This window comes from Pristiophorus japonicus, chromosome 15 (genome assembly GCF_044704955.1).
Source record: "Pristiophorus japonicus isolate sPriJap1 chromosome 15, sPriJap1.hap1, whole genome shotgun sequence".
Classification (NCBI taxonomy): Eukaryota; Metazoa; Chordata; class Chondrichthyes; family Pristiophoridae; genus Pristiophorus; species Pristiophorus japonicus.
The window spans coordinates 143,178,080-143,250,168 of record NC_091991.1 but is presented as its reverse complement, the minus strand read 5'-3'; the positions used below and the strand labels follow the sequence as shown (position 1 = coordinate 143,250,168).

At 46.6% G+C, this 72,089-nt stretch overlaps 1 protein-coding gene across 1 annotated transcript; it reads right to left on the bottom strand.

Moving 5' to 3' along the window:
* Positions 1-53,033: 53,033 nt before the first annotated feature.
* On the bottom strand, positions 53,034-60,928 carry LOC139281610 (putative nuclease HARBI1). Its single transcript, XM_070901759.1, has 2 exons — positions 60,804-60,928; positions 53,034-53,775 (listed from the first exon to the last, which is right to left on the bottom strand). The coding sequence occupies exons 1-2, from the start codon at positions 60,926-60,928 to the stop codon at positions 53,034-53,036; spliced, it is 867 nt and encodes a 288-aa protein (XP_070757860.1).
* Between the last annotated feature and the right edge of the window lie 11,161 nt (positions 60,929-72,089).

The following is a 72,089-nucleotide window of genomic DNA, read 5'->3' as shown; positions in this document are numbered from 1 at the left end:
GGGTCCCAGCACTGAGCCCTGCGGCACTCCACTAGTAACTGCCTGCCATTCTGAAAAGGACCCGTTTATCACGACTCTCTGCTTCCTGTCTGCCTACCAGTTCTCTATCCACGTCAGTACATTACCCCCAATATCATGTGCTTTGATTTTGCACACCAATCTCTTGTGTGGGACCTTGTCAAAAGCCTTTTGAAAGTCCAAATACACCACATCCACTGGTTCTCCCTTGTCCACTCTACTCGTTACATCCTCAAAAAATTCCAGAAGATTTGTCAAGCATGATTTCCATTTCATAAATCCATGCTGACATGGACTGATCCTGTCACTGCTTTCCAAATGCGCTGCTATTTCATCCTTAATAATTGATTCCAACATTTTCCCCACTACTGATGCCAGGCTAACCAGTCTATAATTACCCACTTTCTCTCTCCCTCCCTTTTTAAAAAGTGGTGTTACATTGGCTACCCTCCAGTCCATGGGAACTGATCCAGTTTCGATAGACTGTTGGAAAATGATCACCAATGCATCCATTATTTCTAGGGCCACTTCCTTAAGTACTCTGGGATGCAGACTATCAGGCCCCAGGGATTTATTGGCCTTCAATCCCATCAATTTCCCTAACACAATTTGCCGCCTAATAAGGATATCCTTCAGTTCCACCTTCTCACTAGACCCTCGGTCCCCTACCACTTCCGGAAGGTTATTAGTGTCTTCCTTCATGAAGACAGAACCAAAGTATTTGTTCAACTGGTCTGCCATTTCTTTGTTCCCCATTATAAATTCACCTGAATCCAACTGCAAGGGACCTACGTTTGTCTTCAATAATCTTTTTCTCTTCACATATCTATCGAAGCTTTTACAGTCAGTTTTTATGTTCCCGGAAGCTTCTTCTCGTACTCTATTTTCCCCCTCTTAATTAAACCCTATGTTCTCCTCTGCTGAATTCTAAATTTTGTTGGACCTGAGCCCTGAGCCGTCTGTAATGTTGTTTTGCAGGCCCTCAAATCTACCACCAAGCTCATGGTCTACAGGGCTGTAATAATATCCTCCCTCCTGTATGGATCTGAGGCATGGACGATATATAGAAGGCACCTCAAGTCACTGGAGATATATCACCAACGATGTCTCGGCAAGATCTTACAAATCCCCTGGGAGGACAGGCGCACCAACATCAGTGTCCTCGATCAAGCTAACAGCCCCAGTATTGAAGCACTGACCACACTTGATCAGCTTCGCTGGGCATGTCACATGGTTCGCATGCCAGATACGAGATTCCATAAGCAAATGCTTTATGCGGAGTTCCTTCATAGTAAACGAGCCAAAGGAGGGCAATGGAAGCGTTATAAGGACACCCTCAAAGCCTCCCTGGTAAAGTGCGACATCACCACTTACACCTGGGAGACCCTGGCCGAAGATTGCCCGAAGTGGAGAAAGTACATCCGGGAAGGCGTTGAGCTCTTCGTGTCTCGACGCAAAGAGCATGAAGAGGTCAAGCGCAGGCAGCGGAAGGAGCGCGCGGCAAACCAGCCCCATCCACCCCTTCCCTCGACAAATGTCTGTCCCACCTGTAACAGGGTCTGTGGCTCTCGTACCGGACTGTTCAGCCATCAAATAACTCACTTTGGGAGTGGAAGCAAGTCTTCCTCGATTCCGAGGGACTGCCTATGATGATGATGATTCCAATCACCACAAATATGAATGGGAATACCCCTACTTGGATTGGTTGGGCCGGCCCATATGATCTCAGGGACGCTTACGAAGTGCCTAAGTCCCTGGAATACGTGGGCCTCTACACAGGCCTTTGCTTAGCGGCCTAGGAGCGCAAGTCTCCGAACCTCTCGGACCACCAGGTAGATTCGTAGAAATTTTTCAGGTTGGAGGCATCCGCCACGGGAAGCCTCCGACCACAATTTCTGGGCCATTGAATATTGGTTGACACGAAGCATATCAAGAGGAAACCTGCAATGCCGCCTTATACTTTAAATGAGTTTTGAATTGTTGGGTTTAAGCAACAGGATATTAAAACCAGCAAAAACCCTGTAGGAACATAGGAACAGGAGTAGGCCATTCTGCCCCTCCAACCCAAGCTGGAACTGATTTGAGAAGTACTCGGCTGATGCTCGAGCCAGAAAAAGGAGAAAGGAACAGGTTCTCCAGCCTAACATCCTGACCATAGCAATTAAAAGAACAAAGAAACAAAAACAATTATTTAGGGACAAGTTTCAGTAATGCTTGTACTGTTAAAAGCTCAAATATATGCTATAAACAATGATCTGTACAAATTGAACAGTATCAGCCATCTCACATGAAGTTAGTTTGGTTTCCATTATAATCATTTGTAGGGATGGCAGATTTTCAAAGTGTTTCTGATGAGCTTTCCACTGCAATGAAGATAAATGTTTTTTCACTTACCCTCGAAACATATAGGCCTCTGTGTGAAGTTATCCTAATCTTAAAAGAGGTATTAAAATATAGATTATGTGTACAGATCCAGTTTCCTTTATACATAAAAGATAATGCCACCACATTAACTTTAAGTACCAGGTTCACTGTACATTTCAATAGGTTCACCAGCTTCAAAATGGAGGTGTCCTTAGGTCAAGTCCCAAATGAAGCCTTGTTAATTATGGCTGTACTGGATAATGTTTCAATTATATATTAGTAGTGTTAACCTCTTGGGCATTTCTGCTTTGGGAATAACCAATTAAAGTTTTGTCTTGGATTCCCTGTTACAGTCAGCAGATTTCAAATGTAAAGGCTTCAGTTCAAAACGCACAGTTCCAGAAAACAAATATATATTTTAATAAGGAACAAAAATTCTTCCTCACCCAGATTTTGAAAGAACATAAAAATTAGGAGCAGGACTAGACCATTCGGCCCCTCGAACCTGCTCTATCATTTAATAAGATCGTGGCTGATCTACCTCAACTCCACTTTCCTGCACTGTCCCCATATCCCTTGATTCCCTTAATATCCAAAAATCTATCGATCTCTGTCTTCAATATACTCAACAAATGTGCATCCACAGCCCTCTGGGCTAGACAATTCCAAAGATTCACCAACCTCTTTGTGAAGAAGTTTCTCCTTATCTAAGTCCAAAATGGCCGACCCCTTATTCTGAGACTGTGACCCCCGGTTCTAGACTTCCCAGCCAGAGGAAACATCCTCCCTACATCTACCCTGTCAAGCCCTATAAGAATTTTGTGTGTTTCAATGAGATCACCGCACAGAAAGCCCACCACAGAAGGCAAGCTGATGATTAAGGCAGTTGGCTGCATTGAGGGAAGAACTTTGTGAATTGTTCATGGACAAGCAGAAGGTAGGCAGATATGCCAAGGGAAGATGCCATTTGCGATACAGATGTTCCAGCTAGGAATATGAGGGATCATAGTCTATTTCTATCAGGGCAGTTATAATTGCCCAGACCAAATAATTAGCAAGATACAATTTTCTTTTCTTTCTAGAATCCCAAAGCGCTTTACAGCTAATTAAGTGCAGTTAATTAGGGTCATAGGAACATAGGAATAGGAGAAGGCCATTCAGCCCTTTGAGCCTGTTCTGCCATTCAGTTAGATCACAGCTGATCTGTATTGTAACTCCATCTACCCAACTTGGTTCCATATCCCTTAATACCCTTGCCTAACAATCTGAGTTTTGACATTTTCAATTGACCGAGCCTCAACAGCTTTTTGGGGAAGAGAGTTCCAGATTTCCACTACCCTTGGTGGTTCAACATTTGGGTTATATAAGAATACAAATTCAATTTAGAATGGCTATGTTTGTTTGACATAATTTCCGCTGAAGTGAAATTGGCCATCAATCCACACCAGCTGTTCTATCTATGATACAATGTAATTTCAAAATGCAAATTAGTCTGCTGATAAGCCATTTTTTCCCTTTGATATTTGAATACGTTTTACAATGTCGTACAGTCTTTGACTTTAAGTCAAAAATATGGTGAGCACCAGATAAAATATATGCGCAATGGCGAAACTAAACATTGTAACACATTCATGTGGCTCATGTTTTATTCAGTTAGGGTCCAGTCCAGATTCCTGATACTTGCCCTCAATTATTCTTCCAAGTTATCCACAGATAAGAGTCAGTTTCAATCAGAGCAGAACTGCCATTTTCTAATGAACCTGACTTGCATAATCAAGTGGATTAATTAGCATAATAATAAACTCTTAGAATATTGATAGCATTGGCCAATCTTTGTAAAGAATGACTGTAGTTTATATAAATGGTGTAAGTAAGTGCGGACTCTTTCCCTGCTCTTCTTGCGTACAAGTATAAAACCCAAAAATACTTGCGCAGGTGTTCTTCAGCCCACAGATTCCCACCCGCAACCTCCTGCCATGTATATACACCAGCCTCACGTCACTGACGCAGGGGTTCAGGCGGGAGTCGGAACTGGTGTATTTAACTGAGGCCCAGGAGTTAAAATGGGCCGGGCCTCGAGGTCAGCAAGCAGGGGAGAGCAGGATGCTCACCATACATGCCCCATGCTTGCCCCTAGTTAAAATCGGAGTCTTAATTTTGCCATTTTAATTGATGACAACACCTCCTATCTTTATGAAATTTGGACGATAAGCATGCTTTCTGAGAATAAATCATGGCATATTAGAATACTACTCCATGTTTTAATACATAATTCATAAACAGTAAAACACATTTATGGCTGCCTGTCACTATTGGCAGACAGACGACTTTGTTCAATATAAGCAAGAGCTATTAAGTTAAGTAAAATGAATCGGGATGTGGCTTGTTGGTATCTGGCCAAAGTAAAATGGTCGATCACATTCACAAAATGATGGTCCAATTGTAGTTTATTTTTCCTACAAGCCACTATTGGGACAACATATTGATTATAGCCCACTCCCTTTGATCTTATCTAGAGAGGTGACTCGTGGAGGGTGTTATTAAATCTAAACTACCTCACAACACTAGCACAGCATTCTTGTGAGTTCTACAGTTCATCGCTAAGTAGCTTTTTATTCAGTGACCCACTGCACAGTCATAAATCATCTATTCAATAAAAATCCATTTTAGTTGAGGCTAAAGACACACAATGCGTTTATCAAATGATGGAGTTGAATTCATTTATACAGGAAAAGGGAGAAACTCTTTATTGAGAAGTCACATTCTAGATTGAACAATGGTATTTCTAGCTACAAACTTGTCAAATTCGGAACTAAACAATTGTATCTCCGACCAGTTACTTTAGTGATTTTGAAGCACATGTCGTCAGCTAGGCAACTAGAATGTGTGGTTCAAATGGAGCACATACCTGAGGAAGATGGACAGAACAACAGACAAAACCGTTATTTTATTTATTTCTAGCTCACAAATCATGATATAAATGATACCTCAAAGATGTTTTTGTAACTCATCACATTGGGAATTCCTGGCAAGAATGTTTTTTTCAGCTAACTTTAAAAACTCAGAAAACCTTGTGGCTACTTGAATTAGGCTGACGTGGGTCCCATTTGTAAACAAATGCATAAAATTCTCTCATAATAATGTATACTGTCTGCAGATAGATCATTTCAACACACCAGCTTCTGAATTAATCCTTTCAAAGTCGATATCATAACCTATTGCTCCAAAGCAAAAAAAGCAGAACCCTGTTTCTTTGCAGAGTGCCTTAACTACCCAATAGGATCCCATAAAATGGCCCAGGGGGCAGCCATTTAGCCCATCGTGTCTGTGCCAGGTCTTTGCTAGAGCAATCCAAAACTAATCTCACTGCCCATGCTCCTTCCCCTCACCTTGCAGCTTCCTCTGTTTCAAATGTGTATCTGATCTTGCCTTAGAAGATTGCAATGGTCTCCACCTCAACCATTCACTGTGGCAAAGTATTCCATGTTCCAACAAATCTCTGCCTAAAGGAATTTCTCCTAACCTCTCTCTCAGTGATCATTTTAAATTCATGACCCATCATTACTGACTCCCCAATTGGAGGAAACAGTCTTTCCCCATTCACCTTATCAAAACTGACATTATTTTAAAAAAATTTCAATTGAATCTCCTCTTAGCATTTGCTCCAGTGGAAATAGTCCCAGCGGTAGAAATTGGTCGCTGTTGCACTCATTTCCTGGACTGGGAAATAGAGGCTTAAGTGACCAACTCTAAGGGCACCAGTTAGTTGGGGATGGAAATAGGCACTACCGTGGTCTCTGTTATGCCATGCAGTGCCTTTACCTAGTAGATCAGCAAACCAAAGCAAGTGAAGGCTTTGAACCATTAACTGTCAGCACACGCTCCCACTTCCCTTTCCTGAAAATTACCCTTTCACCCACTGTCACCCCATCATCATGTGACAGAAATGTTTCCTCTCCTCCCTCCTGTTAGATTCTATCTCTTTACTTTAGTAAGAAGTGTTGCTCTCCAACAGATTATTCTAATTCAAATCATGTTCAATTTAACTCCAGAAGTCCAACATTCACTGTTCAATACATGCTTGAAAATAAAATAAAATAAGCACCATTATGGATTGTATCAAACACCATCAGTGGAAGCAATTTCAAAAGCTTAGTTTATTATCTGAAATCCTCATTACTGCATTGTGACTTTCTATAAAATCCCATTCATTGGTACATAAAATATATATTTCATCAGTTACAATGGTTGCTGATATGTCCTTATTAGACAGTATAAATGCAAACGAGGCCCATACTTGCGAGAAGGTCACACTGTGACCAGTTACCTTTATTACCAAGACCTCAAGAGAGTGAAGGTGGGTGGAGCTTCCACTTTTATACCGGAAAGTCCAGGTTAGGAGTGTCTCCCACAAATTCGCCCCTTGTGGTCAATGTTCTCAAGGTGTATAACTTAGGTCAGCTTATACATGGGTTACAATGATAGTTGAATACATGACATCACCTCCTCCCCAAAGTTTTATTGGGATCACAGGTTAAGTCTCTCTGGTGGTTTACGCTCCCTTGTAGAGCGCCTGAGTTGGGGCTCCAGTTGTTGAGCGCTGGCCTGAGTGTCTGCTGTTTGCGATGCCTCAGGCCTGTTCGGACTGCCCACAGTGACTGGGCCCTCCTCCACTTGGTTCCGGTGTTCGGTCACCTGTGGTGGAGTAAACTCTACGTCGTGTTCTTCCTCTGCTTCTTCTATGGGGTTGTTGAACCTCCTTTTAGTTTGATCCACGTGTTTGCGGCAGATTTGTCCATTGGTAAGTTTAACTACCAAAACCCTATTCCCCTCTTTGGCAATCACAGTGCATGCAAGCCATTTGGGCCCTGCAGCATAATTAAGGACAAAAACAGGGTCATTGACATCAATACATCGCGTCCTCGCATTCCTGTCATGGTAGTCACATTGTGACTGACGCCTGCTCTCGACAATATCTTTCATGGTGGGGTGTATAAGGGATAACCTGGTTTTGAGTGTCCTTTTCATTAGCAGCTCTGCGGGTGGAACCCCTGTGAGCGAGTGTGGTCAGGATCTATTGGACAACAGGAGGCGTGATAAGCGGCTTTGTAGGGAATCCCCTTGGATTCTGAGCATCCCCTATTTGATAATCTGCACTGCTCGTTTGAGGCCGGCTTGAACGGTGCCATTCTGACATGGTTGATTCCATTGCCTGCCATGAAGTCCTGGAATTCAGTGCTTGTAAAGCACGGGCCATTGTCGCTGACCAAGACGTCCGGTAGACCATGGGCAGCGAACATTGCCCATAGACTTTCTAATGTGGCATAGGATGTGCTTGAATTTAAAATGGCACGCTCAATTCATTTGGAGTAGGAGTCTACTACAATCAAAAACATTTTTCCCATGAAAGGACCTGCGTAGTCCACATGGATGCGTGACCATGGCTTGGCGGGTCAGGGCCAGGGACTAAGGGGGGCTTCCCTGGGCGCGTTGCCCAGCTGAGCACACGTGTTGCACCTGCGAACACAAAGTTCCAGGTCTGCGTCTATCCCTGGCCACCAAACGTGCGACCTGGCAGTTGCCTTTATCATGATAATGCCCGGGTGCTCATTGTGAAGTTCTCTGATAAACACCTCTCTGCCCCTACTCGGGGCATGACTACTCGGTTTCCCCACAGTAGGCAATCAGCCTGAATCGAGAGTTCATCCTTGAGCCTATGAAACGGTTTAAACTGCTCAGGGCATGCCCCATATGTGGCTGCCCAGTCCCCATTCAGGACACATTTCTTAACTAAAGACAGTAGCGGGTCTTTATTTGTCCAGACTTTAATCTGATGGGCTGTCACAGATGAGCCTTCGCTTTCGAAAGCTTCAACAGCCATGACCATCTCAGCAACATGCTCAGTTGCACCCTCAGTGGTGGCTAGTGGGAGCCTGCTGAGTGCATCGGCACAGTTTTCAGTACACGGTCTGTGCCGAATTGTGTAGTCATCGGCGGCTAAGTAAGTGCCCACCTCTGTATGTGGGCCGATGCATTCGCATTTATGGCCTTGTTGTCGGCCAAAAGGGACGTTAGGGGTTTGTGATCTGTCTCCAGCTCAAATTTCCTGCCAAACAGGTACTTGTGCATTTTCTTTACTGCATATACACATGCGAGCGCCTCCTTTTCTACCATCCCGTAGCCCCTTTCTGCCTGGAACAGACTTCTGAAGGCATAAGCTATCGGCTGTAACTGACCCTTGGCATTGACATGCTGCAACATACACCCGACACCATAGGACGACGCATCGCACGTTAACACAAGTTTCTTACATGGGTCATATAGCGTTAACAGATTGTTGAAAGATAACAAATTGCGTGCTCTATTAAAAGCCCTTTCCTGGCTGTCCCCCCAGACCCATTCGTGACCTTTGCATAGGAGCATGCGTAGCGGCTCTAGCATCGTGCTCAATTTGGGAAGAAAGTTACCAAAATAGTTCAGAGCCCCAGGAACGAACACAGCTCCGTCATGTTACAGGGTCTGGGTGCTCTCTGGATCGCAGTAGGGCTGATCCTGTCTGCTGCTACCCTCATCCCCAGGAATTCTACCTCTGGAGCTAGGAAGACGCACTTCGCCTTTTTCAGTCGCAGCCCTACCCGGTCCAGGCTGCGTAGCACTTCCTCCAGGTTGTGGAGGTGTTCTTCAGTATCGTAACCCGTGATGAGGATGACGGCCTGAAAAACCACCGTCCCTGGAATCGACTTGAGGTGGCTTTCCATATTTCGTTGGAAGATCGCGGCGGCCGAGCGAATCACGAACAGACATCTGTTGTACTCAAACAACCACTTGTGTGTCGTGATGGTGGTCAGCTTCTTCGACTCACTCACCATCTCCTGGGTCATGTACGCTGAGGTCAGGTCCAATTTTGAAAAGGTTTGCCACCGGATAGCGTCGCAAAGAGGTCCTCCGCTCTTGGTAGCGGGTACTGGTCTTGGAGTGACACCCAATTGATGGTGGCCTTGTAATCACCACATATCCTGACCGACCCATCCACCTTGAGCTCCGGCACAATCGGGCTCGCCCAGTCACTGAATTCGACTGGCGAGATGATGCCTTCCCTCAGCAGGCGGTCCAATTCGCCTTCTATCTTTTCCCGCATTACATACGGCACCACCCTGGCCTTGTGGTGTACTGGCCTGGCGTCCGGGTTTATGTGAATCACTACCTTGGCCCCCATGAAAGTGCCAATGCCGGGTTGAAATAATGAGTCAAATTTGTCCAGGATCTGTGAGCATGATACTCGCTCCACAGAGGAAATTGTATTGACATCGCCCCATTTCCAGTTCATGACAGCAAGCCAACTCCTCCCCAGTAGTGCGGGACCATCCCCCGGGACAACCCAGAGTGGCAACCTGTTCTCCGGATATTTGTGGGTCACGACTACCATGGCGCTGCCTAGCAATGGAATGATCTCCTTTGTGTATGTCCGTAGCTGTACGTCAATCGGCGATAATTTTGGCCTCCTGGCCTTGGACGCCCACAACTTTTCGAACTGTTTGATACCCATCAGGGACTGGCTGGCCCCTGTATCTAGCTCCATTGATACTGGGATGCCATTGAGGAGCACTTTCATCATTATCGGTGGCGTCCTGGTGTATGAACTGTATACGTGCTTCCAGCGATTTCCCCCAGCGTTCATTTCTGCAATTTCTGCAGGTATTTTGCTCATCTCTGCAAACTCCGGCTGAGTGTGTGCCTCCACGCCTCCAACATGAGCTGCTGTTGGAAACAAAAGGTCCCTTGCCAGTCGATCGTCCCTGACTGCCCCTTATTGTCCTTGAGTGCACCATTAACAGGTTTTGATGGCCCCATTACTGGCCACATTGTCCCTTGCAATAACGTGAATCGCCATTCAGCTTGCCATTGTCTCTGTCGAACTCCCCCTCTGGGTTCGACTACATGTTGGGGCATGCCCAATTGCCCTTGTCTGCCTGGAGAACTGTGTGCTGCTTTAACAATGTTGAATCTCTGTCCCAACCATTCCTTAACACAGTACCTCTCGTCTGTTCTGCTAGTGGCCATGCTCGCGTGGTTTAAATCCCAGTTTCTCGTCGCCATTGATACGTCTTCGCTATACAGTTTTAATGCACACGAGGCCCATGCTTGAGAGAAGGTCAATCTGTGATCTGTCCTTTATTCCTTAGCACTCAAGTGCAGGAAGTGGGTGGAGCTTCCCCTTTTATGTCTGAAGGTCCAGGTTAGGAGTGGCTCCCACAAGTTCACCACCTTGTGGTCATTGTTCTCACAGTGTACAACTTAGGTCAGATTATACATGGGTTACATTGTTGGTTGAATACATGACACTAACGCTTTCTTTTCTACCATCCCATAGCCCCTTTCTGCCTGGAACAGACTTCTGGAGGTATAAGCTACTGGCTGTAACTGACCATTGGCATTCACATGCTGCAACACACACCCAACACCATAGGACGACGCATCGCACGTTAGAACAAGTTTCTTACACGGGTCATATAACGTTAACAGTTTGTTGGAGCATAACAAATTGCGTGCTCTATCAAAAGCCCTTCCCTGGCTGTACCCCCAGACCCAATCACGACCTTTGCATAGGAGCACGTGTAGCAGCTCTAACAGCGTGCTCAATTTGGGAAGAAAGTTGCCAAAATAGTTCAGGAGCCGCAGGAACATACGCAGCTCCGTCGCGTCACGGGGTCTGGGTGCTCTCTGGATCGCTTCCATTTTGGACGCAGTAGGTCTGATCCCGTCTGCTGCTGGCCTCCTCCCCAGGAATTCTACCTCTGGAGCTAAGAAGACGAACTTTGCCTTTTTCAGTCGCAGACCTACCCGGTCCAGGCTGCGTAGCACCTCCTCCAGGTTGTGGAGGTGTTCTTCAGTATCGCGACCCATGATGAGGATGTCGTCTTGAAAAACCATCGTCCTTGGAATCAACTTGAGGAGGCTTTCCATATTTCGCTGAAAGATTGCGGCGGCCGAACGAATCCCGAACGGACATCTGTTATACTCAAACAACCCCTTGTGTGTCGTGATGGTGGTCAGCTTCTTCGACTCACTCGCCAGCTCCTGGGTCATGTAAGCTGAGGTCAGGTCCAATTTTGAAAAAAGTTTGCCACCGGATAGCGACACAAAGAGGTCCTCTTCTCTTGGTAGCAGGTACTGGTCTTGGAGTGACACCCGATTGATGGTGGCCTTGTAATCGCCACATATCCTGACCAACCGGCACCGGCACAATCGGGCTCACCCAGTCACTGAATTCGACTGGCGAGATGATGCCTTCCCTCAGCAGGCGGTCCAATTTGCATTCTATCTTTTCCCGCATCATGTACGGCACCGCCCTGGCCTTGTGGTGTACTGGTCTGTCATCTGGATTTATGTGAATCATTACCTTGGTCCCCATGAAAGTGCCGATGCCGGGTTGAAATCATGAGTCCAATTTGTCCAGGACCTGTGAGCATGATACTCGCTCCACAGAAGAAATTGCATTAACATTGCCCATTTCCAGTTCATGACAGCAAACCAACTCCTCCCCAGCAGTGCGGGACCATCCCCCGGGACAATCCAGAGTGGCAACCTGTTCTCCAAATCATTGTGGGTCACGAGTACTGTGGCGCTGCCGAGCACCAGAATGATCTCCTTTGTATATGTCCGTAGCAGTGCGTCAATCGGCAATAATTTTGGCCTGCTGGTCTTGGACACCCACAACCTTTCGAATTGTTTGAACTGGCTGGCCCCCATGTCTAGCTCCATTAATTCTGGGATGCCATTGAAGAGCACTTTCATCATTATCGGTGGCGTCCTGGTATATGAACTGTATATGTGCTCCACATGAACTCGCTGAACTTCAGCTTCCAGCGATTTCATTTGGCATCGTAGGGCTTACATCGGGCCCGTCCTCCTCGTAAATCAACCTGGCTGCAGGCTTCCTGCACATACGCGCCAAGTGACTGCTGACGTTGCAGTTTCTGCAGGTATATTGCTGATACCTGCAAGCTCTGGCTGGGTGTTTGCCTCCACACCTCCAGCATGAGCTAGAGGCCCCATTGCTGGAAACAAAAGGTCCATTACCGGTCGATTGTCTCTGACTGTCTCTGTAACTGTCCTTAAGCGCACCATTAACAGGTGTTGATGGCCCCATTGTCCACTGCGATGGCATGAATCGCCGTTCAGCTAGCCATTTTCTCTGCTGAATTCCCCCTTTGGGTTCGACTGCATGCTGGGGCATGTCCGATTGCCCTTGTCTGCCTAGAGAACTGTGTGCCGTGTTAACAATGTTGACTCCCTGGTCGTTTGCCGCATTTGAGCCAAGATTTTTGCCATAAATCTTTCTGGTCTCTTCCTCCCCTGAGATAATTGTCTGGGCTATCAGAGCCGCTGCTTCCAAGGTCAAGTCTTTGGTCTCAATCAGTTTCCTGAAAACCCCAGCGTGCCCGATGCCCTCGATAAAAAATTCTCACAGCATCTCCACTCTGCATGCATCTGGGAACTTACATTGGCTAGCCAGTCGCCGGAGATCTGCCACGATGTCTGGAACGCTTTGCCCTTCTCGCAGCCAGTGAATGTAAAACTGGTGTCTCGCCATGTGCATGCTGCTCGCCGGTTTAAAGTGTTCCCTGATCAACTTACTGAGCTCTTCGAACGTCTAGTCCGCCAGCTTCTCTCGCGCTCGAAGGTCCTTCATCAGGGAGTACGTTCTGGATCCACAAACCATCAGGAGATAAGCCCTGCGTTTGTTGGCCGAATCCTGTCCCAACCATTCCTTAGTGACAAAACTTTGCTGTAGTCTCTCAATAAAGTCGTCCCAATCGTCACCAACACAGTACCTCTCTTCTATGCTGCTTGTGGCCATGCTCGCGTGGTTTAAATCACAGTTTCTTGTCGCCAATGATATGTCCTTATTGTACAGTATAAATGAACAATGAGACCCATACTTGAGAGAAGGTCACTCTGTGACCAGTTACCTTTATTACCAAGACCTCAAAAGAGTGAAGATGGGTGGAGTTTCCCCTTTTATACCGGAAAGTCCAGGTTAGGAGTGTCTCCCACAAGTTCGCCCCTTGTGGTCAATGTTCTCAAGATGTACAACTTAGGTCAGCTTATACATGGGTTATAATGATAGTTGAATACATGACAGTTGCTACTTTGAAGCAAAAGTTCAGAACAACTTAATCCCTTAAATAATAAAATATTAAATGATGTCTTAAGAGTGAATTCTTAAAAGATAGGATCTAAATTTGTAAGTAGAACTTCCATCATCTTTCCAAGTATTCGCTCTCCCTATTATCCACCTGAATGTTTATATCAGAAAGTCTTCATTATAAAGTTTGTTTTATTTCTGTTTTCCACTCCTTTTGTTATTTGTATTGCATTTATCATCATTGCTGTGCCCAGGGTATTGCTGCATGAAACGTCATATCCAATATTTGGGGAATTTCAGCAGGTGAGTTTAATCGCCCACTGCCTTACGCTGGAAACGGGGCAGTAGAAAAATGAACATAAAAAAAACACACTCGTCCTCGCCATTGGCCACTTCAGGCATGCCCGGCTCAATTTTCAAGCAGGTCTCAAAATGGCAGCAAACACTCATGCATAAAACAGGAGCCTTACTTCTATATCTAAAATGTTCATCGTAGGGCTCAGACATGATTTACATGGATCATGTACTGACATGTACTGACGTGGATAGAGAACTGGTTGGCAGACAGGAAGCAGAGAGTCAGGATAAACGGGTCCTTTTCAGAATGGCAGTCAGTGATTAGTGGAGTGCCGCAGGGCTCAGTGCTGGGACCCCAGCTCTTTACAATATACATTAACGATTTAGATGAAGGAATTGAGTGTAATATCTCCAAGCTTGCGGATGACACTAAACTGGGTGGCGGTGTGAGCTGTGAGGAGGACGCTAAGAGGCTGCAGGGTGACTTGGACAGGTTAGGTGAGTGGGCAAATGCATGGCAGGCGCAGTATAATGTGGATAAATGTGAGGTTATCCACTTTGGGGGCAAAAACATGAAGACAGAATATTGTGTGAATGGCGGCAGATTAGGAAAAGGGGAGGTGCAATGAGACTTGGGTGTCATGGTTCATCAGTCACTGAAAGTGGGCACGCAGGTACAGCAGGCGGTGAAGAAGGCAAATGGTATGTTGGCCTTCATAGCTAGGGGATTTGAATATAGGAGCAGAGAGGTCTTACTGCAGTTGTACAGGGCCTTAGTGAGGCCTCACCTGGAATATTGTGTTCAGTTTTGATCTCCTAATCTGAGGAAGGATGTTCTTGCTATTGAGGGAGTGCAGCAAAGGTTCACCAGACTGATTCCAGGGATGGCTGGGCTGTCATACGAGGAGAGACTGGATCAACTGGGCCTTTATTCACTGGAGTTTAGAAGGATGAGAGGGGATCTCATAGAAATGTATAAGATTCTGATGGGACTGGACAGGTTAGATGCGGGAAGAATGTTCCCGATGTTGGGGAAGTCCAGAACCAGGGGCCATAGTCTTAGGATAAGGGGTAGGCCATTTGGGACTGAGATGAGGAGAAACTTCTTCATTCAGAGAGTTGTTAACCTGCGGAATTCCCTGCCACAGAGAGTTGTTGATGCCAGTTCATTGGAGATATTCAAGAGGGAGTTAGATATGGCCCTTATGGCTAAGGGGATCAAGGGGTATGGAGAGAAAGCAGGAAAGGGGTACTGAGGGAATGATCAACCATGATCTTATTGAATGGCGGTGCAGGCTCGAAGGGCCGAATGGCCTACTCCTGCACCTATTTTCTATGTTTCTATGTTTCTATGTTGCTATCAATGGGCAAGGCATGCGCAATACACGCCCTGCCCATTGGTCCTGAGCGTTTAGTGGACTAATCAGTGATCCTTAAAGGGATGGTCACAGACCACTCCAAAAACGGGCCAATATTTTCTTTACTTTTCTTTTTGTAAGGCCAGGATGTGCAGTAGTGCTCGTCTTGCCCCCACAAGAATATTCCATGCCCGCTGCTGGTCCCCATGCATTTCTTACTTGCCCACTCCCGCCCATCAGCACCACATAATTTTTGCCAGGTTTGAGCGGGAGTCGGGTCTGTTATATTTAAATGCAGCCTGGGAGTTAGAATGGCCTGAGCCCCACACCTGTCCATCGGCCCCAGTTAAAATCGGTGCTTTAAAATTAGCAGTCGCTTTGCGTCGAATTACGGAATTGCATACGCATTTATGTATACAGAGTCACAGGATATAGTTCAATTGAAAACATTTTCAGAAACTTTGCTTCTGAAGGATTCTGTGAGCGTACCACAGAATAATCAATGATCTAAAATTCCATAATTCATTGTTGAGGTGTCTGACTCAGCAGAGTTTACTGAGAGAGGTTAGAGAGGCAAGACTAAGAGATTAATTGAATGTTTCAAGTTCAGGCTTATGTGAAAAGAAAGAGAGCTGGGAGCACAATGCTGGCAGATACTGAGATGTGCCTGCTGTCAGTACTATTAGGTCATAGTGCGACCCCCAACTTGCTTCAGCCATTATTGTGCGGTCATGTGGATACATGTTGGGTCTTAGTCATTGCTGGAAGACAGCAACTTATCTTCACATACAATGCTTCAAAGTGCCACGAAGCAGCCAGCTATTGGGTTGGAAAATCATGGCACTGTGATTATATGGAAATGGAGAATCCCTTAAAATATCATTTCATTGCCTTTGAGTAGATTGTAATTGTAGGCCGGGCCATTCAGCAGTTTTACTTTGCATTTTCAATCAAAACGTGTATTTCTGTTTAAGGAGACATTTTGATTACTAATTCGAACACAACGTAAATAATTTTGATTTTGGGCACTTGTGTAAAATTATACATCTCTCCCCATTTTCATTTCCATTGAACTATAGCGCAAATTCACCAGAACAATACCGGGGCTTAAAAGGTTAAATTATGGGGACAGGTTGAATAAAATTGGCTTGTATTCCCTTGTGTTTAGAAGTTTGAGGGGTGATCTAATCGGGGTATTTAAAACACTAAAGGGATTCAATAGGGTAGTTACTGGGAAATGATTTCCTCTGGTGGTGGAATCCAGAATAAGGTGCCATATTCTTAAAATTGGAGTTAGAAAATTGAGGAGTGAAATCAGGAAGTGTTTTTTCACGTAAAGGGTAGTGGAAATCTAGAATTTGCTCCTTCAAAAGGCTGTAGATGCTGGGTGAATTGAAATTTTCAAGACTGAGATCAATAGATTTTTGTTAGGTAAGGATATCAAGGGATATGGAGCAAAGACGGGCAAATAGAGTGAAGTACAGATCAGCCATTATCTGTTCCTGTGTTTCTATGGGAGGAGAGAGGAAGAGTGAAGGCGTGAATTGAGGGGAAAATGGGGAGAAGAGCATTCAGTTGGCAGGGGAGAGAGGGGAACAAGAGTACCTCCATATTCCACTTAATATATGAACAATTATAATTGATCAGATTTAGCAACTCAGTACAAATATGATAGTAATTGGTAGCAATTTCTCTGCAAGAAATTAAGAAATATCCCTAATTTTTTTTACCTCTAGCTTCCATTACACAAATAATGGAATCTTAGGTATACTTGCAGCATATGTTATTACAAGCCTGTGCAATGCATGTCAGAGATCTACATAGGGCTCCTCCTACCTCCCCCTTGACCATGACCCCACTACTGAACATCAAGCCATCATTTCCCAGACAGTCACTGACATTGTCTCCTCTAGAGATCTTCCCTCCACAGCCACCAACCTCATAGTTCCCCAACCCTGCACAGCCCGCTTCTACCTCCTTCCTAAGATCCACAAACAGCATTGCCCCAGTAGACCCATCGTTTCAGCCTGTTCCTGTCCCATGGAACTGATTTCTTCCTATCTCAACTTTATTTTTTCTTCTCCCCTTGTCCACTCTCTTTCCACCTACATCTGCGACTCCTCCGACACCTTCCGTCACTTTAACACTTTCCAGTTTCCTGGCCACAACCGTCTCCTTTTCACCATGGACGTCCAATCCCTCTACACTTCCATCCCCCACCAGGATAACCAGAGGGCGCTCCGCTTCTTCCTCGAGCAGAGGCCCAACCAGTCCCCATCCACCACCGCCCTCCTCCACCCAGCTGATCTTGTTCTCACATTGAACAACTTCTCCTTTAACTCCACTCACTTCCTCCAAATTAAGGTGTTGCTATAGGAACCCACATGGATCCTAGCTATGCCTGTCTTTTCATGGCATATGAGGAACATTCTTTGTTCCAGTCCTACTCGGGTCTCCTCCCTCACCTCATTTTCCGGTACATTGATGACTGTATTGGTACCGTTTCCTGCTCTCATCTTAAACTAGAAAATTCCATTCACTTTGCATTCAATTTTCACCCTTCATTCACCGTCACATGGTCCATCTTCGACTCTTCCCTTCCCTTTCTTCGACTTCTTTGTCTCCATTTCTGGGGATAGACTTTCGACCAGTAACAACTATAAGCCCACTGACTCCCACAACTACCTGGTATTGTGTATGTAAACCTGTACATATCTTGTTTAACCACCAGAGGGCTCATTCCCTGGAGTCCCAAGGGATCCCACAATCCCTTGGGAGCACCTGTACTTAAGGAGGACTCACAGGCTGGAGAGGCACTCTGGAGCATTGCAATAAAAGACTAAGGTCACACTTTACTTTGAGCTCACAGTATCTGGTTAGATTCTTGATTCAAACACTACAACTGGCGACAAGATACAGATATCGAATCCCACTGCAACGATGCAGAGAACAGTGGGCATCCTGGTGAAATTTTCGGAAGGAGATGATTGGGAAACCTTCATGGAGCAATTCGACCAATACTTCATGGCCAACGAACTAGAAGGAGAAACGAATGCTGCCAAACGAAGGGCGATTCTCCTCACCGTTTGCGGGGCACTAACGTATAGCCTCATGAAAAATTTGCTTGCTCCAGCGAAACCCACAGACAAATTGTATGATGATTTGTGCACACTGGTCTGGGAACATCTTAACCCAAAGGAAAGCGTTCTGATGGCGAAGTACAGGTTCTACATGTGCAAGAGGTCTGAAGACCAGGAAGTGGCGAGATATGTCGCGATCTAAGATGCCTTGCAGGACATTGCAAATTTGAAGGACAGTTGGAGCACGTGCTCAGGGATTTCTTTGTACTTGGCTTTGGTCATGAAGTGATACTTCGCAAACTTTTGACTGTAGAGACCCAAACCTTGAGTAAAGCCATAGCGATAGCCCAGGCGTTCATCGCCACCAGTGACAATACCAAGTTAATCTCTCAGCACACAAGTACTGCTACAAGTACTGTGAACAAAGTAAGTTTATTTTTGAATCATAACGTACAGGGCAGGCCTCACATGCCTGCAGCTGCATGTCCGCAGATGTCTCAGAGTCCACCATCAAGGGTGATGAATGCAAGGCCATTAGCACCTTGTTGGCGCTGCGGGTGTGATCATCATTTCCATTCATGCCGCTTCAAAGGATGCGTTTGCAGGGGCTGTGGAACAATGGGACACCTCCAACGTATGTGCAGGCGAGTTGCAAACCCTGCTAATCCTGCAAACCACCATGTTGCAGAGGAGAACAGATCCACGGAGGATCACGACGAACCAGAGCCTCAGACCAAGGAAGCAGAGGTATATGGGGTGCGCACATTTACCACAAAGTGTCCCTCGATAATGCTGAAGGTTTAATTAAATGGACTCCCAGTGTCAATGGAGCTGGACAGAGGTGCAAGCCAGTCCATTATGAGCAAAAAGACTTTCGATAAATTGTGGTGCAGCAAGGCCTTAAGGTCAGTCCTGACTCCCATTCGCACTAAACTGAGAATTTACACAAAGGAACTGATTCCCGTAATCGGCAGTGCTACTGTAAATGTCTCCTACGATGGAGCAGTGTACAAGTTATCACTCTGGGTGGTACCGGGCGATGGCCCCACGCTGCTCGGCAGGAACTGGCTGGGAAAGATACGCTGAAACTGGGACGACGTCCGAGCGCTATCGGCCGCTGACGACACTTCATGCGCCCAGGTCCGAAATAAGTTCCCCATGCTATTCGAACCAGGCATTGGGAAATTCCAAGGAGCAAAAGTGCAGATCCACCTAATTCCGGGGGCGCGACCTATCCATCACAAGGCAAGAGCAGTACCGTACATGATGAGAGAGAGAGTGGAGATCGAGCTGGACTGGCTGCAATGAGAGGGCATTATTTCGCCAATCGAATTCAATGAGTGGGCCAGTCCAATTGTTCCAGTCCTTAAGGGAGACAGCACCGTCAGAATCTGTGGTGATTACAAAGTAACTATCAATCGTTACTCATTGCAGGATCAATACCCACTACCAAAGACAGACGACCTTTTTGCGACCCTGGTGGGAGGAAAGACGTTCATGAAGCTGGACTTGACCTCGGCCTACATGACGCAGGAGCTGGAGGAATCATCGAAAGGCCTCACCTGCAGCAACACGCACAAAGGTCTTTTCATTTACAACAGATGCCCGCTTGGGATTCGATCAGCCGCGGCGATATTCCAGAGAAACATGGAAAGCTTACTAAAGTCGATCCTGCGCACCGTGGTCTTCCAGGGTGACTTCTTGGTTACAGGTCGGGACACAGTCGAGCATCTGCAGAACCTGGAGGAGGTTCTTAGTCGGCTTAATCACATGGGGCTCAGATTAAAACACTCAAAGTGCATTTTCCTGGCACCTGAAGTGGAGTTCCTGGGGAGAAGAATTGTGGTGGACGGCATCAGGCCCACCGATTCAAAGATGCAGGCAATCGAGAACGCACCGAGGCCACAGAACGTGACGGAGCTACGGTCGTTTCTAGGACTCCTGAACTACTTTGGTAACTTCTTACCGGGTCTCAGCACACTGTTAGAACCACTGCATGCCTTATTGCATAAAGGAGATGAATGGGTATGGGATAAAAGCCAAGAAAATGCCTTTGTAAAAGCTAGAAAACTGTTATGCTCAAACAAATTGCTTGTGTTGTATGATCCATGTAAGCGTTTGGTACTAGCATCTGATGCGTCGTCATATGGCGTCAGGTGTGTATTGCAACAAGCTAATGAATCTGGGAAATTGCAACCGGTTGCTTATGCATCCAGAAGTCTGTCTAAGGCTGAGAGGGCCTACAGCATGATTGAAAAAGAAGTGTTAGCATGTGTTTATAGGGTAAAGAAAATGCATCAATATCTGTTTGGGCTCAAATTTGAATTGGAAACTGACCATAAGCCAGTGATATCCCTCTTTTCTGAAAGTAAAGGGATAAATACGAATGCATTGGCCCACATCCAGAGATGGGCGCTCACGTTGTCCACATACAACTACGCCATCCGCCACAGGCCAGGCACAGAAAACTGTGCCGATGCTCTCTGTAGGCTGCCGTTGCCCACCACAAAGGTGGAAGTGGCACAGCCCGCAGATTTAGTTATGGTAATGGAAGCATTCGAGAGTGAGCAATCACCTGTTACCGCTCGACAGATTAGAACCTGGATGAGCCAGGACCCTTTACTGTCCTTAGTAAAAAAACTGTGTGCTTCACAGGAGCTGGTCCAGTGTCCCATTAGAAATGCAGGAAGAGATAAAGTGATACCAGCGGTGCAGAGATGAAATGTCTATACAGGCAGACTGCCTTCTGTGGGGTAATCGGGTAGTGGTACCAAAAAAGGGCAGGGACACTTTCATTAGTGATCTCCACAGTACCCACCCAGGCATTGTAATGATGAAAGCGATAGCCAGATCCCATGTGTGGTGGCCCGGTATCGATGCAGTCTTAGAGTCCTGCGTGCACAAATGTAACACATGTTCACAGTTAAGCAATGCACCCAGGGAGGCGCCACTAAGTTTATGGTCTTGGCCCTCCAAACCGTGGTCTAGGGTCCATGTCGACTATGCAGGCCCGTTCTTGGGAAAAATGTTCCTAGTGGTTGTAGATGCGTACTCCAAATGGATTGAATGTGAGATAATGTCGGCAAGCACGTCCGCTGCCACCACTGAAAGCTTGCAGGCCATGTTTGCCAAGCACGGCCTGCCTGATGTCCTTATGAGTGGCAACGGGCCGTGTTTTACCAGTGTCGAGTTCAAAGAGTTTATGACCCGCAATGGGATCAAACATGTCACATCTGCCCCGTTCAAACCAGCATCCAATGGTCAGGCAGAGAGAGTAGTGCAAACAATCAAGCAGAGCTTGAAGAGGGTAACTGAAGGCTCACTGCAGACTCGCCTATCGCGAGTCCTGCTTAGTTACTGCACGAGACCCCACTTGCTCACTGGGATTCCACCCGCTGAACTGCTCATGAAAAGGGCACTTAAGACAAGGCTCTCGTTCGTCCACCCTGATCTACATGAACAGGTAGAGAGCAGGCGGTTTCAACAAAGTGCAAACCATGATAGCGCAAATGTGCCACGCGAAATTGAGATTAATGATCCTGTATTTGTGTTGAACTATGAACAAAGTCCCAAGTGGCTTCCCGGCACTGTGGTGGCCAAAGAGGGGAGAAGGGTGTTTCGGGTCAAACTTTCAAATACACTCATCAACAGGAAACCCTTGGACCAAACGAAATTCAGATTCGTGGACTATCCAGAGCAACCCACATTAGACCTTACCTTTTTTGACCCCCCAACGCACACCAGTGACAACTGACACAGTGGTTGACCACGAAGCAGAACCCATCACCTGCAGCAGCCCAGCAGGACTCACCAACCAGGCAACCCAAGAAGGCCAGCTGCACAGCAGCCCAGCAAGGGCCCAACAAATGACTCACCAAAACCAGCATTTGCACTGAGACGATCAACCAGGGCAAGAAAGGCCCCAGATCGACTCACCTTGTAAATAGTTACATTATTGACTTTGGGGAGGCGGGGGGGTGGGGGGAGTGTTGTTGTGTATGTAAACCTGTAAATACTTTGTTTAACCACCAGAGGGCTCATCCCCTGGAGTCCCAAGCGATCCCACAATCCCTTGGGAGCACCTGTACTTAAAGAGGCCTCACTGGCTGGAGAGACACTCTGGAGACCTGCAATAAAAGATTACGGTCACACTTTACTTTGAGCTTACAGTGTTCAGTCTGACTCTTTATTCATGCACTACACCTGGACTATACTTTGTCCCATCCCGCATCCTGTAAGGACTCCATTCCATTCTCCCAGTTTCTCCATCTCCATTGCATCTGCTCTGATGACGACACCTTTCACACTAACTCTGACATGTTTTCCTTTTTCCTCAACCGAGGATTGCCCTCTGCCGTGGTTAACTGTGTCCGTTCTATTTCCCGCACCTCTGCTCTCACCCCTTCCCCTCCCTCCCACAATCATGACAGGGTTCCCCTTGTCCTCACCTTTCACCCCACCAGCCTCCACGTTCAATGGATCATCCTCCGCCATTCCCACCACCTCCAGCGTGATCCCACCAGCAATCAAATCTTCTCCTCCGCTCCCCTCTTAGCATTCTGAAGGGATCATTCCCTCAGCGACACCCTGGTCCATTCCGCAGTCACCCCCAGCACTCCCTCCCCTTCCCACGGCACCTTTCCGTGTGAGCATAGGAGATGTCCTTTTACCTCCTCCCTTCTTCTGTCCAGGGCCCCAAATACTCCTTCCAGGCAAAACAGCGATTTACTTGTACTTCATTCAATTTAGTATACTGTATTCACTGCTCATGATGCAGTCTCCTCTACATTGGGGAGACCAAACGCAGATTGGGTGACCGCTTTGCGGTAAGCATGTTCCCGAGCTTCTAATCGCCTGTCACATTAATTCTCCGCTCCACTCCCACGCCGACCTCTCCATCCTCAGCCTCCTACACTGTTCCAATGAAGCTCAACGCAATCTCGAGGAACAGCACCTCATCTTTCGTTTAGGCACTTTATAGCCTTCTGGACTCAACATCGAGTTCAACAATTTCAGACCATAACCTCTGCCCATGTTTTGATCCCTTTCCTCCCTTTTTTTTAATCCCCCCGCGCCCCCCTCCCCCCGACAACCCCGATCTTATGCAAAAAAAATCTCAGTTTCCCATGGCAGCTGGTGAGTATTCCACCATTCACACCTTATCTAGGCTAATCTTTTTCTAACTTCTGCCATTACCATCTCAAGTCGGCCCATCATCCGTTTTGTCTCTCTAATCTCTTCTATCTTTGACCCTATCACAGACCTTCCCTTTTATTCTTTCCTTCCCTCCCCCTTTCAGTGCTCCTTAAGAATCTGTTCATTTTGAACATTCACCAGTTCTGACGAAGGGTCATGGACCTGAAACGTTAACTCTCTTTCTCTCTCCACAGATGCTGCCTGACCTGCTGAGATTTACACCTTTTCTGTTTTTATTGCAGATTCCAGCATCTGCAGTATTTTGCTTTTGTGTCTATATAGGGCTGTTCTTAAGTTGTCAGCACTTTGGAGGCAGTTTTTTTTAGTTTTCAAGGTTGGCATATTTGCTACCACCATAGAAAAAGAGCAAATCACTAATCAAATTACACGTAAGAAGAAACTGCTTTTTACGATGCCATAAAGTTACTCAAAATGGATTTCCATTCCCCTAACTACTGGTGGGAATCACCTTTAAATGTGACCACAGTGCTCTGAAGGAGGTTGCTGCTACAACATTAACACCGTGTGAAACATTTCACAGCTCACTGGCGTGTGCTAATTTTTCTCCCAGTAGGAATTGCCAAGCTGGCCAAGTAACCCACAAGATCCGACCATTGTGCTTTCTCCTCTGCCAGCTCCTGCGGTTGTCTGCCCATTGTTACTCTTTCATTCACATATCCCTAGAAGCAGTTCCATCATCTCAGCTCTGGTCTTGCACGTATGTTCTTCCCATTGGTCGGGTACTGATCTTTGTGTCTCCTGGCCATTTTAGACTTCTTGATGTAAAATGTACACCAGCTAGAGTTTGATACAGGGATATTTCTGTAGTACAAACTGTTTATTCCAACTCCTCCTCAAAAAAAAATCAAATGCTATTTGCACTTATACACAATTCCCCTTCAATAGAATTGCTGATATAGTATGGTGACATTGGGGCTGTATTCCAGCCCAGATCAAGGGTGGAGAGCAGGTGGATTAGCTGGCAGCGATTGTAATTCGGAGCGGAACATGGATTTTATCCTATTTTTTCTATGCTGCCATTTTCCAAAGGGAGTGAGCGGTCGTGGACAGATCTTCCACAAGCTCCCCTTCCCCATGACCAGGAATCATGTATGGGAGAGTTCCCAGGCTATCCTTGCAATTCCAGTCAGGACGATCCTATAAGACCACAACGGAACCCTTGCCCACTGAGAGCAGACGTGGGTACCACTAAAACCTTTTGAAACACCCCAAGAAAGGAAAGGGAAACGGGTACATGGAGATAAGGTACAGATCAGCCGTGATTTAATTGAATGGCGGAACAGGCTCGAGGGTTACTCCTGGTCCTATTTGTTTGTTTATTTAGATTCACAAGATAACTATGGATGAAAAAGACCAATTCAATCCACCTTAGCTCATCCGCCCAAGGTTCTCAACCCGCAACATCCAACCACTGAACTAATTCTTAAATAATTCCCAAGTTTTTATCTCCACCACTGTACCTGGAAATCAATTCTATATAGTCGTCACTCTTTGTGTAAAGAATTTAGAAATTTTGCTCTGCTAGTGCAAAATTTATTTCCTAAGGGGGAATCTGGGGACACTTTACTCACAAAAAGTTAATTTCTTTTGTACTTTTTTTGTGCATTATGCAGTATTCTGAAGTGTGCTGGGATTCAGCTTTTGAAGCCAATCATTTATTCTGGAGTATATATTAAATATTTTAAAAGTCATTATGAGCTGCAGTTGACTCTTGATATTTGCACCATCTGAAGGTAATATTCAAGCTCACTCAAACCACAGACTTTTCAAATGAGGTAGTGTTTCACCTTTACTTAGTTCGCTTAGTATCCAAAAATCTATCGATCTCTGTCTTGAATATACTCAACGACTGAGCAACCACAGCCCTCTGGGGTAGAGAATTCCAAAAGATTTACAACCTTTTGAGTGAAGAAATTTGTCTTCATCTCAGTGTTAAATGGCTGACCACTTATTCTGAGACTGTGACCCCTGGAGTTTGAGAGGTCTCATCATCATTCATGCATTGACTGGGGGTAAGCAGCAAAGCAAATTCCAAATCTAAATTTATCCAAAATGGAACAGCATGAAAAAGGCTTGTTTGTTTATTGTAAATAACTTGTATTTATATAGCGCCTTTAACATAATAAAACATCCCATGGTGCTTCATAGGAGCATTATAAAACAAAAAAAAATTGACACCGAGCCACATAAGGAGAAATTAGGGAAAATGATCAAAAGCTTGGTCAAAGAGGTAAGTTTTAATGAGCGTCTGAAAGGAAGAGAGAGAGATGGAGAAGCGGAGAGGTTTAGGCCGGGAGTTCCAGAGCTTAGGGCCTGGGCAACATAAGGCCAATGGTTGAGCGATTATAATCGGAGATGCTTAAGAGGGCAGAATTTGAGGAGTGCAGATATCTCAGGTGGTTGTGGGGCTGGAGGAGATTACAGAGATAGGGAGGGGCCAATGTCCAATCGATATCGAATGCAATACTCGGCCTTTGCATCAGCTGGCAAATGCCAAATTATAGGGAAAAGATTTCTGCACTATTTTTGGCACTCCAACAATCCAGCTGTTTTCATTTGCATACTCAATTAAGTTTAAATAGCTGCCAACACCCACAAACTGCCCTCTCTGGGCAGAGCGCAGAAGTGTAGCACTCTAGCACTAAAATGAGTAGACTGCCCAACAAGAAAGAGACTTCACCTGAGAGAACATAAGAACATAAGAAATAGGAGAAGGAGTAGACCATTTAGCCCTTTGAGCCTGCTCCGCCATTCAGTAAGATCATGGCTGATCTTCGACCTCAATTCCATTTTCCTGCACTATCCCCATATCCCTTGATTCCCTTAGTATCCAAAAATCTATTGCTCTCTGTCTTGAATATACTCAAAGACTGAGCAACCACAGCCCTCTGGGGTAGAGAATTCCAAAAGATTTACAACCCTTTGAGTGAAGAAATTTGTCCCCATCTCAGTCCTAAATGGCTGACCACTTATTCTGAAACTGTGATCCCTGGAGTTTGAGAGGTTTCATCATCATTCATGCACTGACTGGGGATGAGCAGCAAAGCAAATTCCAAATCTAAATTTATCCAAAATAGAACAGCATGAAAAAGATTTGCTTATTTATTGTTTCAGAAACTTAAAAAATGACCAACCAAACTTGTATATACCAATGCATATGGCACTTCAGATATCAAATGAGAATAGCCTGCCTTTAGTTGTCTTTTCTCAGATCACATAATATTAAAGCCAATCAGGAAGGATTCAGCATAGTAGATTTTTTTTTTAATTGCTCACAGGATGTGAGCATCACTGGGAAAGCCAGCATTTATTGCCCATCCCTAATTGCCCTTGAGAAGGTGGTGGTGAGGCGTCTTTGTGAATTGCTGCAATCCATGTCTTATTGTTTTTCGCAGCAGTTTGTTACAACTGAGCGGCTCATTAGGCCATTTCAGAGGGCAGTTAAAAGTCAACCACATTGCTGTGGGTCTAGAGTCACATATAGGCCAGACCGGGTAAGGACGGCAGATTTACTTCCCTAAAGGACATTAGTGAACCAGATTGGTTTTAACAACAATCCCACAGTTTCATGGTCACCATTACTGATACTAGGTTTTTAATCCAGATTTATTTAATGAACTGAATTTTTAATGAGCTGCTGTGATGGGATTTGAACTCACAACGCCAGATCATTAGTTCAATTCACTGGATTAATAGTCCAACAACATAACCACTATGCTACCGTTCCCCCAATAAGGCAGAATCTATCGGCTCAATATTCCCAAAGCATTTTTTTGGCGTACTTGAAGAGTTATGTCCGATTTTTTGTGGCCCAAGTACGCCAAAAAAAAGTGTTGTAAGTTTCCCCTTAGGATCTCTTCATTTTGGCATGGCCTAACCTGAGGGGGGTGGAGCCTTGATCTGCATCAAAAAGATCTGGCTGCCATGGTAACCTGTGAGGTTTCCTGCCTGCCAGTGAGTTCTGTCAATTCTCCTGTGGGCATTCTGTGACTTTTCCTGCCTGCCGGTGAGTTCTCCCACTCCTAGCCCTGGCCGAGTGGCCTCCTGGTCCGCTCCCCTGCCCCTAGCCCAGGCCGAGTGGTCTCCTCCCTCCCGGTCAAAGGCTTCCTCCCACCTCCTCTCTCTTCCCCCCACCCCCTCGCTCTCCCCCCACCTCTCTCTTCCTCCCCCATCTCTCTCTCCCCCTCTCTCTTACCTTACCTGCTGCTGCTGTCTGGGCATCTGCTGCACTTACCTGCGCCGATTTCCTTACCTGCGCCGATTTCTTTAACTTTCCACAAGGGTTTTCTCGAGTGACCATCTACACTGGCCTAAGTAGAAATGGAGCAACTATTAGCTGGCCAAAGTTGCCTAAATGGCCAGAACTGGCATAGGTGGCTGGTAACATCCGCTTTTGAGAAAAAAAACCCTAAAAGAAAATGTAACTAAGTGAGTTACGCTGGTGCAAATTGATTGGGGAAACTGGGGATTTTTAAGTTAGGCCAGAAAAAGCAGCCTACTCCAAAGAAAACAGAACAACTCCTGGGGAAAATGGAGCCCATAAGGGGGCACCAAAATCTGAACATCATAAAAGAAAACACAAGAATACCTCACATGCTGCTTCCGCCATAGAATCCGTTCATTCAATTAAATCTCTTCCCCTCTCCTAATTAAAGGCTGTTTAAAATTTTGTGTTGCAAAGAAAGCTTTTGGAAACAACCTTTTTACTTTTACCGATGAATGGATTCTTTTCATATATTACATCAAAAGCATGCAATGTAATTTCATGATGAGGGCCCAATCTATGGTAAAAAATATGTTGGGCAATACCTTTATAAACAAATATCATAAATAAATCTTGTGATAATATGGCTGCATCACTTGTACACAACATAAAATGGCATCCAATCTGTTTTGGCACCCTGCTTAAAATGTAAATTTTAAATCAATACTCCTTCACTCCCAGTCAGACAGCACCCAACTATGTCCCAGAAAAACAAGAAGATAGAGGAAACAATTTACTGTGATGCACAAATTCAAGCGTAAAATAGCAGGTGAATTTTAAAATGACTGACAAAAATAATGGTCACCTTTCTGATACTGCAGAAAGACGATTCACTCCATCTATTCTCTTCTGTGGAAACCAGATCTTAAAAAAATGCCACATGCATACAGTTGGTTATCGTTGACAGCATATGTTTTTCATTAAATTCTATCACACAATTTAAGCCAGCATGTCATGAAGCGTCAGGGTAGAGGTGAAGAGCTACATTTACTATTACAACATACCCAAAGTGTACTGTGTCCTGCAATCCCCGTCCAATGTTTCGGGAACCAGATGTTGCCTTCACATGAAGCCCTCTTTGCAGGTTTGGATTTGAAATTTTGCACTCCAGCAATCCAGCTGTTTCCATTTGCCCACTCTAATGAAGTTTAAACACCCCAAAAAACTGCCCTCTCTGGGTCCAGCACTCCAGCACGGAAATGAGTAGGCTGCCCACCAGAAAAGAGACTTCATCTGAGAGTTTGCGAGGTCGCATCGTTGTTCATACACTGATTGGTGATGAGCAGCTAAGCAAATTTCAAATCTAAATATATCCAGCATGAAAAATTCAAATCTGACCCAAGTTGAAATAATCTATCCTATTGTGGATACTCACAATGGAGGTCATTTTGACAGGGTGTAAAATGGGCGGTATCAGATAAGCCGTCCGTTATATACCTCTCATTTCCAATGTCGAAATGACCCCCATATATGTGCAGAGAAGAAATACCTCAGTTTGGATCCTTCTTTTGTGTGTACGTTGAAGTTGTAGCAAATGTTGTTGATTGCGAGCTTCCTTGTGGCCGGGTTTGATTAGGGTGCGGGCGCACAAAGGAAATCAAACTTTGCTTTAGACTGCTAAGACACAGAGAGATGCATCGCTGCCGTGAGACTGTATTCACCACATTACCGGAGTCCAACACATAGGGAGAGTTCATTAGTATTACAGTATGTTGAGCTCCTCATTAGTTGCAGGTAAAATAATTTCATAAGGCAGATGGAACAGCTTTTCTTCAAAACATGTGTTGCATTGTTTTGAAACTTCAATGTATCACCATGAGCACACAGCAAGACCCCTTTATTATATAACAATTAGATTCAATGCTGTGCTGCTCATCCCCATTTAGCACATGTCACTGGATAGCCTTTTGCATTCAGTTACTGGAGATAGCAAATGGGAGCAGTTGTAAAATGCTCTACTTATAATTCACAAGTCTACAAATTTGTCCGTGCAAGGCCTGTCTTCGGGCACTAATAAGCCTACTAAACCCCCAATATGGTGGGCAGGAAGTGCAAGCACATTTCCAGGCAGATGTGCACCGCCTGCCATATTGGGAAAGGGAAAGAAAATTGGCATGCAGTGTCCACGCTTGAAACAGGAGTTAATGTGTTTGCATATGCAAATAATGAGCCTAATGCCTGTTTTGCAGGATGCCTATTGACACCACTGCATCAGCCAATGAGTTAGAGACAGGGCGTGACTGATGGCAGGACTTACAGCAAACGGTGTATTTTACAGCAAGCAAAGTCTATTTACAGAGCCTATTTTTAAAAATTCTCGATGGTCTGCAGCAAACAACTCATGACTGAAACTGCAGCGACTCCTGATAAAAGCAGGGTGCTTTCTCCAGCAAAATACAGTGAGTGGAGAATAGTTACATACGACCTCTACCACCTAGAAGGACAAGGGCAGCAGGTGCATGTCAATGCCATCACCTGCAAGTTGCCCTCCAAGTTATGCACCATCCTGACTTGGAAATATACTGCCGTTCCTTCATCGTTGCTGGGTAAAAATCCTGGAACTCCCTCCCTAACAGCACTGTGAGAGTACCTTCACCAGAAGGTCTGCAGTGGTTCAAGAAGGCGGCTCACCACCACCTTCCCAAGGGCAATTAGGGATGGGCAATGAATGTTGGTCTCGCCAGCGATGCCCACATCCCGAAACGAACAAATAAAACATGCGTAAAATCAATCCCAGTCACTTAAAGCAGTGCGGTCTCCGGGCGGGATTGACGGGGGAATTACCCAATCATCTCCACTCTGGCCGGGACTAGTGGTGTCACTCTATGCAGCTCCTATTTTGAGACCCCGACTGCAAGATTGGCTTGTCTTGGACAGCCGGCCACCAGCACCGACTGCACTCAGGAAACGCGCTCCAGTGCCTTTATATCCTTTTTAGTGGAGGAAGTGCATAGAAACATAGAAACATAGAAACATAGAAAATAGGTGCAGGAGTAGGCCATTCGGCCCTTCTAGCCTGCACCGGCATTCAATGAGTTCATGGCTGAACATTCAACTTCAGTACCCCATTCCTGCTTTCTCGGCATACCCCTTGACCCCCCCTAGTAGTAAGGACCTCATCTAACTCCTTTTTGAATATATTTAGTGAATTGGCCTCAACAACTTTCTGTGGTAGAGAATTCCACAGGTTCACCACTCTCTGGGTGAAGAAGTTCCTCCGCATCTCGGTCCTAAATGGCTTACCCCTTATCCTTAGACTGTGACCTCTGGTTCTGGACTTCCCCAACATTGGGAACATTCTTCCTGCATCTAACCTGTCTAACCCCGTCAGAATTTTAAATGTTTCTATGAGGTCCCCTCTCATTCTTCTGAACTCCAGTGAATACAAGCCCAGTTGATCCAGTCTTTCTTGATAGGTCAGTCCCGCCATCCCGGGAATCAGTCTGGTGAACCTTCGCTGCACTCCCTCAATAGCAAGAATGTCCTTCCTCAGGTTAGGAGACCAAAACTGTACACAATACTCCAAGTGTGGCCTCACCAATGCCCTGTACAACTGTAGCAACACCTCCCTGCCCCTGTACTCAAATCCCCTTGCTATGAAGGCCAACATGCCATTTGCTTTCTTAACCGCCTGCTGCACCTGCATGCCAACCTTCAATGACTGATGTCTCTTTGCACCTCCCCTTTTCCTAATCTGTCACCATTCAGATAATAGTCTGTCTCTCTGTTTTTACCACCAAAGTGGATAACCTCACATTTATCCACATTATACTTCATCTGCCATGCATTTGCCCACTCACCTAACCTATCCAAGTCGCTCTGCAGCCTCACAGCATCCTCCTCGCAGCTCACACTGCCACCCAACTTAGTGTCATCCGCAAATTTGGAGATACTACATTTAATCCCCTCATCTAAATCATTAATGTACAGTGTAAACAGCTGGGGCCCCAGCACAGAACCTTGCGGTACCCCACTAGTCACTGCCTGCCATTCTGAAAAGTCCCCATTTACTCCTACTCTTTGCTTCCTGTCTGACAACCAGTTCTCAATTCATGTCAGCACACTACCCCCAATCCCATGTGCTTTAACTTTGCACATCAATCTCTTGTGTGGGACCTTGTCGAACGCCTTCTGAAAGTCCAAATATACCACATCAACTGGTTCTCCCTTGTCCACTCTACTGGAAACATCCTCAAAAAATTCCAGAAGATTTGTCAAGCATGATTTCCCTTTCACAAATCCATGCTGACTTGGACCTATCATGTCACCTCTTTCCAAATGCACTGCTATGACATCCTTAATAATTGATTCCATCATTTTACCCACTACCGATGTCAGGCTGACCGGTCTATAATTCCCTGTTTTCTCTCTCCCTCCTTTTTTAAAAAGTGGGCTTACATTGGCTACCCTCCGGGAGGGCGATGAGCACTTCGAATCTCAACGCCAAGAGCATGCAGAAATCAAGCGCAGGCAGCGGAAAGAGCATGCAGCAAACCAGTCCCACCCACCCCTTCCCTCAACGACTGTCTGTCCCACCTGCGACAGAGTCTGTGGCTCTCGTATTGGACTGTTCAGCCACCAAAGAACTCACTTGAGGAGTGGAAGCAAGTCTTCCTCGATTCCGAGGGACTGCCTATGATGATGATCCTTTTTATTATATGGCAACCAGAATTGCACATAGTACTCCAAGTGTGGTCTAAGCAAGGTTTGATACAAGTTTCGCATAATTTCACTTCTATCCCTCTAGAAATAAACCCTAGTTCTTGCTAATGGCTGTGTTAACCTCGATCGATACTTTTAGTGATTTGTGTATTTGTACTCAGAGAACCCTTTGCTCCTCTACCCCATTTAGACTCTTATTTTCCAAGTAATATGTGACCTTCCTATTTTTCTTAGCAAAATGTAATACCTCAAGTTCAAGTCACAGGATTAAATTGGGGTTGAAATTAGATGGCAGCAATAGTGTACAGAGCTAAAGCCAAGAGCAAACATGCAATGTTGTGAGTGAGTTGAGACTACTTCATCATTGACCACTACCTGAAAAGCTCATTGCTAAAACACAGTTCTTCCATTTGGAAACTTTGAGTAGAATAGCTGCTAACATTGCCATTTCCCTGTTGGCCCAGGAACCGATAAACTCAGCCCTACAATGCATTATGTGTTATCTCCTCTGCACACTATCTCTTAACACTTGCACAGAAGAGATAACTCAGAGATATTATGGGTGAGGTTAAAAGTCCAGAATGTGTGGCCATTTGGAGTACTATGTGGAGCGCACAAACAGGAGCTAAAAACACTGCTCGCACGCTTCAAAAATGGGTGTTTGGCAACTATCACCATAAGCATTAGGTGCTTCCGACCCATCAGGCATTTCTTGTCCATTTCCCTGGTCAAGAAATGAAGCCCTACCAGGCTTAGCTAAAATAGACTTTGGTGCAAAGCTTTTGTCAAATATGCCTCATTGATTACTTTCAAGAGTCACATTTGAGACAGATCTTAATATTAGGTAAGGATGTATGGAAAGGAAAGAGGCCATTATTATTTTACTATTTATACAAAGCCTTCAAATCATCCAGCAGCCACTTACCAAATCCCAATCCAGCAATAATAAAGATGAACAACCGAGGCACTCGATGAAAGCTCAGAAAAAACAAGTGTGCCCCTCGCTGTTCATTTATTTTAATGAAATGAAGGGAACAATAAGTGCATGAATGTTGACGAGACAGCAATAAAACCTGAAAAGGATCTGGTTCTTACAAAATGTTTTAGTATCTACATTGACAATGTTGTATTTCATGATACATTTTCAAATGGTATTCGTTAAACTACCTCCATATATATTTCCACCTTATGCAAAATGTACAAAAACTCATTGGCCCAATTTTGTGGTCAGTGGAGAAGGAACGGCAATCGCCATACATCGCGTTGACAACTGCCCACAGAGTTTTTGCAGGCTTTAGAGTGGAGACTTGCTATAATCTGGAGTCTGTGACATCTGTAAGCAGGTCAAAAAACAGCGGACTCTTCAATCAATCAGATTGAAGAATTCTCACTGAGCCACATAGGCCTAGAAATTCAGCTCCGTAACGCTCGATTTTTTGGCGTTACTGGTGTCATTTGGTGTCCAAAATGGCATTGGAGGAATTATAGACGGGTTACAGCACAGTAGGGGGCCATTCGGCCCATCAAGCCTGTGCCGCCTCTCTGCAAGAACTCTTCAGCCAGTCCCACTTCCCCATCCTTTCCCTGCAGCCCTGCAATTTTTTTTCCTTCAGGTACTTATGTAATTCCCTTTTGAAAACCACAATTGAATCTGCCTCCACTACCCCTTCAAGCAGTGAATTCCAGATCTTAACCACTCGCTGTGTAAAAAGGTTTTTCCTCATGTTGCCTTTGGACCTTCTGCCAATCACCTTAAATCTGTGTCCTCTGGTTCTCAATCTTTCAGCCAATGGGAAGGATTGAGAACCTACTCTGTCTACTCTGTCCAGACCCCACATGATTTTGAACACTTCTATCAAATCTCCTCTCAATTTTCTCTTCTCGAAGGAAAACAACCCCAGCTTCACCAGTCTATCCACGTAACTGAAGTCCCTCATCCCTGGAACCATTCTCGTAAATGTTTTCTACACCCTTTCTAAAGCCTTCACATCCTTCCTAAAGCGCGGTGCCCAGAATGGGACACAATATTCCAATTGTGGCCGAACCAGAGTTTTATACAGAGTCATCATAACTTCCTTGCTTTTGTACTCTATGCTTTGCGTGCACACGTCTGCTACAGGCCACTTCAGTCGCCATTTTGATCAGGTCATTTGCGTCTCAACGATCTCAACGCTGGAGCTAACAACCTCTCTTAACCTCCCCAAGCTGAACACGCGTTCAACAGCAAGAAGGACCTGCCATCAGCACAAGTTAAAGGGATCATCAACTACTTAGGGAGGAATTTTCCAGTGGGTCAGCAGCCACGATCGGTGGTCCGGGTGGGAAAGCGTTAGTTTTTGACAGTGGGTCGCGACCCCACTGTGAACTCGCCGCCCCACGCACCTTTACCAAATGTCGGGTCTGTCAGCACTGAGCAGCGGCAGGGGAGGCAACTCAGGTCATTATGACTTTGTTATCAGAAGATTAACAGCAATTTTGAGCTCACCTTGCAACCACACCAACCTTCTCTGCAATCAACTGATGCTGCACAGGACAGAGGGCATCAGCACCCGATCACATTGCTACCCAGGATGCCAGGGATGGCCTCATCATGGTTAGATTTACTTCACTTGACGCTGCACACCCTGGCTGCCACATGATGCACCAGGTTGGCACCACCCCACACCAATAGCATAAAGCATCCCTACAATGCCCATGCCATTCCTTTCACACTCATCAGCATTGCTGGGGGTACCGTTATGTCTCAACTTTCACTGCAACTCACTTCCAAAGGTGCACACAAATCTGTCTAAAAACAGTAAGTGCTGAAAATAAAGATTTCAATGTTTGACAACATATTAACAGAAACTTCACATAAACGTTGGCTAAAATACACAAGTACCAGCCTTGATAATGTAGATAGAGAGGGATAGATGGAGGTGCAAGGTAAGTTGGTGTGAGTAAGGATGTGTAGGAATTAGGGTAAGGAAGGCAGAGTGATGGGGATGTGATGAGTGGCACAGCAGGATGAGGCTGAGTGTGGTTTTGCAGTAACGTTTTGTGATCTACTGAGATCATTAAAAAGTTTGCACCACTGCAGCCAGGTCCTCCTGACCACATCCCTGCTTGTGTCCTGCTGTGCAATGTGCAACCATTGGTTGCCGAAAGGTCATCAACCTGAAACGTTAACTGTTTCTCTCTCCTTAGATGCTATCTGTCCTGCTGAGTGTTCCCAGCACTTTCTGTTTTTATTTCAGATTTCCAGCATCTGCAGCATTTTTCTTTTGTATTATTTATAAAGATGTTTAGACGATGAAGAAAGTACCACATCTAGTCTCTTGCATGTCTGCTGGATTTTTTATTTTGCAACCAACTTCAAAACCTTCTCAGAAGCATATAGAAATGTCCAGGTTGGCTTAGCCCAAAATATGGTGCAAATCACTAATGGAATGGAATCCAACGAGGAAGCTACAAAATGCATAAAAAGCACTGAAGTGAGAATCATTTGAAGTATTGTGCAACACTTTCAATGCATTAGATTCAGGCTTCGAGATGAATTTGAAAAGCCTGCTTTCTAAATGTATCGTTGCAGGGCTGAACATCCCAATTCCATAATTCAGTGGAAAAAGTTCTAGGCTGAACCCAAACGATCGATGAATGCAATTCTACATCCCCCACCAAATGATTTTTCCCAATTGGAGCTGCTCGTTTCCATTCAATAGCAAGTAGCAGCATAGATGGCCCATTGAAACACCCTCTGTGACCATAACAGTTATCATTACTGGCAGATGGCAGATAATGCAAATCGCATTGAAAACACAAGTTACTGTCTGATGTTACAAATAGAGTACTCATCATATAATGTTGAACAAAGGTCGTATGCAACTCACAAAGTGAGGTCAATCTCACTCCTGGAATCTATTCTGTATTCTGTTGGTCAATACTAAAGGTTCTCTATGTCACACATTAGTTTAAGCAAATTGGCATTGAATAATTATATAGCTCATATTTCTATTGATAAACTGCCAGCCAGTTCAAATGCCTTTTCTCTGTGAAGGAAAGTAAATGAAAGTAATTGATTTCTGTTCCATAAGATTTGCTTTTCTGAAATAACTTTTAGAAGCTGTGCAATAATGAAACTCTATTCCAGAAGAAACGGCAAAATAAGGCCTTTTGAGGTGATGAATTTCATTTCACACTGCAGGTTTGAGTTGTTCGATGAATCCAGCAAATTAAAACAAAATAGAGGTTGGAGCAACCTGAAAAGTTCAGGCAAAACACTGGAAGAGAAAAACATTTACCATATTTCTCAGATGCGACCTAGTCTACTAAAGTTTGATTTTAACAATAAAATAAACTCATGTATGAAAGAAACCGTAATTATTTTGAATATTTGTTGGCATAGCGAACACTGATGACTTCATCAGGGAACTGCCTGGAACGAGCAAACTGAATATCCCAAGTTAAAATGATGAGACCACTGAAGCAACCTGGGCTAATGACTGTCTGGTAGGGTTGCCAACAATGTTCCCTGTCATTATTTTGGGGGCTGTGCAGCCCAAAGTCCACACATGCGTGTTTTTTTTTCAATTTAAAAGCCATCTCACCGGCTGTGTGGGACACCTGCAGTGTTGCACTGCCGCACTGCTTAAACGAAACATTGGTCACCAACCCTCCAGGATTGGGCACAAGACTCCACAAATTAAACTTAATCCCCAGAACACTGTTGCTAGTAACCCAGGAGAACAATCTGAGTGGCATTAAAAAACATTGGTGCTTTTTATCCGTTTTCTTTGAACATGTTCGTTTACCAGTTATAAAACCATTGGACATGGAAATAAAGGCTGTTTGACTAAAAGTCAAGAATCATCCAAACGGGTCGTCGTCATGGCGGTCCCTCGAAACGAGTATGGCTTGCTTCCACGCCAAAAAAGGATGAGTTCACAGGTGTTTCAATGAAGGACCCAAACTACATCCTCAAGGGTGGAAGATGCCTGTGCGTGGATTTTTTTAACATGTGGTGGCCGTTGCACACCAGCCACCACATGGGCTTGACAGAGCTAGGTCTTGGTCCAGTGGCAAGGATTACCCAAGATGTCAGCTCTGCTGCACGGACCTAGTGCGCACACATATCGCAGTGTGGGCTGGCCTATGCTGCCCCTGGGCCTGTGGGCCCCTGGCCCCGAATTCACGCCTCCCCTGGGCCCCGATCACGTCTCTCACCGCTCCTGCTGTATCTGCCTATGCTCCAATCACCGACCTGGACCTTGATGACATCATTATTCGCTGCCGTCGCCCTCCTGCACCAGCTCGCGTTGCTCCCCGAAGTAGTATACCTCCGCGCTACTCCCAGGCCTCCATGCTGCTCTAGACCCATCCAATCAGGTAACGATGTGTCTATTCACTTTCCAACTGGTGCGGGAAGGCGGTGCTCCACAAGTATGGGCATGTTGGATGGCCAATGGCAGGAGTGTGAGGTCGGTTGGAGACAGGAGGTCAAATGATGATACCTCCAGTTATGTGTCCAACCAGAGTTGGCAACCCCATGGTATAGTGATGATAATTCCCCTTATTCAGTACTCCCAATCAGTTCTCCCAGCGTTAACAACGATTATGCTTTAAACATTAAATTTTTTTTAAATCATCAAAGGAAGAGAGGATGAAATCACAATTCTTCCAGGCCCTGAGGGCAAGTTTCACTCTAAGTGTTACATATGCTGAACCTACATTAAGATTCCAATGGATTAGTCACAAAATGTGTATTTTAAGCCACTCAACAATTTGAGACTGAAGCAAATCAATTTCGAGTAATAACGTGGATTTTAACCCCCCTTCCCCCATCCCCCCATCCCAACGGAAAGAAGGGGAAAGACACAGGACTCTGGGAGGCATGAAATAGACCAGGTCTCATTAGCAACTGCCCACCCGAAACAGGCGTAAAGAGGAAGCTGGCCATTTGGCTTCAGGTGAAGGTCTGGCCGTCCGGAGGTAACCAGGCTGGTTGCAGGGCATGGGTGGTGTAGGATGCTGGCGGGGGGGTGTGGGGGGGGTGGCAGCAGAATGGTTTTGTAGGTTGAAGGAGAATGGCTGGGACAGGCAGGAGGGGCCCTAACCTTCCTTGTGGGGCTCAGGAGGAGTACATCTGCTCCTCAAGGTCCCACAGAGAGAAGGTTGTTTTACTTACCTTCAGGTGCTTCCATTCTGCTCCTGCAGGTGTTACAGGTCAAAGCGTCCATGGCTGGCGCTCTGACCAGTTGGCCCTTAGTTCCCTATCCAAGCAATAAGACCCAAATTTGGACGTGTTGATGAGGTGTCCAGGCAGATGTCTCAATCATCTGGTGTTGAGTGGCAAATTCGAGGGGTAAGGTACTGCGTGCTTTTAACTCCCATTCGCCTGGTTCCTGCTGGGCTGAGGGAGTTCAAACCACCCCTTATGATTCACATTGTATTCAGGGCTGGAGTCACAAATTTTGCAATCAAATCATAAGCATTAAACAAGGATCATGTATACAATGACAATTTGCAATCAGACCATAGGCATAACAAGCATAGAATGATGCAGCATGAAGGAGGCCATTCAGCCCATCGTGCCTATGCCGACTTTGTTCAAAATTAAAGTAAAACCCACAGATCCAAACGGAATATAAACTTTGGGATAGTGGTAATAAACACTAAACCTTACAATAATAAAGGAAAGCAAATGTCCAATGAAGGGATCTTTGGAGGAAATGGAAAACAGAAGAAACAATGGGAGAGATTCTGGGGCCTTCTGTCCAACGGCAATGGAACGATAGCACCCTGACAATAGTGGGATAGGACTTTAAAGCCCCGCTCCCACTGACATTGTGGCCGACGCCATCGTTCCAAGGCCCTACTACTGAGCAGCTGGAGCACCCACCTGAATCAGGTGACTGGCCCTTTAAATATGCAAATCAGGGCCCTATAATTATTGTACAGGTTACTGTAACTTCATATAAAAAGGGTTAATAAATACCTCCAGCTGGCTGTTTATGTAAGCCCATAATGAAACAATACTTTTTTGCAATTGCCATTTTAGACCTCAGCTGGACAGAGCGAGCCTCAATAATTCAGGCTGGTCCAGTTGAGTTTCTGGTCAATGGTGACCCTCAGAATATTGATGGTGGGACTGGGCAATGGTGATGCCATTGAATGTCATGGGGAGATGGTGATGATCTCTCTTGTTGGAGATGAACATTACCAGAAATACAGCATAGAAAAAGGCCATTCCGCCCATCATGCCTGTGCCAGCTCTTTGAAAGAGATATCGCTTTACCCATAGCCCTGAAAATTTTGCCTTTTCAATTATATATCCCATTTTCTTTTGCAAGTTATTATTGAATCTGCTTCCACCATCCTTTCAGGCAGTGTATTCAACATCATAACAACTCACTGTGTAAAAAGTATTCTCTTCTTTCTCCCACTGGACCTTTTGCCAATTATCTTAATTCTGTGTCCTCTGGCTACCGATCCTCCTGCCACTGGAAATAGTTTCTGCCTGTCTACTCTATCAAAACCCCTTATACATTTGAACGTCCCTAACCAATTTCCACTTAAACGTCTCTGCTCTAAGGAGAACAATCCCAGCTTCTCCTGTAGCACGAATGTCACTTGTCAACCAGCCTTGCACTGATCTGATTGTGTATCTGCTATAACAAGCCTGGGACAAAGGTGCCCCATCTGTTGGATCTCCTGGGAACCTTTACAGCTTCACGTGGAATCGCGTTAATGTTACCAGAATGCTGAGGGTCCTGCCTCTGCTCTGCGAACAATAAAAATTAGTTGCCCAGGAAGTAGAGCTCTTTGCATGAATTCGAAAAAGACAAAGCTTGAGTGGTGACTGTCAGAAGGTGGCCAGTATAATTCTAATCTGGTGATTGTCCATCACACTCCATAGGTACCCTGGCAAATTATTGCAGGCTAAGCAATGGACACTGCCATTTTTTAATTATGTATATAATACTACTTACCATATTAGAACTTTTCCATTCTAGATTTGCTATTGGAGTTTTAACCCCCATTACTGACGTCATTGTGCTTGCCGAGTTTCTCCATGCTGTGGTTGATTTTATGACAAGATGAGCAGTCATTTTGAATATTATGGCCAAAGACCACAGTTAGAATTGGTGTTTTAGTCCCAGAAATACTTTTCTTAGAATTTTAGACTTGCTTTAAGATCTCTTCTTTTGGTCAAATGTCACTAATAGTCTCCACTTTGGCTTTAGCCGATATCAATTCAGCCACTGGTCAGGTACAATTTCTGTTAACTTGCACTCATTAGCAGAAAGATTTCAATGTGGCTTTGCTCAACAAATCTTAATCAATTGCAGTTTTGTGTTTTTGTGTTCAGTCAAATGCTGTCTCCTCCTCAGTATTTTTATTTTTGTTTTGAGGAAGCCGGAAAGAGGCAGAAATGGTTTCATTTTATCTTTGGTGTCCTCTATATCAATAATTATTTGATATTTTAAAATGTATCATATTCTATTTGGATTCACCTCCTGAACCTATATAGTTGAAATAATGGAGGAGAAATTCAGGGTGTTTGCATCTCCCGTTCGCGCCCCCGGGTGGAGCTAAAGGGGCACAAAAAACTTTTCGCCCAGGAGCGGCGCTGCTAATGACTCCCGTGAAATTACACGGGAGTTTAGCGGTGACGGTAACCGGTAGCATCCCTCTCCGCAGCACCAGCGATGACAACGTCATCACCGTGCGCAGCAATCCATTTTCGGCCCGTGAAGCTGCTATGGCATTGGCTGTAGGTCACTCATGTGGCAATAATTAAAGGGGAGATGGAGAAGGAAAAAAAAATGGCTGAATTACTTACGCAGCCTTCTTGCTAGTCGATCGCCAAGATCCTGCAGCCCAGCACTCCACTTGTGTACCGAGCTGCTGCCACAGCACCCCGCTCCCTGGTGATCCAGGGATGGCCCCCTTTCCTGCCTGCAGATTCGGGGTCTTGGCCCTCCTCTTTAATGAAGGGCCCTGTCTACGCGCCCCACCACGTAGCGCTGCGAACTTCGCTGAGGTTTTGCGCCCCGCTCCAGCCCCCCTGAGGAAGTGGAGCACGATATGTTGCGTTCCACTTCCTCCCGGAAGGGGTAACCCGACTATAGGTCATGGGGTGGGACGTCTGCGCCTGGCACAGGAACTCCCGCCTCGCGGCTGTTACCGCACCCAAACAGGGCGGGACCGAATTTTGCAGCAAATTTGTCTACACCAACACAATCTAATCCCTTCATCATCATATGAACCTTGTTCAAATCACCCCTAGGTTTGTAATTCTCGAAAGTGTAACTCTCATCCTTTAAACTGGGAATTAATCGTGTCCCTCTTGTGCACGCTTTCCAAAACCTCAATATCAGCCACCATGCGAGGTGCCCAAACCTGCACACAGTACTCTAACTGAGGCCTAATCAAAGTCTTGTACAAGGATAAAATAGTATGCTTTGTCACTTGCTCCAAACCATCATCTGTTATTAAAACAATGATTGCCGTTACATATCAGGAAATAGGCTAATTACACTTTTCTCCATGACTGGATTAGTAGGGTAACTTGTAGAGTAATTAATAGGATCATTCTTGATCCATTATTCCCTTGCCAAACAACCCAATCCTTGAAAATGATCCTTATCTTTCTCTGTAAGCATTCTGTAGCCAACATTACTATGAGCTGTTATTGACAGTACCCTTTTTAGTAAATTACATTTCTTCACAACCACTAAGACCTTGAATTGGCTGGATGTCATTTGGTATCACTACAAATGACGACTTAAATTTGAACCCCTTATATATGTCACTGGCAACTCATTTTCTTTTGACTAGTATGGTTGTTCTGGAGAACCCGATCACTTTTTGTTAGCTTCCTCCAATGTAGGTCTTTTCTTTGATTTGTTAACATCTCGCTCAGACATGACATCCACTTATATTCTTGTCATCAATTTAAATGGTAGGTTACATCGGAATATTAAGAACATAAGAAATAGGAGCAGGAGTAGGCCATTCGGCCCTTCAGACCTGCTCCTTCATTCAATAAGATCAGGGCAGATCTTACATAGAAACATAGAAACATAGAAAATAGGTGCAGGAGTAGGCCATTCGGCCCTTCGAGCCTGCACCACCATTCAATAAGATCATGGCTGATCATTCACCTCAGTACCCCTTTCCTGCTTTCTCTCCATACCCCTTGATCCCTTTAGCCATAAGGGCCATATCTAACTCCCTCTTGAATATATCCAATGAACTGGCATCAACAACTCTCTGTGGTAGGGAATTCCACAGGTTAACAATTCTCTGAGTGAAGAAGTTTCTCCTCATCTCAGTCCTAAATGGCTTACCCCTTATCCTTAGTCTATGTCCCCTGGTTCTGGACTTCCCCAACATCGGGAACATTATTCCTGCATCTAACCTGTCCAGTTCTGTCAGAATTTTATATGTTTCTATGAAATCCCCTCTCATCCTTCTAAACTCCAGTGAATACAGGCCCAGTCGATCCAGTCTCTCCTCATATGTCAGTCCTGCCATCCCGGGAATCAGTCTGGTGAACCTTCGCTGCACTCCCTCAATAGCAAGAACGCCCTTCCTCAGGTTAGGAGACCAAAAATGAACACAATATTCCAGGTGAGACCTCAGTAAGGCCCTGTACAACTGCAGTGAGACCTCCCTACTCCTATACTCAAATCCTCTAGCTATGAAGGCTAACATACATTTGCCTTCTTCACCGCCTGCTGTACCTGCAGGCCAACTTTCAATGACTGATGTAGCATGACACTCGGGTCTCGTTGCACCTTCTGCTCAACTACACTTTCCTGCACTATCCTCATATCCCTTGATTCCCTTAGTATCCAAAAATCTACTGATCTCTGTCTTGAATATACTCAATGATTGAGCATCCACAGCTCTCTGGGATAGAGAATTCCAAAGATTCACAACCTTTTGAGTAAATACATTTCTCCTCATCTTTAGTAGGTTAATTCGGAATATTAAGAACATAAGAAATAGGAGCAGGAGTAGGCCATTTGGCCCTTCAAGCCTCCACCGCCATTCAATATCATGGCTGATCTTCGACCTCAACTCCAACTTCCCAAATTATCCCCATATCCCTTGATTCCTTTAGTATGCAAAAATCTATCGATCTCTGTCTTGACTATATTCAATAATTGAACATCCACAGTCCTCTGGGGTAGAGAATTCCCAAGACTCACAACCTTTTGAGTAAATACATTTCTCCTCATCTAAATGGCCAACCTCGTATTCTGAGCCTGTGACCCCTGGTTCTAGACTCCCCAGTCTGTGGAAACATCCACCCAGCATCACAGAATCATTTTAAAAAACAACTAGGTGCAGTTATGGGGAAGTATACATTGGTTAAAGCTGGATGAGTTAGGATGGGTTAATGGTCTTCCTCATCTGCAGGTATTTTGTGATCTCCGACTGTTTCATCCTCTAGTAACAGTAACATCAAATCTTTAACTTACAGCTGATACGTGTATGTAAATTCTCTCAAGGGACTTCTCTTCCACGGTAATGCCTTTGATGTTGTCTCCTCAGTGATTTGCTACATCTTGTACAGTGGTTATTTTTGCTACATTCTGTGCATGCAATGTTTCGATCTGTGCTGTATTCCACACAGTTCACACATTATTTGTTTCTCCCTCTCATTTAGCTTTGATTAAGAATATCCAGGCTTCTTATTTGACTGTTCTTAATCCATTCCTCAACTACTGCCTTAATGCTTCCATTTTGACTCACAGCATAACTCTGTGGCCTGCTCTGTTCTTGTTACTTATTTTCCCTGTATTTTATAAGGTCAAGTCTCGTTCCCTTGGCAGTCTTTCTCTCTGAGAATTAGCTTGTTTTCCTACTAATTATTCTCCCCAATGCGAGTGACTCTGTGAGTTATGAATTCAATTGCATATTGGCCTATGTCTTCCCATGCTTTCTATATACATCTGAAAACTGCCTGTCAAAAATCACAGCTTGTGTGAGGTTGCAGCATCTCTCAGAGGTACTCATTATTATATCTCGTACCAGATACACACCTTGTTCAAAATTGTAAATACTTATTGCTCATTGCCCTTCAAAAAAATTAGAATTTTACTCTTGCCTCTTTTTATGTCATCTGCTCTTAAAGCTGTTAAATATACCCTGAGCCACTATTTAAATCTTTACCAATCTTCTGAAGATTAGGCGGAGACTGCAACTTAATCATTTTAATATTTGTTTTTTTCTCACTTTCTTCTTTTATGGTCACTTACTGTGATTCAACTCTCTACTTTCACCTTTCCTTTACATTGAGCATTTCTGACACCTTGGCCTGGGTTTTCTGTAAAGGCTCTCCCAATCTTCCATTGTAACTTGCATAGTGGACGGCAGAAACCCTGGAGAGACAGCATAAATGTCCGTTTTCAGAGTTTCTCCGGGGATTCTGCTGAACTTTCACTAAAGTTATGGTGGGAGATCGGGAGGACCCCAGTGAAAATTCTACCCCCATGTGTGCTTTTATTTTAATGTTCATATTGTTGTTAGGGTACCTAATAAATCACTGCGCAGTATAAGGGGGCTATTGTAGAGCATAAACAGTGGCGTGGAGCTGTAATGTCTATGTAACACTATGTATTGATACATAGATCGTTTATGGTTCAAAGCAGCGAAGCAACATTAGCTCAACCTTTGCCTACAAGCTCCATCTTGTAGTCTTTGGCCCGGATCTAACCAGTTGTGACACTAAAACACAGAGATAACCTTTGTAAATGCTCATATTCAAACTGATTTATCATTAGATCCAATATGCCAGAGCACTTTAGTCAGGAGGCAAAAATGCTGGGACGACTCAGCAGGTCAGGCAGCATCTGTGGAGAGAGAAACAGAGTTAACATTTCAGATACATCACCTTTCATCAGGGTCGCCAGAAATCATTAACTGAATGGGATTAGTGGATCTGGCCCTGATTTTCACAAACATTTAGATATTAGTTATTCATTTTACTGTTCGCCTGGTTCCAGCAGAGGCACCAGCATGTGCCATGGGAATATGTGAAGGGTCACAACAACTTGCAGTTATATAGCGCCTTTAAAATAGTAAAACATCCCAAGGTGCTTCAGAGGAGCATTGTCAAACAAAATTTGACACTGAGCCACATAAGTAGACAGCTGACCAAATGACACGAACAATATTTAAGTAAATTCTCAACTCTGCCAAAACACAAGCAGAATTTTTGTTCCCATCTAGAAAATCAATGAAAGACAGTATGACATAAAAGCACAATTGTTTTGGTTCTGGCAAAGTAGAGATTACAAGACACTTTTCAACTCAAATGCTGTCCTGCACTTTGTCAATAAAATCAATATACGCTTAGCATAGATCTATGTTCCAGTCCTTTGTAGTGGAGCGCTCAGTCAAATCTCCTCACTCATCATCATAGGTAATCCCCCGGAATCGAGGAAGACTTTCTTCCCCTCCTAAAATGAGTTCTTTGGTGGATGAACAGTCCAATATGAGAGCGACAGACCCTGTCACAGGTGGGACAGACATTTGTCGAAACAAGAGGGGTGGCACTGATTTACCACACGCTGCTTCCGTTGCCTGCGCCTGACCTCTTCACGCTCGCAGCGTTGAGATTCGAAGAGCTCAACGTCCTCCCAGATGTACTTTCTCCACCTCGGGCGGTCTTCGGCCAGGGTCTCCCAGGTGTCAGTGGTGATGTCGCACTTCACCAGGGAGGCTTTGAGCATGTCCTTGTAATGTTTCCGCTGCCCACTTTTGGCTCGTTTTCCATGAAGGAGCTCTGCGTAGAGCAATTGCTTAGGGAGTCTCTTGTCTGGCATGCGTACTATGTGGTCTGCCCAGCGAAGCTGATCGAGTGTGGTTAGTGCTTCAATACTGGGGATGTTAGCCTGGACGAGGCCACTGATGTTGATGCATCTGTCCCCCCAGGAGATTTGCAGGATCTTGCGGAGACATCGTTGGTGATATACCTCCAGCAACTTGATGTCCATACCTCTGATCCATACAGGAGGGCAGGTATTACTACAGCCCTGTAGACCATGAGCTTGGTGGTAGGTTTGAAGGCCTGGTCCTCGAACACTTTTTTCCTCAGGTGGCCGAAGGCTGCACTGGCGTACTGGAGGCGATGTTGAATCTCCGCATCAACTTCTGCCTTTGTTGACAAGAGGCTTCTGAGGTATGGGAAATGGTCCACGTTGTTGAAGGTCGTGCCGTGAATCTTGATGACTGGGGGGCAGTGCTGTGCAGCGAGGAAAGGCTGGTGGAGGACCTTTGTCTTACGGATGTTAAGCGTAAGGCCCATGTTTTCATATGCCTCGGTGAATACATCGACTATATCCTGGAATTCAGCCTCAGAACGTGCGCAGACACAGGCGTCGTCCACCTACTGCAGTTCATTTGGAGGGAGGAGAGCATGCCGGGAGATCTCAGAGATGCAGTGATTGTGTCCATTGTTAAAAAGGGGAACAAATCCAACTGCAGCAATTACAGGGGAATCTCCCTGCTATCAACCACTGGGAAGGTTGTCACAAGAGTTCTCCTCAACCATCTTCTCCCTGTGGCCAAGGAGCTCCTCCCAGAGTCACAGTGCAGATGTCGTCCCCTACGGGGATCAACGGACATGATCTTTGCAGCACAACAACTGCAGGAAAAATGCAGGGAGCAGCACCAGCCCTTATACATGGCCTTTTTTGATCTTACAAAGGCCTTTGACACTGTCGACCGTGAGGGTTTATGGAACGACCTCCTCTGTTTTGGATGCCCCCAAAAGTTTGTCAATATCCTTCGCCTGCTCCACAACAACATGCAGGCCGTGATCCTTATCAGCGGATCCACTACAGACCCAATCCACGCCCGGACTGGGGTCAAACAGGACTGCATCATCGCTCCAACCCTCTTCTCAATCTTCTTCGCTGCCATGCTCCACCTCACTGTCAACAAGCTCCCCGCTGGAGTGGAACTAAACTACAGAACCAGTGGGCAGCTGTTTAACCTACGCCACCTCCAGGCCAGGTCCAAGATCACCCAAACCTCACTAACAATGGAGCTCAGATCCAAGCCAGTGATCCTGGCAAGAGGAATCAGATTTTCTTGGTTCCACTGAAATAAGCTTCTCTCAATCACCTTCAAATCTGGTACAATTTGGCCCTGACTTTCTTTCGTCTCCCGAAAGTGTGAAAAAGTGCCAATGCTCATGAAACCATGTTATCAGAGGCTGCGAAATTCCGGACCTCGGCACTGATAGTTACGGCCGGTTTGGAAAAAAAAATAGCATCCGTCTCGCTTGCACTCACATCCAGTGTGGCCGTGTTTGCCATCTTGGTGAGGGCAATAGCATGGCCGAGATGTGTGTGTGCCGACAGTATGTAGAGTGCGCAAATTATGACGTCAGTCAGAGTGTAACGCTGCTTTGATACATGACCTGCAGGAGGATATCAATCTACTGGTCAGGTGGGCAGAACAGTGGTAAATGGATTTTAATCCGGAGAAGTGTGAGGCAATGCATTTTGGGAGGGCTAACAAGTAAAGGGAATACACATTAAATGGTCAGATACTGAGAAGTGTAGAGGAACAAAGGGACCTTGGAATGCATGCCCACAGATCCCTGAAAGCAGGCCAGGTGGATAAGGTGGTTAAGAAGGCATGCGGAATGCTTGCCTTTATTAGCCGAGGCATAGAATACAAGAGCAGGGGGGGTTATGCTTGAAACATTGGTTAGGCCGCAGCTGGAGTACTGCATGCAGTTCTGGTCACCGCATTACAAGAAGGATGTGATTACACTGGAGAGGGTACAGAGGAGATTTACGAGGATGTTGCCTGAAGTGGAGAATCTAAGCTATGAGGACAGCTTGGATAGGCTGGGTTTGTTTTCATTGGAACAGAGGAGGCTGAGGGGAGACCTCATTGAGGTGTATAAAATTATGAGGTGCCGAGATATAGTGGATAGAAAGGGCCTATTTCCCTTTGCAGAGGGGTCAACAACGAGGGGCCATAAATTTAAAGTAATTGGTAGAAGGTTTAGAGGGGATTCGAGGGGAAATTTCTTAATGCAGACGGTGGTGGAGGTCTGGAATTCACTGCCTGAGAGGGTGGTAGAGACAAAAACCCTCACCACATTTAACAAGTACTTGGATGTGCACCTGAAGTGCCGTAACCTGCAGGGTTACGGACCTGGAGCTGGAAAGTGGGATTAGGCTGGATAGCCTCTTGTTGGCCGGCGCGGATACGATGGGCTGAAATGGCCTCCTTTCGTGCTGTAAACTTCTATGATTCTATGATTCTATATCAATGACTTGGACTTAAATGTTGGGGGTATGATTAAAAAGTTTGCAGATGACACTAAAATAGGCTGTGTGGTTGATAATGAAGAAAAATGCTGCGGGCTGCAGGAAGATATCAATGAACTGGTCAGGTAGGCAGAATACCTGGCAAATGGAATTCAATCTGGAAAAGTGTGAGGTGATGCATTTGGCGAGGTCAAACAGGACAAGGAATACACATTAAATGATACAACACTGAAAAGTGTAGAGGAACAAAGGGACCTTGGATTGCAGATTCACAGATCTCTGAAGGTAGCAGGCCAGGTAGATAAGGAGGCATATGTAATACTTGCCTTTATTAGTCGAGCCATGGAATACGAGAGCAAGGAGGCTATGCTTGAACTGTATAAAACACTGGTTAGGCTGCAGCTGGAGTACTGTGTGCAGTTCTGGTCACCACATTACAGGAAATATGTGATTGCACTGGAAAGGATGCAGAGGAGATTTACAAGAATGTTGCCTGAACATTGGCTATGAGGAAAGATTGGAGATGCTGGGTCTGTTTTCTTTGGAACAGAGGAGGCTGAGGGGAGACCTGACTGGGGTGTATAAAATTATGAGGGGCCTGGATAGAGTGGATAGGAAGGACCTGTTTCGCTTGGCAGAGGGGTCAACTGTTGTGTATAGAGAAAGAGTCAGACTGTGAGCTCAAAGTAAAGTGTGACCTTAGTCTTTTATTGCAGGTCTCCAGAGTGCCTCTCCAACCTGTGAAGCCTCCTTAAACACCTGTGCTCCCAAGGGATTATGGGATCCCTTGGGACTCCAGGGGATGAGCCCTCTGGTGGCTGTACAGAGTAAATACAAGTCCACATATATAACATCAACAACCAGGGGGAATAGGTTTAAAATAATTCGGGGGAGGTTTAGAGGAGATATGAGGGGAAATTTCTTCACCCAGAGGGTGGCAGCAGTTCTGGAACTCACTGCCTGAAAGGGTGGTAGAGGTAGAAGCCCTCACCACATTTAAAAAGATGCTTGGATGTGCACTTCCCCAGAAGTTGCCCCGTTTTTTTTGGAGCAACTTGATTTTTCTGGAGTATCTTTTCAGTTGCAATTCTGGCCATTTAATTTGCGCCATTGTAAGTGAGTTAGTTAGGTTTTTTTTAGTTCAGTTTTTTTTCAAGAGGGGGCGTTCCCAGCCACTTACACCTGTTTTAGGTGTTTGGCCAGCAAATAGCTGCTCCAAACTAACTTAGGCCAGCATATGTTGCCACTTCTCTCCGCACAGAAAAACCTTACCTAGAGTTCAGTAATCGGCGCAAGTAACTACATTTAAAGCACCACGAAGCACCAAACAAAGCACAAAAAGTAATAAGCATTCAATAAAAAATAAAGAACTGAAGTAAACAATAAAATTAACAAATAAAGAACTGAAGTAAATCCTACCTTCAACTAAACTCGGCTGCGGCTGGCTGTGCGGGAGTCCCTTCAGCCTGGGATAGGGGAGGGAGAACGTGACTGCAACCCCACCCACTTTCAACCCTTTTCGGGCGGGAATTTTTTCCCTTTTTGCCCATTTTTCGGGTTTTTGATCGGGCTTTAAAAAGGGCAGCCTGAAACCTGGCAGTGGCATGGGGCTTCGGCTCCCTCGTGTGAGGGACGGCAGACGACTCCATTTAGCCCCGAAAGGAGTTCGGAGATCAATCGACATGCCCGAGTTCAGCCCTGGGGTCATAGGTCGTAGGCAGATAGGTATTTTGTCGGCGCCGGCCGGCATCTCCAGCACAACAACACGCACACCGCTGTCCTCAAGACCAACCCGGGCGGGCTAGTACAGGCGGACGGACGGGGGGGTGGGTGCACGAGTGCGCTGGAGCCCGGGCTCGGCTCACACCGTTCTGGAATCCCGATGCAGCGAGAGAGAGAGAGAGAGAGAGAGAGAGAGAGAGAGAGCACCAGAGGGACAGGCGACATCGGAGCGAGAGACAGAGAGAGAGATAGAAAGGCCAGATGCAGTGGCTGGGCAGTGCGGAGTGTCGGAGAATAAAAGCAGGCAGCAGCGACTGCGGCGAGACATACAGGGCACACGCTCAGTGGTCGGCAAGTGTGCTAGAGCCAGGCGGGCCACCTGTGGAAGGACACCAAGGTCCAATGCAGAGACTCTTTGGCAAACTGCCATCCAGCCAAACGAATGCAAAGCCAGCCCAGCATGGCAAGCGACGTCGCTACACGACAAGCTATCCTTGGTCCAAACCACTAGACTGCAGCCAAACACAACCAACTTCTCTCCCTGTCCTCACCCCAATCAAAACTCAGTCGCATCAACCTGTTTCGCATCAAGCTCTCAGCGGCCAGCCTGTGCGGCAGGCCATTCAGCCTGGGATCAGGGTGGTTCTGCAGGCATCATCATCGCAATCATGGGAAGGAGCTACTGCGCATACACACAGCTGCCGGCACTGTTTTCGGAGCAGGGCTGTAGCTCCACCCCCCACTCCACAAGGAGCACCGCGCCAGGACCCGGGACACACAGCAGAGCGGCCAGAATCATGAGTACGTTTTTCAGCGCCGTTTCCAGCGCACAAAGTCGGCACATCTCGGGAGAGTGCGCCGAAAAAAGGGCTTGGGGAAATTTGGGCCCAAAGTGCCATAACCTACAGGGCTATGGACCAAGAGCTGGAAAGTGGGATCAAGCTGGATAGCTCTTGGTCGGCCGGCGCAGAGACGATGGGTCCGAAATGGTCTTCTTCCGTGCTGTAAATTTCTATGATTCTATGATTTTCAGCGATTTTTTTTTTAAATGGCGTCTGGTGGTAATGACCAGTGGGAGCTGGGAGTTTGCAGTGGTGAGTGGTGTGGCTGGGTTGATTGGGACGGCATTAGCGTGGGGAAATTCACCCTTCTGGTCATTTGAAGCTAACAAGCCAGCTGCTCCTTGGCCTTCTTAAAGGTCAGGGTTTGTAGCTAGGCCCTGAGGGGGGAAGGAGTTGTGTTCAAGGACGGCTGGTGCTGCTGGACCAAGGAGGGCAAGTCGATTTTACGACGTCGAGCTGGAGACCCTGATGCAGGGTGTAGAGGGAAGGAGGCGAGGCCTGTACCCAGACGTGGGGAGACCCACTCGCGAGGTCTTTACAAATGCCTGGAGGGAGATCGCTGGGGAGGTCTCCGGGACCTCCATTCATAACTGCACCGCCACGCAATGCAGATAACAGCTGAACGTCATCATCCATCTGATGAAAGTGAATACCTGTTCCACCAACTGCTGACCTTCCATCTGTGAGCCTCTCCTTCATCCTTCTCTTATTTCCCATCTTCACTATATAGTCACTGAAGCCGTATTTTATTGGTGAGGCCTCTATATATATGAGTTTGTGCAAGGGAGGCTCCTTTTCATCTCACAGTTACAGCTGCATGTCAGGGATACACTTGTGCACTCATTTCTGATGCGTCATCACAGCGGTACTCACCAACCAATCTATGTTTTGCAGGCCAAAATTGCACACAACAGGAGGGAGAAAAGGAGGGCTGGTGGTGGCGAGGCCAAGCTCCAAATACTCACACCCTTGGCAGAGGGGGTCGAGGCACCCATCGGCAGACATGGTGCCTTCCCTGGTGATGCCAATGTGGGTGAGCAAAGGCCCTCCTTTAATGCCATCTCTCCATGAATACTCCAGCGACAACTGTGCCTTTTCCTCTCAAAGTCTGCTCGTTGCAGCCTCCATGCGTCAATCCCCCACCTCCCCCTCACGGTAGCCCTTCTCCCATTTATGTTTGCAGATGAGATGCCCTCTGTGGCCTCTGGTACTGGTGATGCTGATGTGGGCAGCATGGGTAAGTGCGGCCCTCCTTTAATGCTATCTCTACTGTGTCTTTCCCTCTGAAAGTCTGCTAATTGCAGGCTCCATGCGTCAATCCTCTACCTCCCCCTCACGGCAGCCCTTCTCCCATTTATGCTTGCAGATGAAAGACCGAGTGGCAGCACAGGAAACAGAGACGCACCACCTATGAGACCAGTGCCAGGCCTCGATGAGACCCTTGAGGACAGCAGTAATGAAATGCCTAATGACAGATCGAGGACATTGAGGGCTCCAGCATTGCTGGCACCCTGGAGCGCACTCCATCTTTTGGGGACCTCAGTGATGAGGAAGAGACAGAGGAGTACACTGCTGACAGCATCGCATCATGGCAGCACCTCCTCGGTGAGTGGTGATGAGGATCCTGGTCCTCCTCCTCCTCCTCCTCCTTCCCCTCCTCCTCCTGCTGCTGCACCTCCTCCTGAGGTGGTACTCCTGGCTCGACCTCCAGCGGCTGGCCCCTCAGGAGAGCCAGGTTGTGCCGCATGCAACAGACCACCACGAATATGGAGACTCATTCAGGAGAGAACTGCAAAGCACCACCAGAGCGGTCCAGGCAACGGAAGCTCTGTTTGAGGGTCCTGATGCAGTGCTCGATGATGCACCTGGTGTCAGAATGAGTGTCGTTGTCATCATGCTTGGCCGCTGTCCTGGGGTTCCGTAGTGGAGTCAGCAGCCAAGTGGACTGGGGATATCCATTGTCCCCTAGCAGCCATCCACAATCGTGGTTTGGCCCGGTGAAGATGGCAGGCACACTGGTCTGACGCAGGATGAACGAATCGTGGCTGCTGCCTGGATACCTGGCATCGACTGCCAGGATCCTACGCTGGTGGTCACACATCAACTGAACATTCAGGGAATGGAATCCCTTTCTGTTCATAGAGAGTTCGACATGGTTCAGTGGCGCCCTCTGGCCAACGTGTGTGCAGTTGATGGCACCCTGCACACTGGGGAACCCTGCAATCCAGACAAATACGGCTTGCCACTCCACCTGCTTCCCCCTGGTCATCAGGAAGGAGAAATATTGGACTTTTCTCTTATACAGAGCATCGGTGACCAAGCCGATGGAGCGATGGGTGGAGAATTGGGAAATGTTGGATATGTCTGCAGTTGCAGACTGGAACGAGCCCGTCGTGTAAAAGTTGAGAGCTATGGTGACCTTGGTCTCAACGGTGAGAGCTGTCCTCAACCTTGTGTGAGGCTGCAGATTTGACCGCAGGAGATGGCATAGCTCCCTCAGGACGTCCTTTCTAAATCTGAGCCTTCACAGACATTGGTCGTCACTGAGCTCCGGAAATGAAAACTGACGTCGGTAGACCCTTTGCCCCAGATCTGTATTGGGCCCCTCTGATGGCAGCTGCCTGATCATCTTCTTCCTGTTCCTGCTGATGTTCGGGAGCCTCTGCAGGCCACTGCTGGCCCAGTGTATGTTGTGGAGGTCAGCGTACCTGAACCTCCTCCTCCCGCCATTTCCCTCATTTCCACCCTCTCCACGTAGAGGTCTGCGGCCTTTTGTAGGCCCTTCTTCATGTTGCCCAGCCATGGCTGCTGCCTCCCTTGCCCCCTGTTTCTTTACGCATTGCTGACGGTGCCCCCTTCTCCTGCATGCCGCCCTGCCTCTCGCAATGTGCACAAGGCATTGCCCTGCCAACACTGAGCCCATTCTGTCTGCAGGCTCCACCCTCACAAGCAGGCCTCTGTGGAGCAGAGACTCAGGCCCACAGGCCATGACTAATCAATGAGAGTGAAAGACTGTTCTACACACAAAGCGTTATCCAACATCTGCTGCAGGTTTAGCAAATTCCTACGGAGAAATCCAAGAAAGTTTTCACGAAAGAAACCCGATCACACCAAACCTTCCGTTCTCCTCCTCTGGCGCTCTCGAGCAGCCCAGCAAAGTGCACCAACCCAAGAAGCTGGCGGGGTCACTGCCAGAAAAAAAGCTGAGTTTTTTATACTGAAAGTAGGTGGCGTCTGGGGTTTGGGGCAGAAGTGGACACCGCCACAAAAACCCCCGCGCTGATTATGGGTCATGGTGGCCAATGGACTGCAACATGGCGGTCACTCGATTCCACCACATGGTCGCCGCAAAACAGGGGTAACGGCTCTTATCTGGACCCTGAATTTCGGCCCCGATATTTCACTACGTTAACCAGCTCAGTTCAATTTGGTTCAAAATCTGATTTGTTTCCTGCTGAAAGTAAATCTCACACATACTTTTCTTTATCATTAGGAGGTGAATGGTGTAACTATGACCTATTATTAGAATAAACCCATAACTGTGTAATAAGGTATACCAAGCTCATAATTCCCATATAATTCCAATTTGGAACTGCAAACTAATTCCCTTCGTACATTCTCCTGTGAGTCACATCAGATTGATTTCTCAGTGAGAACATCACAGCAGCCTGTCAATCATCACTCAGTTCTGCGTGAGCTGTGTCTTTCAGCTTTTCATTTTCCTACAGCTGTGGCATATGAGAGATGGTTTGGGGATGTAATTTAGGGTAATTGTTTCATCTTGGGGTTCAGAAGACATCGTCATGATATATGATCGTCTGAACCATGCACAATTTGGTTATTGTAGAATGGCTGAATGGCTATACTGCTGTGAATGATGTGTCAGCAGTGTAATTCCCCCTGCCCCCACCCAGTCCCAACCAATACCATCTCAGAATACGGATTTTAGATTTAATCTTCTTCTCTGCACACCTCCGTGTAAGGATTTTATCACCTCTGGTGTGACTGTCACTGTGATTTAAATGTCATGTGAAATCATTTGGCCCTATACTTAAGCACCTCAACAAAATGTTTAACTCAGCGTATTTTATTTTCAATTTAGCTTGCAGAAAAATGAATAGGGAAGAGCATCTAATGGAAACAATGAGCACAAAGGCACACGTGGCAGTGGGTGGGAGGGAAGTGCACCAGCACACATAACAATGACAACTTGCATTTATATAGCGCCTTTAATGTAGTAAAATGTCCCAAGGAGCTTCACAGGAGCGCCGTCAAACATAACTTGACACTGAGTCACATAAGAAGATATTGGACAGGTGACCAAAAGCTTAGTCAAACAAGTAGGTTTCAAAGAGCGCCTTAACGGAGAAGAGAAAGATAAAGAGGTGGAGAGGTTTAGGGAGCGAATTCCAGAACTTAGGGCCTCGACGTCTGAAGACATAGAATCATATAAATTTACAGTACAGAAGGAGGCCATTCCGGCCCATCATGTCCGCGCCGGCCGACAAAGAGCTACCCAGCCTAATCCCACTTTCCAGCTCTTGGTCCGTGGCCCTGTAGGTTACGGCATTTCAAGTGCACATCCAATGTGGTGAGGGTTCCGGCCTCTACCACCCTTTCAGGCAGTGAGTTCCAGACTCCCACCACCCTCTGGGAGAAGAAATTTCCCCTCAAATCCCCTTTAAACCTACTACCAATTACTTTAAATCTATGCCCCTTGGTTGTTGACCCCTCTGCTAAGGGAAATAGGTCCTTCCTATCCACTCTATCTAGGCCCCACATAATTTTGTAATGTTGGAGTGAAGAAAATTGGGGATGCACAAGATGCCAGCATTGGAGGAGTGCAGAGATCACAGAGAGTTGTATGACTGGAGGAGGTTACAGAGATAGGGAGGGGCAAGGCTATGGAGGGATTTGAGATCAAGGTGGTGAATTTAAAAATCGAGCTTTAGTACACCAGCTCACAACTATTATCATTGCCTAGAAAATCTGAAACAAGTTTCTTTTTTCTTTTTATTTAGCCATTTCACCATTAAAGAGTTGAAAGGATGACCAGATCTCCTTCCATACTTCTGACAATGGCACCTTGCAACCATCTGCAAGCATCAAATGAGTACTCTGCAATATGGTTATTCTCTCCCTTGCCACCACACTCAACAAATGAACTCCCTCCCACTCTTCAAGGCAGCACTTGGCATTCAAAGGGTTAGTAAAGTAGAACATCTGGAGTAAACAAATATGAGCAAGTTTTGCAATTGAAGAGATTGAGTAGGAGATCGGGTAAAGTAAAGCAACTAAAGCTGGAATTCAAGCAAGCACACGCATCAGTCACAAGGAAGGACCATTGAAGATAGGGATGCTCACATATCTGCAGAAAGCAGAGTACCAACTTGCAGAGGGTAATTAATCATCTCACACAGTTTTGTAACAAGTTGATGTCACTGTGATTGTTAACGACTTCACTTTCATCATCATATGCACTCCCTTGGAGTCGAGGATGACTTGCTTCCACACTAGAAATGAGTTCTCCCAAGTGACTGAAGAGTCCAATGCGGGACCTACAGTCTCTGTCACAGGTGAGGAAGACGGTGGTTGGAGGAAAGGGTGGGTGGGGAGCCTGGATTGCCACGTGCTCCTTCTGCTATCTGCGCTTGGCAGCAGTTTGCTCTCAGCAGAGAGACTCGAGGTGTTCAGCGCCTTCCGGGATGCTTTTCCTCCACTTTGGGCGGTCTTGGGCCAGGGATTCCCAGGTGTCGGTGGGGGGATGTTGCATTTTATCAAGGAGGCTTTGAGGGTGTCCTTGAAGCGTTTCCTCTGTCCACCTGGGGCTCGTTTGCCGTGTCAGAGTTCTGAGTAGAGCGCTTGTTTTTGGAATCTCATGTTAGGCATGCCGGTGATGTGGCCTGTCCAGCGGAGCTGATCAAGTGTGGCTAATGCTGCGATGCTGGGGATGTTGGCCTGAGCGAGAACACTCACATTGGTGCGCCTATCCTGCCAGTGGATTTGCAGGATCTTGCGGAGGCAGCGTTGGTGGTACTTCTCCAGTGTTTTGAGGTGCCTGCTGTACATGGTCCATGTCTCTGAGCCGGGGGCAGGTTGGTAGAGGACATTTATCTTTAGTGTAAGGCTCATGCTCTCATACGCCTCAGTGAAAATGTTGACGATGGCTTGGAGTTCGGCCTCCGAGTGTACACAGACACAGGCTTCATCTGCGTACTGTAGTTCGATGATGGAAGATGGGACGACCTTGGATCTGGCCTGGAGGCGGCGGAGGTTGAACAGATTCCCATTTGTTCTGTAGATTAGCTCCACTCAGCAGGGAGCTTGCTAAGGGTGAGATGGAGCATTGCAACAAGGAAGATCGAGAAGAGCGTTGGTGCATTGACACAGCCTTGCTTGACCCCGATCCAAACATGGAATGGGTCTGTGGTGGATCCGTTGGTCAGGATCATGGCTTGCCTGTCATTGTGGAACAGACGGAGAATGGTGTCAAGCTTTTGAGGGCAGCCGAATCTGAGGAGGACGCTCCATAATCCCTCACGGTTGACAGTGTCGAAGGCTTTTGTGAGGTCGAAGGCGGCCATGTACAGGGATTGGTGCTGTTCCCTGCATTTCTCTTGTATCTGCCTCGCAGTGAAGATCATGTCCATTGTGCCCCTGTGTCACTGTGTTGATGTCACTGTGATTGTAACAACTTCACTTTATCAGGACAATATTTCACATAGGCGAAAGAGTAATTGTATAAGTCTGAAATATCAAATCAGTATTCTGTACATATTAACCACCGGAGCTGTGAGTGAGATGGGCAGACTCAAAACAGTGTTTGTAGATTCTAATTGCTTTTAAATGACATGACTTTCTACATTTTGATTTGAAATGATTTTAAACACAGAATAAGGAGAATATTACAGTAGATGAGTTGGGAGATTTTTCATATTGGTAAATGTAATATTTGTTGCCGATTATGTCAGTGATATCCTTAACTTTAGGAAGCATTAAATTACATCATTACTGATTTGAATAGATCTTCTGCCAAGATCAGCAGGCAGGATGGTTCTACTGAAAATTTCATAACATCAGAGTTTATTCTAATGAGATTTCAAAAGAGGAGGCAAGTGTTGAATATGGCGAGGATATCAGTCAGTGCAGAGTGACCGCCCAGCAGAAGTTAATTATTTCCCAGTGTAATTTTATCACTGGCTAGTAACAACTGGGATAAAAACAGAAAATGCTGGAAATACTCAGCAGGTCAGGCAGCATCTGCGGAGAGAGGAACAATGTTAACGTTTCAGGTCAATGATGTTGTGCTCACAATAAAGTAATGCAATTGAGTACTGTAGCCAATGAGTAAGTGTGACCTTAGCTCCTTTATTCAAACTCCAGAGCGCTGGTACAGCGTGAGAGGCCTGCATATATACAGTGCTCCCAAGGGATGCTGGGATCCCTTGGGACTCCAGCAGATAAGCCCTCTGGTGGCTGTATTACACAGGTTGCCAGGGGTTGCATACATAACATCACTCCCTCCCAAAGTCAATAGTACACTTATTTACAGGGTGAGACGATCTGGGGCTTTTCGCTCCCTTGAATATCGTCTCAGTACAAATGCAGGTGTGGGTAAGTTGGTTGGTTCTTCGCTGTGTGGTGTCCCTGCACCTTACTCCAAACTCACACGAGGCATGGATATATCAAACACGGTCACTCTGTGACCTTCACCTTTATTGCTAGGACCAAGGAGTCTGATCCTGGGTGGGACCTCCCGTTTATACCTGGAAACCCAGGTGAGGAGTGTCTCCCGCAAGTTCACCCCATGTGGTCAGGGTGTGCATTTCCATGGTACAGGTTCAGTGTACATGAGTTACAGTTACATGACTATGTCATTGCAAGATGGTTAAATACATCACATCAGCTCCCCCCCTTAAGTCTTTTAGTTTCAGAGGTTAAGTCTATCGGGTGGTCGGCGCTCTCTCGTGGAGCGCCGCAGTTGTGGCTCTGGTGGCTGAGCCTCAGCACGCGTCTCTGTCACTTGAGGTGATTCCAGCCTGTCCGGGCTGGCCGCAGGGACTGTGCATGCTGAGGGCTGTCTTTGTTGCTCGTCCGCTGGCGGTGGTGTGGGTGCTATCTCATCATGCTCTTCTTTAGGTTCCTCCGTGTCTATGCTGAACCTTTTCTTTACTTGGTCCAAGTGTTTGCGGCATATCTGCCCATTGTTTAGTCGGACCACCCTGACTCTATTTCCTTCTTTGCCAATTACGGTGCCCTCAAGCCACTTGGGTCCCAAAGCATGGTAAAGAAGAAATACCGGGTCATCTATTTCTCTTCACCTCCCCCTTGAGTTTCGATCATGGAGCTCGGTTTGGGACTGGCGCTTGCCCTCAACAATGTCTGCCAGGGCTGGGTGAATGAGGGACAGCCGCGTCTTGAGCGTGCGTTTCATGAAGAGTTCCGCTGGCGGGACTCCCGTGGGCGAGTGCGGACAGGACCTTTGGCCAGCAGGAGGCGCGATAGGCGGTACTGAAGAGAGGGTCCTTGGATGCGTAGCATGCCCTGCTTTATGACTTGGACCGTCCGTTCCGCCTGGCCATTGGAAACATAGAAAACATAGAAAAATAGGTGCAGGAGCAGGCCATTCGGCCCTTCTAGCCTGTACCGCCATTCAATGAGTTCATGGCTGAACAAGCCGGAAGCCGGCTTGAACGGCACTGTCCGGACGTGCTTGAAAACCATTGCCTGACATAAACTCCTGGAATTCATGGCTGGTGAAACACGGGCCATTGTCGCTGACCAGGATGTCCGGCAAGCCATGGGTCATGAAATCCGTACGCAGACTCTCCACAGTGATGGATGTCGTGCACGAGTTTAATATGATGCACTCGATTCACTTCGATTATGCATCGACAATGATCAGGAACATTTTCCTCATGAACGGGCCCGCATAGTCTACATGAAAACGTGACCATGGTCTGGTGGGCCAGGGCCACGGGCTGAGTGGGGCCTCCCTGGTGGCATTGCCCAGCTGGGAACACGTCGTGCACCTGTGAACCCAGTGTTCCAGGTCTGAGTCAATCCCTGGCCACCATACATGTGACCAGGCAATGGCCTTCATTAGCACGATGCCAGGGTGCTCGCTGTGGAGTTCCCTGATGAACGCTTCCCTTCCTTTCTGGGGCATGACTACCCGGCTGCCCCATAGCAGGCAGTCGGCTTGGATGGAGAGCTCATCTATCCGTCTCTGAAATGGTCTGACTTCCTCGGGGCACGCCCTGTGTACGGGCGCCCAATCCCCAGTCAGGACGCATTTCTTTATCATGGATAGGAGGGGTCTCTGTTGGTCCAGAGTTTGATTTGGCAGGCTGTGATGGGGGAGCCCGCAGTGTCAAAAGCTTCAACGGCCATGACCACCTTGGCGCTCTGCTCCGACACCCCCTCGGTGGTGGCCAGTGGGAGCCTGCTGAGCGCGTCAGCGCAATTTTCGGTGCCTGGCCGGTGCCGTATGGTGTAGTCATACACAGCCAGCGTGAGGGCCCAGCGCTGTATGCGAGCTGACGCATTGGCGTTGACAGCCTTGCTGTCGGACAACAAGGATGTTAACGGCTCGAACTGTCTACGAAAAAGGTACTGGTGCATCTTTTTCACACCGTAAACACACGTGAGTGCTTCCTTCTCGACCATGCCGTATCCACGCTCTGCCTGGGAGAGCAACCTGGAGGCATAAGCCACCGGTTGGAGTCGGCCATCATCATTACCCTGCTGCAACACACACCCAACCCCGTAGGATGACGCATCGCATGTTAAAACCAGTTTTTTACAAGGGTCATACAAAGTCAACAGTTTGCTGGAACATAACAGGTTCCTTGCCTTATTGAAAGCCCATTCTTGACAGTCCTCCCAAAACCATTCACAACCTTTACGCAGGAGCATCTATAATGGCTCCAACAATGTGCTTAAGTTGGAGCAGAAAGTTCCAAAAATAGTTCAAAAGTCCCAGGAATGATCGCAACTCCGACGTGTTGCCGGGCCTGGGCGCCCGGCGGATCACCTCCGTTTTTGATTCGGTGGGCCGGGTCCCCTCTGTGGCAACCCTCCTGCCCAAAACTCAACCTCTGGGGCCAAAAACACACACTTGGCCTTTTTCAGCCGCAAGTCTATCCGATCCAATCGGCGTAGCACCTCCTCCAGGTTGTGGAGGTGTTCCTCGGTGTCTCAACCCGTTATAAGGATGTCGTCTTGGAATATGATCATTCCAGGAATGGATTTGAGCAAGCTTTCCATGTTTCTCTGAAAGATAGCTGCTGCCGAACGAATGCCAAATGGACAAATAATCCCTTGTGTGTCGTGATGGTGGTCAGAAGCTTGGATTCTTCAGCCAGTTCCTGAGTCCCGTAGACCGAAGTGAGGTCCAACTTTGTGAACAGCTTTCCACCTGCCAGCGTGGCAAAAAAGGTCCTCTGCTCTTGGAAGCGGGTATTGGTTTTGCAGCGATACTCGGTTGATGGTGACTTTGTAGTCGCCACAAATCCTAACCGAGCCATCTGCTTTGAGGACGGGAACGATGGGACTTGCCCAGTCGCTGAATTCAACGGCCGAAATTATGCCCTCTCTGAGCAGTCTGTCTCAGCTGCCGCCTCGGTGGTGGCCAGTGGGAGCCTGCTGAGCGCTTCAGCGCAGTTTTCAGTGCCGGGCTGGTGCCAGATGGAGTAGTCATAAGCAGCTAGCGTGAGAGCCCACCACTGTATGCGAGCTGATGCATTAGCATTGACAGCCTTGCTGTCTGACAACAGGGATGTGAGTGGCTTGTGGTCCGTCTCTAATTCAAACTTCCTACCGAAGAGGTACTGATGTATTTTTTTTACACCATAGACACATGCAAGCGCATCCTTCTCGACCATCCCATATCCCCGTTCTGCTTGAGAGAGCAACCTGGAGACATAAGCCACAGGTTGTGGCTGAACCTCAGCATTACCCTGCTGCAATACACACCATAGGACGATGCATCACATGTCAGAACTAAACGTTTACAGGGGTCGTACAGGGTCAACAACTTGTTTGAACAAAGTAGGTTTCGTGCCCGATCAAAAGCCCGTTCCTGACAGTCCTCCCAAAACTAATCGCAACCCTTATGCAGGAGCACGTGTAGCGGCTCCAACAATGTGCTCAAGTTCGGCAGAAAGTTCCCGAAATAGTTCAACAGTCCTAGGAATGAACGCAGCTCCGATGTGTTGCAGGACCTGGGTGCTCGTCGAATCGCCTCTGTTTTGGATTCGGTGGGCCGAATCCCATCTGCAGCAACCTTCCTGCCCAGAAACTCGACCTCAGGAGTTAAGAACATGCATTTAAACTTCTTGAGTCGCAGGCCTACCCGGTCCAGTCGGCGTAGCACCTCCTCCAGATTGTGGAGGTATTCCTCGGTGTCTCGACCCGTGATGAGGATGTTGTCCTGGAATACGATCGTTCCCAGAATGGATTTAAGCAGGCTTTCCATGTTACGTTGAAAAATCGCAGCCACTGATCGAATGCCAAATGGGCACATGTTATACGCAAACAGTCCCTTGTGCGTGGTGATGGTGGTCAGTAGTTTAGATTCGTCGGCCAGTTCCTGGGTCATATAGGCTGAAGTGAGGTCCAACTTGGTGAACAGCTTGCCGCCTGCCAGCGTGGCGAAGAGGTCCTCCGCTCTTGGGAGCGGGTATTGGTCTTGTAGCGACACCCGATTGATGATGGCCTTGTAGTCGCCACAGATCCTGACAGAGCCATCCGCTTTTAGAACAGGAACGATGGGGCTCGCCCAGTCACTGAATTCAACAGGCGAGATGATGCCCTCTCGCAACAGCCGATCCAATTCGCTCTCGATTTTTTCCCACATCACATACGGCACAGCCCTGGCTTTGTGGTGCACTGGCCTGGCGTCCGGGGTGATGTGTATCACTACTTTAGTGCCTTCAAAAGTCCCGACGCCCGGTTGGAATAGTGACTCGAATTGTTGTAGGACTTGTGAGCACGAACTTCGCTCCACCAAGAACATTGCGTGAACATCCCCCCATTTCCAGTTCATCTCGGCGAACCAGCTCCTCCCCAATAGTGCGGGACCAATGCCCGGGACAATCCAGAGTGGCAGCAGGTTCACTAGCCCATTTTGTGTGACAGCCATCATTGCACTGCCTACCACCGGAATGATTTCTTTGGTGTAAGTCCATAATTGTGTCTCAATACATTCTAATTTGGGTCTACTGGCATTGAGTGGCCATAGCTTCTCAAAAAATTGCTGAACGCCCATGAGTGACTGGCTGGCCCCAGTGTCCAGCTTCATACGTACTGGGACACCGTTCATCAAAACTCTCATCATCATTGGTGGCATTTTGGTGTATGAACTGTGAATATGTGCCGCATGGACCCGCTGAACCTCGGCGTCCATCGATTTGCCCCAAAAGTCACCCTGCCTCACAGAACCCTCTTCTGGTCCATCTGCCTCATATATTAGTATGATTGCAGGTTTTCTGCACATTCGAGCTAAATGGCCACGGAGATTGCTGTTTCTGCAGACAAACTGTTGGAATCTGCAGGATCTGGCTGAGTGTTTTACCCCACACCTCCAGCATGAGTTAAAGTTTCCATTGTTGGGGACAAAGGGACTATGGCCAGGAATTCCGTGCTGACTGTCCCTTTGACTGCTCTTAAGTACCCTGTTAGAGAGTGTCAATGGCCCCATCCCGGGCCGCATTGTTCACTGTGATGGCGTGAACGTCCGTTCAGCCTGCCATTGTCTCAGTTGAGGTCCTGCTCTGGGGTCTATTGCTGCCTGGTAAATGTTGGACTGCCCCTGCCTGCCTGTGGGGCTCTGAGCAGCATTGATGATGTTGACTCCCTGATCCATTGCTGCGTTAGAGGCAGAATTGCGCGCGTAAATCATTTTCGTCTCTTCCTCCCCTGCCATGAAAGTTTGAGCTATCAACACTGCTGCTTCCAAGGTCAAGTCCTTGGTCTCAATTAACTTGTGAAAAATTCCCGCATGACCGATACCCTCAATAAAGAAGTCCCTTAGCATCTCCCCCCTGCAGGCGTCTGTGATCTTACAGAGGCTGGCCAAACACCGGAAGTCCGCTACAAAGTCCGGTATGCTCCGTCCTTCATGACGTCGGTGGGTATAGAATCTGTGCCGAGCCATATGTATGCTGCTTGCCAGTTTGAGGTGCTCCCCGATTAATTTGCTAAGCTCTTCAAAAGTTTTGTCGACGGCTTTTCGGGTGCCAGTAAGTCCTTCATGAGCGCATAAGTCTTTGGCCCGCAGCTGGTCAGGAGATGAGCCCGTCGCTTGTCGGCCGCTGCATCCCCCAGCTAGTCTTTAGTAACGAAGCTTTGCTGAAGCCTCTCAACAAAATCGTCCCAGTCTTCCCCAACACAGTCCCGTTCCTCTGTGCTACCGGTGACCATTCTCGTGGGTCGTGAATTCCCGTTTCTCGTTGCCAATGTAAAGTCCTTACTCTGCAGCATGAAACCACATGAGGCACATTTCAGGGACAAGGCCACTCTGTGACCTTAACTCTTTATTACAGGACTCCAGAAGTGATGACCCTGCGTGGGACCTCCCTTTATATACCCTGTGTGATCAGGTAAGGAGTGTCTCCCACAAGTTCACCCCCTGTGGTCAAGGTGTGCATCTAAGTTGAGTGTATACAGTGACACAGTGGTGTCACATTGTAGTTACAAACATGACAATTTCCCCCATAACCAGTTGTCTCCCTTGCGTAGCAGCACATGTAGGGGTTCTAGCAAGGTGCTTAACCCGGGTAGGAAATTACCAAAATAGTTGAGGAGTCCCAGGAATGACCGCAGCTCTGTCATGTTCTGTGGTCTTGGCGCGTTCTTGATGGCCTCCGTCTTGGCGTCGGTGGGTCTGATGCCATCTCTCGCGATTCTTCTCCCTAAGAACTCAACCTCTGGCGCCAGGAAAACACATTTTGAGCATTTCAACCTGAGTGCCACGCGATCTAGCTGACTTAGAATCTCTTCCAGGTTCTTCAAGTGTTCGATGATGTCCCGACCTGTGACCAGTATGTCGTCCTGGAAAACCACGGTGTGCAGAACTGACTTTAGCAGAGTCTCCATGTTCCTTTGGAAAATTGCTGCGGCTGATCGAATCCCAAACGGGCATCTATTGTAGATCAACAGACCTTTGTGCGTGTTGATGCAGGTGAGGCCTTTCAAAGATTCCGCCAGCTCCTGCGTTATGTAGGCCGAGGTCAGGTCCAACTTGGTGAACGTCTTTCCTCCAGCGAGGGTCGCAAATAGCTCGTCTGCCTTGGATAGCAGGTACTGGTCCTGTAGCAAAAAACGATTAATCGTTACTTTATAGTCCGCACAAATTCTGACCGTGCCGTCGCCTTTGAGAACCGGAACGATAGGACTGACCCACTCGTTGAACTCCACCTGCATGATGGTGCCTTCTCGCTGCAGCCTGTCCAGCTCAATTTCCACTTTCTCTCGCATCATATGTGGTACCACCCGTGCCTTGTGGTGGGTGGGTCGTGTACTGGGAACCAAGTGGATATGCACCTTTGCCCCCGAGAAACTTCTGATGTCTGGCTCAAACAATGACAGGAACTTGCTCAGCACCTGGGCACATTTCTATGTTTCTATTGGCGATTCTATGTTTCTATTGGCGAGAAAGCAGGAATGGGGTACTGAAGTTGCATGTTCAGCCATGAACTCATTGAATGGCGGTGCAGGCTAGAAGGGTCGAATGGCCTACTCCTGCACCTATTTTCTATGTTTCTATGTTTCTACATGAAGCATCGTCAAAGGACGAGAGCGCTCGGATGTCGTCCCAGTTCCAGCGGACTTTTCCCAGCCAGCTTCTGCCGAACAGTGTGGGGCCATCTCCTGGTACAATCCATAGTGGGAGTTCATGCACTGCTCCATAATAGGAGACTTTTACTGCTGCGCTGCCAATTACAGGGATTAGCACTTTAGTGTAAGTTCCTAGCTTGGTATGAATGGGGCTAAGCTTAGGCCTGTGTGCCTTGTTGCACCACAGCCTGTCGAAGGCCTTTTTGCACATGATAGACTGACTCGCACCCGTGTCCAGTTCCATGGATACTGGAATTCCATCCAATTCGACTTTTAGCATGATCGGTGGACATTTCGTGGTGAAGGTGTGTACCCCGTACACTTCTGCCTCCTCGGTTCGAGTCTCTAGTTCAGCTTGATCCACCATGGATCTGTTCTCCTCTGCAATGTGGTGGTTTGCAGGGTTTGCAGCTTGTCTGCACATTTGCTGGAGGTGTCCCATTATTCCACAGCCTTTGCACACATAGTGTTTGAAGCAGCATTGATGGGCTCGATGATCACCACAACAGCGCCAACAAGGTGTTAACTGCCTCGTATTAATGATTGATGGCCGACTCTGGGTCATCTGAGGTCGTGCAACTGCCGGTGTGCACGTTGTGCCATATGCATTCCTGCCTGAAAACGACATTACTTTGTGTACAGTACTTGCCGAAACCTCTTTATACTGCGAAATTTGTTTGGTGTTATCGCTGGTGGACATAAATGCCTGGGCTATCGTTATGGCTTTGCTCAGATTCGGTGTTTCAACAGTCAATAGTTTGCGAAGGATAACCTTGTGGCTAATGCCAAACACAATAAAGTCTCAGCAAAGAATCCATCGAATTCGCAATGTCCTGCAAGGCGCCTTAGTTCAGCGACGTAGCTCGCCTCTTCCTGGCCTTCAGACCGCTGACACGTGTAGAATCGATACCTTGCCATCAGAAAGTTTTCCTTCGGATTTCGGTGCTCCCGGACCAGCGTACACAGTTCTTCATACGATTTGGTTGTTGGTTTCACCGGAGCGAGAAGATTCTTCCTGAGGCAATAGATTGTTGCCCCGCAGACGGTGAGAAGGATCGCCGTTTGTTTGGCAGCGTTCTCATCCCCTTCCAGCTTGTTGGTCACGAAGTATTTTTCCAGTCGCTCCACGAAGGCCTCCCAATTGTCCCCTTCTGAGAATTTCTCCAGGATACCAACAGTTCTCTGCATTTTCGCGTGGTTGTTCATTATCTCGTCGCCAATTGTTGTGCTCATAATAAATCATGCAACTGAGTACTGTAGACAATGAGTAAGTGTGACCTTAGCTCCTTTATTCAGTCTCCAGAGTGCTAGTACAGCATGGGAGGCCTGCTTATATACAGTGCTTCCAAGGGATGCTGGGATCCCTTGGGACTTCAACAGTTAAGCCCTCTGGTGGCGGTATTATACAGGTTGCCAGGGGTTGCATACATAACAGGTGACCTTTCATTAGCGTTTCATTGACCTGAAACATTAACTCTGTTTCTCTCTCCACAAATGCTGCCCGACCTGCCGAGTGTTTCCAGCATTTTCTGTTTTTATTTCAGATTTCCAGCAATATTTTGCTTTTGTATTAGTAACAACTGGGGATCAGTTAGATGACACTGACAGTCTTTTGGCAGCAATATTTTGATTAGATTTCCTAGTGCCGCACGTCAAAGCAAGCTGGGAATACGCTGGTGTTACATTAGAGAAAATAAGACAATGGAAAAATGTAATCTGGATGGAGACTATAATTGAACATTCCACAATCATTGATTTCAAGATACTTGTTTTTAAGTATTTTCCTGGCATTCTCTGTGAACAATTTTCTCCAACCAATTGTCTCCACCCTTCAGACTCTACTGTTTCTTCTGCACTCTCTTCAATCCAGCACAGGTGGCTGCTCCTTCAGTGACTGGCCACTGGAATTCCTCCCAAATTACTTCGCCTTATCATCTTCCTCTTTATCTTCAAAGGTCTCCTAAGATCCTTCTCATTGACATTCCTTCAGCTAGTCCTCCCAAATTCTTTCCCCCTCATCCTTCGGATGAGAATTTGAACCGAGGCCCCTGTCTGCCCTCTCAGGTTAACGTAAAAGATCTCAATGCACTATTTCGAAGAAGAGCAAGGCAATTCTCCTGGTGTCCTGGTCAATATATATCCCTCCAGTAACATCATTAAAACACATTGGGCTGGATTTTCGAACTTCTGCCGCCCCTGTTAGTACACCGGAGGTGCGGCAATGGCGGCGATAAGAACTTCTGGGTGGGCGGCCAGCCTCCAGCTTCCAGTGCCCCGCCGGGACATGCGTTGCTGGTTTGGAGGGGGCGCGGAGTATTACCGCCTGGAAGTGGCGAGCCAGTGTGCAACGCCCCTGGTTGCGACACCAGCTCAATTTTTGGCTGCCGCCCAAACCGTAGAATTCCATAGAGCGCCCCCTGGTGGGAATGTCTATGGAAACTGGTGTCCCAAGCTGTAGCAGCTGCAGTGAGGTAAATAATGTCAACCTTGGGTAAGCGTGATTGATTTGTGTTTTTTTTTGCGATTTATGTTGTGGTGGTGTGAGTTATTTATTGGGAATATTTTTGGTGGGTTTTTTGTCAGGTTTTTTTCTTCCCCCTTAGGACGCTCTGCGGCCGGCTGTTTAGCTCAGGATTTTCACTTGCTCAGTCAGCCAAGCGCCCTAAAAGAGGTGTGGAATGCCTCCCTTAGCGCTCCGCTCCAAACTCCGGGCCCAGCTGATGAATTTTGCGGCAGCAGACGCAATCCATTTGCCACCACAAAATTTACCGCCCTGCCCGGATTAACGCTGCAACAGAGGGGCAACCGAATTTCCATCCATTATCTAGCCATTTATTTAATTGCTGTTTGTGGGAGCTTGCTGTGTGCAAATTGGCTGCAGCAGTGACTACACTTCATAAGTACTTCATTGGCTGTAAAGTACTTTGGGAGTCCTGAGATCGTGAAAGGTGATATATAAATGAAAGTTTTTCTCTTTTTAATATTCACCATTATTTTGCCTCATTAAGAGCTCTGAAACAATTCCTTTATTTGAAGAGTGCTATAGAAATGCAAGTTGTTATTGCTGTTGTTGAAGACTTATTAACTAAAATTGTTGTTTTAATCAATTCTGCATTCAGGGGATGCTTTATTCCACTTACTTCAAAAAAGTGGAGGCAGTACTGTAACCTGGCCCTATGCGCTGTATTTTCATCTTTTGGAATGAACAAAGTGTACTGTGTCTTTGTTCTCTGTATCTCATTGTATCCTTAATATATACTTGGAACATGTGGTTTATTTTGTGACAGATAATTTATTAAAACAGTCGGATAAACAGCAGTTTATATTTCTGTAGTATATTTTACTATCACTTTAACATTACTGATTTACCACCTATGTGTGAATATATCACCTATGTGATTAATTAACTGTGCTAAATGTACCTTAATAGTAAATCTGCTTTAAAAGACAGTCTACTGGCAAGATAACCATTTTACTGTAAGCCAAACAAGTGCAGTTTTTACTGGAGACAGGATAGTTCCACCCTAAACCACAGCACAACTCCATTGTTAAACTGGGTTAATATCTGTATCAACACAGTCATTAATCAGGACAAATTCAATCTAGCCAATTACTGCTGCATCAGTCTACTCTCAATCATCAGCAAAGTGATGGAAGGTGTCACCGACAGTGCTATCAAGTGGCACTTACCAATAACCGATGCTCAGTTTGGGTTCCGCCAGAACCACTCAGCTCCAGACCTCATTACAGCCTTGGTCCAAACATGGACAAAAGAGCTGAATTCCAGAGGTGAGGTGAGAGTGACTGCCCTTAACATCAAGGCAGCATTTGACCGAGTGTGGCATCAAGGAACCCTTGTATAATTGAAATCAATGGGAATCAGGGGGAAAAATCTCCACTGTCTGGAGTCATATCTAGCACAAAGGGAGATGGTTGTGGTTGTTGGAGGTCAATCATCACAGCCCCAGGACATTGCTGCAGGAGTTTCTCAGGGCAGTGTCCTAGGCCCAACCATCTTCACTTGTTTCATCAATGACCTTCCCTCCATCATAAGGTTAGAAGTTGGGATGTTCGCTGATGACTGCACAGTGTTCAGTTCCATTCGCAACGCCTCAGATAATGAAGCAGTCCATGCCCACATGCAGCAAGACCTGGACAACATTCAGGCTTGGCCTGATAAGTGGCAAGTAACATTCGTGTCACACAAGTGCCAGGCAATGACTATCTCCAACAAGATAGTGTAACCACCTCTCCTTGATATTCAATGGCATTACCATCGCCAAATCTCCCACAATCAACATCCTGGGGGTCACCATTAACTAGACACTTAACTGGACCTGCCACATAAATACCATGGCAACAAGAGCAGGGCAGAGGCAGGGTATTCTGCAGCGAGTGTCTCACCTCCTGACTCCCCAAAGCCTTTCCTTCATCTACAAGGCACAAGTCAGGAGTGTGATGGAATACTCTCCACTTGCCTGGATGAGTGCAGCTCCAACAACACTCAAGAGACTCAACACCATCCAGGACAAAGCAGCCCGATTGATTTGTACCCCATCCACCATCTTAAACATTCACTCCCTCCACCATCGGTGCACCGTGGCTGCAGTGTGTACCATCTATAACATGCACTGCAGCAACTTGCCAAGGCTTCTTTGGCTGCACCTCCCAAACCCGCGACCGATACCACCTGGAAGGACAAGGTTAGCAGGTGCATGGGAGCACCATCACCTGCAAGTTCCCCTCTGTTATGTAATTAACCCCTTGCAACCTGTATTACACTACCACCAGAGGGCTTACCTGTTGGAGTCCCAAGGGATCCCAGCATCGCTTGGGAGCACGGTATATAAGCAGGCCACCCATGAGATACCTGCACTCTGGAGTCTTATTAAAGGAGCTAAGGTCACACTTGCTCATTGTACACAGTGCTTAGTTTCATCCTTTATTATGAACACATCAATTGGCAATGAAGTAACGAACAACCGCACGAAAATGCAAAGAACAGTTGGTATCCTGGAGAAGTTCTCAGAAGGGGATGATTGGGAGGCCTTCGTGGAGCGACTCGACCAATACTTTGTGGCCAACGAGCTGGAAGGGGACGAGAACACTGCCAAACAAAGGGCGATCCTCTTAACTGTCTGTGGGGCAACAACCTATGGCCTCATGAAGAATCTTCTAGCTCCGGTAAAACCAACAGCTAAATCCTAAGAAGAATTGTGTACGCTGGTCCGGGAGCACCTAAATCCTAAGGAAAGCGTTTTGATGGCGAGATATTGGTTCTACAAGTGTCAACGGTCGGGGGGCCAGGAAGTGGCGAGCTATGTTGCCGAACTAAGGCGCCTCGCAGGACATTGCAAATTTGAGGGATTCTAGAACAAATGCTAAGAGACGTTTTTGTACTGGGCATTGGCCATGAGGTAATCCTTCGCAAACTGTTGACTGTTGAAACTCTGAATCTAAGTAAAGCCATAACGATAGCCCAGGCATTTATGTCCACCAGTGACAACACCAAACAGATTTTGCCGAATAAAGAAGTTTTGGCCAGTACTGTGCACAAAGTAATGTCATTTTCAAGCAGGAATATACATGACAGAACATACACGTCGGCTGCTGCTGCACGACCCTGATGACCCAGAGTCCGCCATCAATCGTTAATTCGAGGCAGTTAACACCTTGTTGGCGTTGTGGAGGTGATCATCGGCCCCATCAATGCCGATTCAAGCACTATGCGTGCAACGGTTGCAGAACAATGGGACACCTCCAGTGAATGTGCAGGCGAGCTGCAAACCCTGCAAACCCTGCAAACCACCACATTAGCAGAGGAAGATCAATCCACTGTGGATCAGGCTGAATTGGAGACTCATATCAAGGAGGCAGAAGTGTATGGGGTACACACATTCAACACAAAATGTCCACCAATAATGCTGAAAGTTGAACTGAACGGAATTCCAGTATTCATGGAACTGGACACGGGTGCGAGTCAGTCCAT

Coding starts and splice junctions, on each gene's coding strand:
- LOC139281610 (XM_070901759.1), bottom strand. CDS start 60,928: ATGGTCGAGAAGGAAGCACTCACGTGTGTTTACGGTGTGAAAAAGATG. Junction 53,776..60,803: donor AAGGCTGTCAACGCCAATGC/GTCAGCTCGCAT, acceptor GTGAAGGCTCAG/ATTTAGAAAGGACGTCCTGA.